Raw genomic sequence first — 72,089 nt, 5'->3', positions numbered from 1 at the left:
TAAGAATAAACTACTTATTTTTTATTATTTCCATTCTAAAAACTGTAGAATTATTATTTTTTGATTACCCTTTGACTCTTGGTTGGAGTGTATCCATTTGGGTAAAATAATGAAGATATTCTAAAAGTGCTTTAATTATAACTACTTAAAATTTTAAATTATGTCGTAATCTTTTAGAAGGAAAAAAATGACTTTAGAATGGGAAAGCAGAAATATCGGACTTACTGAGTTCCAAACAGAATTAAAATGACTTAAAGATAATTCCCTGCACCAACAGAAGAAAATAAAGCTCTTAAAGTTCAAAAATTTGGTTGTTGGAGGAACGCTCACACAGTGATTAGAATTAGGTTGCAGAAGATTTCATTAATTATAGGTGACTGGTTTTCCCTCAGCAGACAGCTCAGGTCTCCCCCCCCACCGCCCCCCCCCCCACCTCATCTCAAACTGTTGTCTAACCTTTCCCTTAATCCATCTCATCTTGAGCTGATGGGAACTGCTTTCATTCCACCTCTTGTGGAGGTAATGAAACAATCTTCTTATTCACTTGGTTCCTCTGAGCCGGTGACATGCAACAACAACAAAAAAAAGCAAGCGCCCTGATTAATGGCTGCTAATTAGCAATGTTAATGACCAGGTGTCCGAGAGCATGGCCAGCTCCTCTCAGCATGGAGTGATCGCTCAATGAGGGCCCTGCAAATCCATTCCCAGTGACCCTTCCCCTCAGCTGCCAGTAATGAAGGCCGCTTGCTCGTTACTCCCGGGAGGGGCGCAGGAGGAGACCCAGGCCTGGGACCCAAACCCTTGGCTGGGGTCTAGTGGATCTTCCATTAATTAAGGTTAGCGTTTCTGGCCCCCAAAAGCTCAAAGGTAAGGAAGTGAGGGGCAGGGAGATGAACTCAACCTCTCTTGTCTCGGGAGGCGATTCTTTTCTAAATGGAACCAGTAGTTAATTTGGGCTATCCACATGTATATCTATAATTTTGACTCTTTGTTAGCTATACATATCATCTTCTCTGGCTCTATTATTATCCCGAGATCATTCACATGGGGGAAGCAAATCTCACACTAAGTCTCAAATACAACTTTCTGTCTGGGAGGTTTACGTTCTCTTTTTACCATTCAGGTTTACAGATGAGTGGCAGCAGAAACTCGGAGCACCTAGATCTGTGCTTAAAAAATTAGTTATCTTTTAAAAAATATTTTCCTGGTTAGGAGATGGGTTGAACATGCCAGTGCTGTTAGCTCTCATGTAGGAGTAAGGGAATTATATTACTTTAAAAGAAAACAACACAAAAGCAAGCTTTTCCAAGAGCTTTCTAGAAAATCAGCTCTATAAAGACCTGAAAAATTATTTTACTAATTAGAGTTGGTTCCTTTTTTTAAATGCTGACCAGAAAATTGAAAAGTGACAAGACTGAAGTCTTTGCAGATAATTAACCATTAACTGTATTTGCCAATTTGTGACAAGCCGATTCTCTGAGTTTACACATTTACTTTCTCTTCACTGGTGAATGGCCTTGTACTTTCTCCAAGGAGGGGGTGGGGGGAATGATTCAGTTTGGAAGAAACAGACTAAAATGGAAAAAGGTATGCCATGTCATTGCTTTTGTTTTATCAGGCCACATATATATATAGCAGGCTTTTTATATCTGTCTGTCTATCTATCTATCTACCTATCTATCTATCTATCTATCTATCATCTATCTATCTGTCTATCTATCTATCTACCTAAAGTGAGGATAGCACCTTGGTTAATTTAGAAATCTCCCCCCCCCCACCTTTAACAAAGTTTTTATTTGTTGAAATGTCTTATGTTTGATACCATTGTGATGAGTTTCTTTTGATGACATTGTGAAGAATGTAAAATTTATTTCAGTAGAATAAGTGCTATTGTGAAAATTACTGACTATTCATAGGTGATAAAATACGTCCCATGTCCTGTACCTAATAGCAGGGTTTAAAAAATCATGGTCACTAGGTTGCTGCTGGCCAGTAGGCCCAAATGAAATTTGACAAGAAAAACTTCAGAGCTTTATTCCAAGTGTGGACAAGGCCAAACAACATTACCTCATAAGCTACGAAAGGAGGCTGCCTAGACAGGAGACTGGCTTCTCTGTCATTAGAGCTCACCTTCTGTTGCAGTAATATCTGATGTAGTTTTTTGGAAGGAGGGGTAAAAATTGTCTCCCTATGTAGAGAATTTAGTAAACTCTTTCACGGTAGAAAATTTAGAAAACATTGAAAATCACCAGCACACATACATTTGCATGCATTCACACATGTACAGTACACACAGTCCTAACCAGAGCTATCAATGGCCAACATGTTGCTATGTATTCTAGCCATCTTTTTCTTGCATAGTTACTCTTTCTCTTTTAACAAAATTATGTTGTACTGCATGTGTTTTATAAACTACTTTTTAAATTAACAATCTAACATAAATCTATTGTGAAATATTCTTCTGCAGTGGTATATTATGACAGCTTCTACTGAGAGCCACAAGTCTCCATTAACCATTCATGGTTAATGCAGATTTCTAGAGTTATTATAGAGCCATATTACTGTGATGATCCCAGTGCTAAAGGGAAGGCCACAGGTACCATCCTGGCCAGTCCCTCCTACATAGAGGACATTGAAGATTTGTTGAGGATTGAGTTATATCCGTCCATTAGCTCAGATTCTCCTTCTGTTTGTTCTCTCCACAGTCCTTAGAACAGAATGAGTGTACCAGTGGTGCACTATATCCAATTAATTAATTATTAGCAAAGAAGGGACAAAACTGTGTGAACATAAGCTTCATGAGAGAAGAGAACTTGTATATCTTCTCACCTATATATCTGCAGTGCCCAGAACCATGCCTGGCATGTAATGGGTACTCAATACATATTTTTGAATGAATGAATGAACAGTTAAAAGGTAATTTGACTATATTCTAGTTTATTCATGTATTAGACTCTGATGTGTTTTCTTTAGTGGCAGAGAGAATGATGGATTTTTAGTTAGTGTCCTGGAAGTAATCACAGGGCATAGCTCTTGAGGGAACTCTTCCCTCTTGCATGTCACCTGTGGTACTGGTAGAAATAAACATAAGCAGAGACACAGCTCTATTCTAGCCAGAATTCATGAAAACCCTGAGATCTATTGCTTGCTTCCATGTGTCTTGTCCTACCTGATCCTCTATCTGGCTAAAACAATCTTGCCCTCCCCCAAAAATTACACTTTTGAGCCCCAAGATCATTAATTTGGACTTGAAATTAACATGCATTCTAAATTAAATCTGGCATTATAAAGATTTAAATATTTTGTGTATCTCTTTTTTCCATTTTTAGGTTTATGAAACAAAGTCCATTTGTAGGCTGAATGTATTCTGGCCTGGAAAACGAATAAATAAGTTATCGATGGCAGGAGAATCAGTTGCATTTAGTGAGACTCAAAGTTAAAAAGTGTAGGGTTAAAAAAAAAAGCATAGTGCTTGTTAGTTGGATTTCTTTCCTTTTATAACTTGAAAAATACAAGTTATCCTAAGAAAATAACCAAGAAATAATAGAAAATAGCCACCTTGCCTCAAAAGATGTTTTGCAGCAATTAGCAGAAGAAGCAGTCCTATCCTCTGTAAGAGGCCCTTGTCTATTGTGTGCAGTAGGGATATCTGTTCCTTGACCCCTCTCACTCACCTACCTCTGGCGCTTTGTTCAGGCAGCAGGGGCAGAGCGGACCCCTTTGGTAAATTTAGCCTGTTGGAATAGCAAATGGAGAATGCTGTAATGCATTCACCCTTTCCTCCATCCATCCATCAATCGTTCTATTAATCAATCAATTGAAAAGCCTGTTCAAGAGTCTCTCTACAACCCATTATCCACAGTGAGTCAAAGAAACGTGGCTCCTACATTTTGCAGCTTGTAGTTTTAGAGAAAACAACAATGGAGGTAGGAACAGAGGATAAATAGACAACAGGTAAAACACTGAGCAAGTATGTGAAATGAAAAGAATGAATAATATTAACATTGTCAATCAATTAACAGGTGTTTATGGTGTGCTAATTACATGTTCGTCACTGGGCTTGGGTGCTCTACAAGTGAAGTGGCTAAGGATCAGGAAGACTTCTTATAAATCACAGTTTTAAGTAATGAGAAACTAAAGAGGTTTACTTTCTATTCTGTTTAAGACTTTGTGCAGGCAAGTGTATGGGGGATGGAGGGTGTGCATTCTCTTTTTGGCACTTGCTGAAAGTAATAGAATGGCTATGATGGGAGGGGGAGGATGTGATGATTTAGAAAGTTGAATTTATTAATTTTAAAATCAAACATTGCAAAGTTGAAATGGGCCTGAAAAATAGTTTTTTCAGTTCTTTGCATTCAATGTTTAATTCTGTCTAAAACGTTGAGGCCTGCTTAGAGGTGCGTTTGTGTAGTAGAGGAATAAGATGATGGTCAAGCTGGCATGAGATGAGCCAGTCAAGGGGTGCAGATGGAAACACGGGAAGTGAGGTCTTCTTGGATGTAATTGTGACCCAGAAGAGGTTTTAGAAGCCATTCACAAGGGTCTTGTTTCTTATTTGCAATAAGTCTTAGAGGAGAAAAGGGTTAATGTAGTCAAAATCCATAGTGGAGAACTCTTTGTGGCAATGATAAAAGGCTGTTCAGTGAGGAAGAAATTGTGGTAAGGCAGGCAAGTGATGCCCAAGGCCTATATTATGGATGTCTTGTTCCTCTAATTCATGCATCAGGGAAAAGTCAAATCCTTATTACATGACCTTTATTTATTTGAGACCTAGGAGTACTAAATCCTAAATCTTCATCAAAGTTTGCTGAAATTGGTATCCTGGCTTAATATATGATTATTTCATATTTGAAATCTGGGTAAAAATTTAAGTAAATACTTTCAGATAGACTGGGCTAACTGCGGATGCTCAATGGAATGAGTATAATAGCATTTTCAAATATCAAAGGAGGGAAGAAGACAAATCCTTTTTGACTGTCCATCCTATGGTAGTTATTGTGCTAAGCCCTCTAAAAATTGTCTAATTAATCTTTATAATCTTCAAAATAAAGTCGTATTATCCCCATGTTACAGATACCAAGGCTTGACAAATCAAGTATCTAGATCCCGGTCCCACAGTCACTGAGTGATGAGGAGTTGGGTCCTTAAGACACCAAGCCATTGCTTTTGCCATAGCACCACACTGTGTCACATAATTTAGACTTTTTGTTTGTTTGCTTGTTTTGGTTCTCTTCCCTTTAGGTATATAGTAGCCCAGAGTTGGATGAAATCAATATTTCTCATCAGTGCATTCCTCCTCGCCACAACTTATCTGGCGTACAAGTTATAATGGTTGAGTAGATATGTAGTCTTTCCTATTTTTGGATTACAATCAGGATACATTAGTCTCATGAAGCAGCGGATGTCTAGAAAGTCTTAATGCTCAGGACCTCGTAAGAAGCCAACTTGGCTAAAATCTTTAAAGCATCAAATAAAAGGTTTGATAGAAAAAGTTTTTCTTACCAGAGAGGACAACCTTAGAAAAGGGCTGAGGCTTCTGACAAAGTATCTTGGACCCCATCCTGTTATTCTGAAGTCACGTCCCAATTTTAGGAATGCTAATACTGCAATCTGGACTTCCAAAATTCTTCATAATAGACCCAGGGTTGCGATTTTCTGCTCATATTTGCCCTGAGGTTGTGTATTCCAGACCCTGACGACCATGTCCTTGAAGGTGCTGAAAGAGACTGTGCTTTTATTTCTGTGGTACATGAAAATATCTTCTACCACCTTATAGAAATGTAATTGTGAGGAGTTTTCAATATAAGGAGGTTCTCCTGGGAGCCCTCAACTATTTGAGATGAGTTGTTATTTTTTCTTCTTTCTGATGATGAAAATATTGATGCCAGATCACAAGATTATTGGCACACTGGCCCACAGTGATTACTTTTGGACAGAGGCAACAAGAGTCAGCCTGGGTTGTGGCCACCACCCAGGGGAATATGTATAAATGGGCTCTCCATGACCACAGCCTGCTGGGATTCTATGAGTGTGAGAGGGTCCTGAGGATTCTTAGTTTCATACCTTTTGAGAGATGCTCAGGCACTTTCAGGGGTCTCTGTCAAAACAGAACATCATATTTTTACTCAAGATTAACAGTTACAATGGAGCAAGTGAGAACATTGAGTGGCTGGTGTTTTTCATTTTGAAGTCTGAAAAGAGCTAAAAGGTTCTCTCTGCTTTGTGCCTGGTCCTGTTAAGAGTTGTTTCAAATCATACCAATCTAAAGGAGGGCACATAATCAGGAAAACTAATATTTATAAACTGTATTACACCAGGCCCTTTACAAATATTATTGCATTTATTTTAGGTGATAGATATTACTCTTCTATTTTATATATTGAGAAACTGAATCTCCAGGAGATTAAATGTCATAGAGGTAGGGAGTGTCAGGACCATGCATTCAAGTCTAGGTGTGATTCCAAAATGGCTCATAATGGTACTGTCCAACATGGTAACCCTATTAGCCATATGGCTCTTTTAACTCAAATTCAAATTAAATATAATTAAATATTCAGTTCCTTAGTCAAACTAGCCAAACTAGCTGTATGGGGCTAGTAACTACTGTATTAGACAGGGCAGGTATACAATGTTTCCATCATCAAAGAAACTTCTATTGGACAGTATCTGTCGATAATTAAGTTGAGAATTTTCCTTGACATAAGTATTCATGGAAAATAACAGTAATAAAACTTCTGCTTTAATGGAGAATGGTGGGGGTAAAGGGGAAGATAGAATATGAGATTTTATATTTTGAAGACCTTATATACTTGGATGATTTTTAATGAGGAGAGTAGTTTAATTGTAGATATGTTTCTGTAGTATAAACTAAACTAATAGTAGTAATAATATCAATTGTCTAATACTTCTTATGTGGTAGGTACTATTCTAAATTTGTTTCATATATAGACTCATTTAATCCTCAAAACAATCCTACAAAGTAGATGCCATTATTATTTCCACTTTACGGATGGTGAAACTGAGGCACAGTGAGGTTAAGCAATTTTCTAAGATTATCGGATAAGGAAAAATAGAACCAAGATTTCAACCATAGCCTGGCTTCAGATAGTGAGTGTCTAATCATTATTCCATACAAGAATATTTTATAGGATTACTTAGGAGAGAGTTGTGAGAGTAAATTGCTAATTAGAAATGAAGGCACAAAAAGCAATACATTGTTCTTTTAAAAAAGACAGCCTGAGTTGGTGGGAATGTAAACTGATACAGCCACTATGGAGAACAGTATGGAGGTTTCTCAAATAACTAAAAATAGAACTACCATATGACCCAGCAATCCCACTTCTGGGCATATACCCAGAGAAAACCATAATTCGAAAAGACACATGCACCCCAATGTTCATTACAGCACTGTTTACAATAGCCAGGTCATGGAAGCAACCGAAATGTCCATCTACAGAGGAATGGATAAAGAAGATGTGGTACATATAGACAATGGAATATTACTCAGCCATAAAAAGGAACAAAATTGTGCCATTTGCAGAGATGTAGATGGACCTAGAGACTATCATATAGAGTGTGAAGTAAGTCAGAAAGAGAAAAACAAATACTGTATAATATTGCTTATATGTGGAATCTAGAGAAATGATACAGATGAATTTATTTGCAAAGCAGAAATAGAGACACAGACGTAGAGAACAAAGGTATGGATACCAAGGGGGAGAGGAGGGGTGGGATGAATTGGGAGATTGGGATTGACATATATACACTACTATGTATAAAATAGATAGCTAATGAGAACCTACTGTATAGCACAGGGAACTCTACTCAGTCCTCTGTGGTGACCTAAGTGGGAAGGAAATCCAAAAAAGAGGGGCTATATGTATACATGTAGCTGATTCACTTCATTGTACAGCAGAAACTCACACAACATTGTAAAGCAACTATACTCCAATAAAAATTAAAAAAAAAAAAAAAAGAACAGCCTGAACCAAGCAATACTTCCTTTTGTGTGCTGTATGTGTGTATGTATGTATGTGAAATAAATATTACATGTGTATAAATATGTATAAATATTACATGTATATATACACACACACACGTAAATTTCTACCTTTGTGAAGCCAACAAGTCATATGTAGTGTTGTTCATGGCAAGTAGATGAGTGAGAAAGGAGAGGCTATTATAATTGGAGAATAGCAAATACTATATAATTAACTCCTGGTAAAATTTATTTTCCTTACCTGCTTCAACAACAAGTAAAAGAGAGAAACAATGATTAAGAGCAAACCCCAAATGGGCTAACCTTAATATTTTTGTAAACTAGGTTTACAAAGTTTGCAAAGTAGGTTTAAAAGTTCTTTACGTGTTTCAGAAAAATTCTGGAATGAGGGCTTCAGCTTTGACTTGGAGTACATAAATCAAATTCCTGTTACCTCGTGTATAATTTGTGCACTTGAAAGCTTTAAATTATTTCATAATCTGTGTATCTAATGCATTCCCAAATGGTGTTCTTTTACCTCCCATCTCAGTTAACCTCACAGAAGACAATAGTGGTCCAGAACAGGACCTTGTCCATATTGGGGCCATTGCCATTTCATGCATTGAGTGGCTCTATTGATATCTTACTGGTTGGGTGTTTCAGTCTTGAACACATTGCTATGATGACCATATCTAAAAATTCCCTTACCTTTGTGGTGGTTATAATCTTACCTGTCTACCCATCAGGATGCCCACTATAAACACATATTTGTAAACCAACTGTAAATTCTTCAATACAGAGTAATATGGAACAGAGAATGTTTCATAATTATTCAGACCAATATCCATTTTCTTCAAGAATATGTAGTAAAATACACTGAATATTACATATAAGAATGTGGCAATTTGATTTTTTTCTGTTTGAGCCATAATTTCAGTGTTGGAAAAGACTTAGAGTTCATCTACCCCACTGCTCTTAGAAGTTTTGGTGGACTGACCCAACACCACATAGAGCCTGGCAGAGCTGAGCCTTGAACCTCAGTTCTCTCTCTCCAGGAGCCATCAACCAGGCAACGCTTACCATGTTTTGTTCACTTTTTGACCTGATCTTGGGTGCACCAAATCTCGATTTAATAAACATTTAAACCATTTGAGAAATAGATTATCTTGCTTTGCTTGGCTACTGTAATCAAATATGTACTAAGTCTCTTGTGTATATCATCCATGTAGTACTATGAATATCTGAAACCACAGAACTAGAAGGAACCTTAGCGATTATCTAGTTCAGTTTCCTTGGGTTTCAGATGGAGAAAATGAGAAGTTCAGAGACTGGTTCAAGGCCCCCCAGCTAGTCAACAGCAGATTTGAGTTCCTATTCTAGATGGCCTAACCTCAAGTCTGGTCCTCTTATTCTATATTATTTCCAGTGCAGTGTACATCTCTGAGGGGATGGTCAGGTGTTCAAACAAGAATCCAAACATTGCCAAGGCCCAGTGACTCTTGTTCTAGTTGCCTTGGGACAGTGACAAAGAACAAATATTTGCCAAAGAATCATGAATAAGCTCAGCTTGGAATAAACTTTGATATGCAAATGACAGGGGTGGTTGTAAACATGAAAAAAGAAATTTCTTTCTTTAAAAAATTTAAAAATCAGTTATAAAACACATGGGGTCAGGCAAACCATTTAAGAAACTGGCATTCTCCACAATGTCTCATTGCTTTTGGAGTATTGCATTGGAATTGGAGCTTTGATAATGTCTATGAAGAATAAAGGCAAGAGGAAAGGGCTGCAGACAAATGAAAACCTTGGCTGTGTCCTGAGAGTTTTAGGTAATCCAGGCTCATAATTTGATTTGAGAAGAGCTACTCCAGGCTACTGTGTAATTATAGAAGCATTCACTTGGCTGGCTCCTGTTGACTTCATCACGTTCTACTTCATTGCCCTTTATGCTAAAGCTCCTGTTGATGAGAGGGCGGAAACAGTAAGTACAAATAAAGCAATTAGCAGGTGGGAATGCTACCACTGTTTAAGGATAACATCCAATCTTTATTGGTACTTATTAAGAGAAGTCTAGAGCTTAGAGATAAAGGGAAATATTGCAAACCACAAAATGAGGAGTGTGGGAACAAAAGGAGAATAAAGGAAAAATTAGACCAATGTATCTATTTTATATTCTACAAATCTAATCACAAAGACTAGTTTTAAAAATAATATCAAACTTTCAATTTATTTATAATATAGTGAGTTACATTCTCATGTAAAGTTCATGCTTCTTCTTTTATTATGTGGATTAACTTGACAAATATTTTTTAACAGTTACTGTGTTCAAATGAGAGGAGGGTTTTGAGTTTGGTTGTAGTTAAACCCTCCAGCAGGGGGAGTTAAGATAATTAGCAAACCTCTTCGACAGGGTCCTGACATCCAGAGCACAGATTCACAGGCACTACTGGCAGAGTTGAAAATGCCCCCTGTAGACAAGGAATATAATGGGCAAAAGGAGGAAAGCAAGAACACTTGAAATCCTAGGACAGGATGTTGAAGGTGGACAAGAAAACTAGGGTACAGGCTTTCTCCCGCCCTCCATTTGCAGAGTAAGCCGTGTACTCTTGTCCTCTGTTTAATTATCTGAAAATAGGGATAATAAATATCTATCCATCCAGAATGCTATAATTCTCATTTCTCAGTGAATAGCATTGCTCTTCTTGCTCCAGCCTTATTTTGAGTGTCTGAGTAGTAAGGTGGAGTATAAATAATTGTTATTCATTGCCATTCATCTCAGAGCAGCACAACAAGATTTGGGACATGGAAAAGATTCATGCATCCTCTCCAGACTAGGAATCGTAATATTTCAGAAATGTGGCAAATGGCAGTGCTTTTGGTCCTTGAATGTCTTATCCATTAAAGCTCTGCTGGCAACTTCAGCTCCTTAAACTGGACATAGCTTCCTATTTAAATAGCAGATTTCCAGCTAGTCAACTTAAAAGTATGGAAGTTTGCAGAAAAATCGATGTCCTTTTCCTTTACCTTAGACAGTGATGGGAGGGTACTGTGGACAGAGATTTGTGCAGATATCCAGAAAGACAAAGTTTTTATAGTGCACTTGCTTGTTTAATAGGTTAACAATTGATATTGCAAGGTTAAATCTTTATCCTCATCCTAGGAAAACTATAGTTTCTGTTAGGGCATATTTTTAGCTTTCACTATTATACAGTCTTCCTCTTTTTCATCCTTCCATCACTTAGTAGCCACCTGAGGCAGAACCAGAGGGTCAAAAGTACAATCTCTTGGGTGATAATACTGAGATGCATGCTTATTTCACCCTCTGATAGAAACCCCAGGACTTGAATAGGACAGGACAGTATTTCAGTCAGACTGTCTAAAAATTATCCTCATCAGGTCTCCCCAAGCATTATTCAAGAGGAGGTGTGATTATGTAGGCAAAGCAAGGAAAGATAACTTCCAGAAGCTGCAAAATGTTGAGCACTTTGCATTAGCATCTTTGTTACCTTTGGTAGTGCTAGTAAATTTAGAAATATGCATATCATGAATTTTCTTTTGACAAGTATACATTGTATATTTAAAATGTTTCATTCAAGTATCACCATTGTGCTTATAAACTTATTGGCATCTGCATCTTGGATGCCCCCAAATATTAAAATACCCACAAGACAAATATTAAGCCATAATTTCATAAATGTACACAATTTCCACCTGCATTCTCTCTTGTCATCATTATCATCTTCACAATTGCCACTGTTCCTTGAATTTGTTGTGGTGCTTCCTATCTTTTTTTAATTAAAAAATTTTTTTCTAATTAATTTTTTGCTTCATATTTTTGAGGGCATTTTCATAGTCATGAAGCCACTTAATTCTTCTGAACAACCTTGTGAATTTGGCAGGTGAGATAATATCATGATTCTACAGATAAGGAAACAGACACAGAGATGTTCTGTGCCACTCAGGGTGGCACAGTTTGGAATAGTATCCAAGTTTCTGGGTCAGTGAACTCCATCTGTTGTTAGTTTAAAGATACAAGTGCAAGAAACTGGAAGTCCTTTTCAGCAGTTATTCAGCCATTGGAAATTATCAGTTTTTTTGTCGAAAGATGAATAGAGCAAAAGATTCATGCATCCTCTCGAGACTGGGAATATTGGTATTTTAGAAATGCGGCAAATGGCAGAACAGAATACAAAGAGTATGATTCATCTTTTCACCCCTCCCCATTCTCACGACCACATTTTTCTTGTTGAGTCAGGTTAAAAAATAAAGTAATGGGCAAATCTGGATGGTTGCAGTTGGGCTGAAAGACTTGTGATCCTCACTGCTTAAACCTATAAGCAGGGCTTCAAAGCAACCACTGGCAATGCTTCTTTTCTCTAAGACCTCATCTTCCTCCAAAAAATAAGAACTCAGTTGTACTTACAGGGCGGCTCTCAGGAATTTTCTGCTTTGGCAAACTATAGGCACACCATTTGTGTTGTCCAGTTCATCTCCTACAGCCCATTCTCCTAATAAATTCCTTTTCCTCTACATAGTGAAATGAACTTCACTGTTGATCAGTTCAATTTATATTTGATGAAAAATTTTCTGAGAACATACCCATCCACAGTTTGAAGGGCTGAACAAAGTGACTGTTTTTAAAACAGTTATTTCAGTCTCTAGTATTCGTAAAGGTACAGGGCAGTTAAAAAGAAGAGTAAAGACTGAAGATTTGTGCTAATGAAGGAAAGTAACCAGGATACCCACAATGTACCTCATACATAGGTTCTCCAGCTCACAGTGACCCACCTGGATGCCTTTTAGGGTTTCTTTCCCTCTTGATGGTAGCCTGAGGCCTCTTTGGGCCTGGCCTGAGGAAGCCTAAATGTATTATCTCCTTAACAGATAATCTGTAGTGGACCACAAATGATGATTGATGCTTCTGTGTTGCCTGGAGCCTCTGCACCTGATGCCATTTGAAACTCCTACAGGAAACACTGGGCATCCTATTCCAGGGTGTCCTTAGAGCCAATGACAGATTCCTCTTGCTCGCTCAAAAGGCACACTTCCTGTTGTTTTGGGTGGTCTGTCCAATGCCCAGATTTGAAAATGTTTAAAGGGAGAATAAAGAACATTTAAAAATTCATAAGTAAAATACTTTAGAGTTGAGAGAACTTGGTGTTGATAGCATAATGTGGAAATAGCATGATTCTCTATTTACCGTGAGTATTTGTTGGCAAGCAGACCTGATGGGGGATAATTTTTTTCTTTTTTAACATCTTTATTGGAGTATAATTGCTTTACCATGATGTTTTAGTTTCTGCTTTATAACAGAGTGAATCGGCTATACATATACATATATCCCCATATCTCCTCCCTCTTGCGTCTCCCTCCCTCCCACCCTCCCTATCCCACCCCTCTAGGTGGTCACAAAGGAGCAAGCTGATCTCCCTGTGCTATGCGGCTGCTTCCCACTAGCTATCTATTTCACATTTGGTAGTATATATAAGTCCATGCAACTCTCTCACTTCATCCCTGTTTACCCTTCCCCCTCCCCATATCCTCAAGTCCATTCTCTACATCTGTGTCTTTATTTCTGTCCAGCCCATAGGTTCTTCAGAACCTTTTCTTTTTTTTTAGATTCCATATATATGTGTTAGCATACGGTATTTGTTTTTCTCTTTCTGACTTACTTCACTCCGTATGACAGACTCTAGGTCCATCCACCTCACTACAAATAACTCAATTATGTTTCTTTTTATGACTGAGTAATATTCCATTGTATATATGTGCCACATCTTCTTTATCCATTTATCTTTATCCATGTCGATGGACACTTAAGTTGCTTCCATGTCCTGGCTGTTGTAAATAGAGCTACAGTGAATATTGTGGTACATGACTCTTTTTGAATTATGGTTTTCTCAGGGTATATGCCCAGTAGTGGGATTGCTGGGTCATATGGTAGTTCTATTTTTAGTTTTTTAAGGAACCTCCATAGTGTTCTCCATAGTGGCTGTATCAATTTACATTCCCACCAACAGTGCAAGAGGGTTCCCTTCTCTCCACACGCTTTCCAGCATTTATTATTTGTAGATTTTTTGATGATGGCCATTCTGACTGGTATGTGGTGATACCTCATTATAGTTTTGATTTGCATTTCTCTAATGATTAGTGATGTTGAGCATTCTTTCGTGTGTTTGTTGGCAATCTGTATATCTTCTTTGGAGAAATGTCTATTTAGGTCTTCTGCCCATTTTTGAATTGGGTTGTTTGTTTTTTTGATATTGAGCCGCATGAGCTGCTTGTAAATTTTGGAGTCTAATCCTTTGTCAGTTGCTTCATTTGCAAATATTTTCTCCCATTCTGAGGATTGTCTTTTCATCTTGTTTATGGTTTCCTTTGCTGTGCAAAAGCTTTTAAGTTTCATTAGGTCCCATTTGTTTATTTTTGTTTTTATTTCCATTTCTCTAGGAGGTGGGTCAGAAAGGATCTTGCTGTGATTTGTGTCATAGAGTGTTCTGCCTATGTTTTCCTCTAAGAATTTGATAGTGTCTGGCCTTACATTTAGGTCTTTAATCGAGTTTGAGTTTAGTTTTGTGTATGGTGTTAGGGAGTGTTCTAATTTCATTCTTTTACATGTAGCTGTACAGTTTTCCCAGCACCACTTATTGAAGAGGTTGTCTTTTCTCCATTGTATATTCTTGCCTCCATTATCAAAAATAAGGTGACCATATGTGTGTGGGTTTATCTCTGGGCTCTCTATCCTGTTCTGTTGATCTATATTTCTGTTTTTGTGCCAGTATCATACTGTCTTGATGACTGTAGCTTTGTAGTATAGTCTGAAGTCTGGGAGCCTCATTCCTCCAGCTCCGTTTTTCTTTCTCAAGATTGCTTTGGCTATTCGGGGTCGTTTGTGTTTCCATACAAACTGTGAATTTTTTGGTTCTAGTTCTGTGAAAGATGCCATTGGTAGTTTGATAGGGATTGCATTGAATCTGTAGATTGCTTTGGGTAGTATAGTCATTTTCACAATGTTGATTCTTCCAATCCATGAACATGGTATATCTCTCCATCTATTTGTATCATCTTTAATTTCTTTCATCAGTGTCTTACAGTTTTCTGCATACCGGTCTTTTGTCTCCTTAGGTAGGTTTATTCCTAGGTATTTTATTCTTTTTGTTGCAGTGGTAAAAGGGAGTGTTTCCTTAATTTCTCTTTCAGATTTTTCATCATTAGTGTATAGGAATGCAAGAGATTTCTGTGCATTAATTTTGTATCCTGCTACTTTACCAAATTCATTGATTAGCTCTAGTAGTTTTCTGGTAGCATCTTTAAGATTCTCTGTGTATAGCATCATATCATCTGCAAACAGTGACAGTTTTACTTATTCTTTTCCGATTTGAATTCCTTTTATTTCTTTTTCTTCTCTGATTGCTGTGGCTAAAACTTCCAAAACTATGTTGAATAATAGCAGTGAGAGTGGGCAACTTTGTCTTGTTCCTGATCTTAGTGGAAGTGGTTTCAATTTTTCACCATTGAAAATGATGTTGGCTGTGGGTTTGTCATATATGGCCTTTATTATGTTGAGGTAAGTTCCTTCTATGCCTACTTTCTGGAGGGTTTTTATCATAAATGGGTGTTGAAATTTGTCAAAAGCTTTTTCTGCATCTATTGAGATGATCATATGGTTTTTCTCCTATGGTGTATCACATTGACTGATTTGCGTATATTGAAGAATCCTTGCATTCCTGGGATAAACCCCACTTGATCATGGCGTATGATCCTTTTAATATGCTGTTGGATTCTGTTTGCTAGTATTTTGCTGAGGATTTTTGCATCTATGTTCATCCATGTTATTGGCCTGTAGTTTTCTTTCTTTGTGACATCTTTGTCTGGTTTTGGTATCAGGGTGATGGTGGCCTCATAGAATGAGTTTGCAAGTGTTTCTCCCTCTGCTATATTTTGGAAGAGTTTGAGAAGGATAGTTATTAGCTCTTCTCTAAATGTTTGATAGAATTCACCTGTGAAGCCATCTGGTCTTGGGCTTTTGTTTGTTGGAAGATTTTTAATCACAGTCTCGATTTCAGTGCTTGTGATTGGTCTGTTTATATTTTCTATTTCTTCCTGGTTCAGTCTCAGAAGGTTGTGCTTTTCTAAGAATTTGTCCATTTCTTCCAGGTTGTCCATTTTATTGGCATATAGTTGCTTGTAGTAATCTCTCATGATCCTTTGTATTTCTGCTGTGTCAGTTCTTACTTTTCCTTTTTCATTTCTAATTCTATTGATTTGAGTCTTCTCCCTTTTTTCTTGATGAGTCTGGCTAGGTTTATCAATTTTGTTTATCTTCTCAAAGAACCAGCTTTTAGTTTTATTGATCTTTGCTATTGTTTCCTTCATTTCTTTTTCATTTATTTTGGTTCTGATCCTTATGATTTCTTTCCTTACGCTAAGTTTGGGGAATTTTTGTTCTTTCTCTAATTACTTTAGGTGTAAGGTTAGCTTGTTTATTGGAGATGTTTCTTGTTTCTTGAGGTAGGGTTGTATTGCTATAAACTTCCCTCTTAGAACTGCTTTTGCTGCATCCCATAGGTTTTGGTTTGTTGTGTTTTCATTGTCATTTGTTTCTAGGTGTTTTTTGACTTCCTCTTTGATTTCTTCAGTGATCTCTTCGTTATTAAGTAGTGTATTGTTTAGCCTCCATGTCTTAGTATTTTTACAGATTTTTCCTGTAATTGGTATTTAGTCTCATAGCGTTGTGGTCAGAAAAGATACTTGATACGATTTCAATTTTCTTAAATTTACCAAGGCTTGATTTGTGACCCAAGATATGATGTATCCTGGAGAATATTCCATGAGCACTTGAGAAGAAAGTGTACTCTGTTGTTTTTGGATGGGATGTCCTATAAATATCAATTAAGTTCATCTTGTTTAATGTATCATTTAAAGCTTGTGTTTCCTTATTTATTTTCACTTTGGATGATCTGTCCATTGGTGAAAGTGGGGTGTTAAAATCCCCTACTATGATTGTGTTACTGTTGATTTCTCCTTTTATGGCTGTTAGCATTTGCCTTATGTACTGAAGTGCTCCTACGTTGGGTGCATAAATATTTACAATTGTTATATCTTCTTCTCGGATTGATCCCTTGATCATTATGTAGTGTCCTTCTTTGTCTCTTGTAATAGTCTTTGTTTTAAAGTGTATTTTGTCTGATATGAGAATTGCTACTCCAGCTTTATTTGATTTCCATTTGCATGGAATATCTTTCTCCATCCTCTCACTTTCAGTCTGTATGTGTCCCTAGGTCTGACGTGGGTCTCTTGTAGACAGCATATATATGGGTCTTGTTTTTGTATCCATTCAGCCAGTCTATGTCTTTTGGTTGGAACATTTGCTCCATTTACATTTAAGGTAATTATCAATATGTATGTTCCTATTGCCATTTTCTTAATTGTTTTGGGTTTGTTATTGTAGGTCTTTTGCTTCTCTTGTGTTTCCTGCCTAGAGAAGTTCCTTTAGCATTTGTTGTAAAGGTGGTTTGGTGATGCTGAATTGTCTTAGCTTTTGCTTGTCTGTAAAGGTTTTAATTTCTCCGTCGGATCTGAATGAGATCCTTGCTGGGTAGAGTAATCTTGGTTGTAGGTTTTTCCCTTTCATCACTTATAATATGTCCTGCCACTCCCTTCTGGCTTGCAGAGTTTCTGCTGAAAGATCAGCTGTTAACCTTATGGGGATTCCCTTGTATGTTATTTGTTGATTTTCTCTTGCTGCTTTTAATATTTTTTCTTTGTATTTAATTTTTGATAGTTTGATTAGTATGTGTCTTGGCGTGTTTCTCCTTGGATTTATCCTGTATGGGACTCTCTCCACTTCCTGGACTTGAGTGACTATTTTCTTTACCATATTAGGGAAGTTTTCAACTATAATCTCTTCAAATATTTTCTCACCCCCTTTCTTTTTCTCCTCTTCTTCTGGGACCCCTATAATTCGAATGTTGGTGCGTTTAATGTTGTCCCAGAGGTCTCTAAGGCTGTCCTGAATTCTTTTCATTCTTTTTTTTTTTAAACATAAATAAAATTTTATTTCCATCCTGCTTAAAAAAAACAAAAAGAACAAAAGATTGTCCCTATTACCTATAGGGTAAAGCACGAATGCTTTTTGTTGTTAGTGTGGGATTTTTTTTTTTTTAAACATCTTTATTGAATTATACTTGCTTTACAATGGTGTGTTAGTTTCTGCTTTATCTTTTCATTCTTTTTCTTTATTCTGCTCTGCGGTAGTTATTTCCACTATTTTATCTTCCAGGTCACTTATCCGTTCTTCTCCCTCAGTTATTCTGCCATTGATTCCTTCTAGAGAATTTTAAATTTCATTTATTGTGCTGTTCATCATTGTTTGTTTGCTCTTTAGTTCTTCTAGGTCCTTGTTAAACATTTCTTGTATTTTCTCCATTCTATTTCCAAGATTTTGGATCACCTTTACTGTCATTACTGTGAATTCTTTTTCAGGTATACTGCCTATTTCCTCTTCATTTGTTTGGTCTGGTGGGTTTTTACCTTGCTCCTTTGTCTGCTGTGTGTTTCTCTGTCTTCTCATTTTACTTAACTTATTGTGTTTGGGGTCTCCTTTTCACAGGCTGCAAGTTCGTAGTTCCCATTGTTTTTGGTGTCTGCCCCCAGTGGGTAAGGTTGGTTCAGTGGGTTGTGTAGGCTTCCTGGTGGAGGGGACTGGTGCCTGTGTTCTGGTGGCTGAGGCTGGATCTTGTCTTTTGGTGGGCAGGACTGTGTGCGGTGGTGTGTTTTGGGGTGTCTGTGACCTTATTATGATTTTAGGCAGCCTCTCTGCTAATGGGTGGGGTTGTGTTCCTGTCTTGCTAGTTGTTTGGCATAGGGTGTCCAGCACTGTAGCTTGCTGGTCATTGAGTGGAGCTGGGTCTTAGCATTGAGATGGAGATCAGGGAGAGCTTTCGCTGTTTGATATTACATGGATCCGGGAGGTCTCTGGTGGACCAATGTCCTGAACTCGGCTCTCCCACCTCAGAGCACAGGCCTGACATCTGGCTTGAGCATCAAGGGCCTGTCAGCCACATGGGTAAGAAGAAAAGGGAGAAAAAAAGAAAGAAAGAAAAATAAAAAATTAAAAAAAATTTTTTTTTAATAAAAAAAAGTAATTAAAAAAAAAGAAAGAAAGAAGAGAGCAACCAAATCAAAGAACAAATCCACCAATGATAACAAGCGCTAAAAACTATACTAAACAAACAAACAAACAAACAAAAAGATGGACAGACAGAACCCTAGGACAAATGCTAAAAGCAAAGCTATACAGACAAAATCACACAAAGAAGCATACACATGCACACTCACAAAAAGAGAAAAAGGAAAAAATGTATATTAAAAAAAAAAGGAAGAGAGCAACCAAATCAATAAACAAATCTACCAGTGATAATAAGCTTTAAATACTAAACTAAGATAAACATAAAACCAGAAACAAATTAGATATAGAAAGCAAACCCTAAGTCTACAGTTGCTCCCAAAGTCCACCGACTCAATTTTGGGATGATTCATTGTCTATTCAGGTATTCCACAGATGCAGGGTACATCAAGTTGATTGTGGAGATTTAATCCGCTGCTCCTGAGGCTGCATGGAGGGATTTCCCTTTCTCTTCTTTGTTCGCACAGCTCCTGGGGTTCGTCTTTGGATTTGGCCCCGCCTCAGTGTGTAGGTCGCCCGAGGGTGTCTGTTCTTTGCTCAGACAGGACGGGGTTAAAGTAGCAGCTGATTAGGGGGCTCTGGGTCACTCAGGCCGGGGGGAGGGAGGGATACGCAATGTGGGACGAGCCTGCGGCGGCAGAGGCCGGTGTGATGTTGCAACAGCCTGAGGCGTGCTGTGTGTTCTCCCGGGAAAGTTGTCCCTGGATCACGGGACCCTGGCAGTGGCGGGCTGCACAGGCTCCCGGGAGGGGAGGTGTGGGTAGTGACCTGTGCTCACACACAGGCTTCTTGGTGGCTGCAGCAGCAGTGTTAGCATTTCATGCCTGTCTCTGGGGTCTGCGCTGATAGCCGCGGCTCGCGCCCATCTCTGGAGCTCGTTTAGGTGGTTCTCTGAATCCCCTCTCCTCATGCACCCCGAAACAATGGTCTCTTGCCTCTTCGGCAGCTCCAGACTTTTTCCTGGACTCCCTCCCGGCTAGCTGTGGCGCACTAGCCCCCTTCAGGCTGTGTTCACGCAGCCAACCCCAGTCCTCTCCCTGGGATCTGACCTCCGAAGCCTGAGCCTCAGCTCCCAACCCCACCCGTCTCGGCAGGTGAGCAGACAAGCCTCTCAGGCTGGTGAGTGCTGGTCGGCACTGATCCTCTGTGCGGGAACCTCTCTGCTTTACCCTCTGCACCCCTGTTGCTGCGCTCTCCTCTGTGGCTCCGATGCTTCCCCCCCACCCACCCAACGTCTCCACCAGTGAAGGGGCTTCCTAATGTGTGGAAACTTTTCCTCCTTCACAGCTCCCTCCCAGAGGTGCAGGTCCTGTCCCTATTCTTTTGTCTCTGTTTTTTCTTTTTTCTTTTGCCCTACCCAGGTACATGGGGAGTTTCTTGCCTTTTGGGAAATCTTAGGTCTCCTGCCAGCATTCGGTAGGTGTTCTGTAGGAGTTGTTCCACATGTAGATGTATTTCTGATGTATTTGTGGGGAGGATGGTGATCTCCACGTCTTACTCCTCCGACATCTTGAAGGTCCTCATGATGGGGGATATTGATAGCACCTTCTTCCCTCTCTGAAGCAGCCAGTTCCGACCAGTGGTTCAGGCCTGTTTCTGACTAAGCAAGTTGTTCCTTTTAGATCCTGTTTTCAAGGCGGTCTCTGATGGTAGATGGAGGACACGTTTTTCTCTGCTGGTCCATGTGTCTGTACAGTCATTGGTCTCTCAGAGACTCCAGGTTGGAGGTCTTCATAAATTAGCCTCACCAGCCTTTTTGAACCAGATGCATTGTGCACACTGCAACTGGCTTGTAAAAGCAGTACATCTAATCACATAATGCCTCTATAATGTGGTTTTTTAAATTAAGTGACCCACAGGATATCAATCTGGTGGTAACAAATCCCAAAGGATGCAGCACTGGCAAACACTTCAAGAGCAGCTAGTACTACTATTAAATGTGATGTTCATTTCATCTGAACATATGGAAATAAAAACAAGTCATGGGAGAACTTCAGTGCTCTGTACATGCTATACTGTTCATAAACCTGTCATAAATAAGTGCCTCTTAAAAAGAAACCAATTAATAAATGTGCATTGAATTACAAAGTTTAAATATTCCATAATATGGGATCTCTCCCCACCCTCTCTACCCACATTCCCACCCCTGCCAGGGCCCCCTTGTTATTCAAGCTGTTATAACATTTTCCACTGTTTGGCACATCTCCGTTTTATTGTTGTCAATTGAGTTATTTGGTTGGTTTTGTTGCTTAAAAAAAAAATGGAGAAAAAATCTGTAAGCTATAAAATGCATCTTCTTTCTTCCTTTGTCTGTGTATTAGAGTCTGGCTTGGCACTAGGGCCCCACCACAAACCTCCCACCAAGAGTATGTCATATTTCTATATGCTCGTGCATGTTCAGTTCTACCTCTTTTGAAATGATGCCCAAAACCAAGCAATGTTTACATAAGTAAAAGGGAGTTTCACTTTTATGCTGTAATTTCTGCATGGAGCAGAGAGTTTTCCTAGCCATACCTTATACTTTGTTCATGGGTGAACTTGTATTTTTCTAATGTGATGGTTTTATCCACCTTTGACAACAGATTTCTTTAGGAGATTACACACCTGGAATTAACTTCTTCTGCCAAGAATTACAGTGCACCTGGAAGTACTAAATCATTTTTATCCATGTTTTAGAAGCTTTTCATAATAAAATTGCATATCTTGAACTTGACCTGTCTCTTGAGGAGAAGCTTAAGGGCCAGAGTTGGGTAGGTATGTATATGCTGGTGTTATGAAGTAAATATATCCAGGATGTGTTTACTTCTCACCAGTCACACACTGGCTACCTGAACACCATCTCCCTGAGTATCTCGCTTCTTAAATGACTCTGCTTACTGCATAACATATGGAAATATGAGTATGTACTTTCAGCAGATTGTTTGCTATGTTTACACTGGTTCTAACACTAATCCCCATTAATGTTTGATATAGTTCTCAACAGGTTTAAGTAGATGTCAGACACCATATCTATTGTGTATGTGTTGGGCATGATATACACAAGGAGAATGATAAAGAAGTGTTTTTAAGGATTTCTTTCCTGAAGACATTTTTGCTAACTAGACTAAGTATTTTGAAAATGTGAAATACTTCCTGTGAGTATAAATGCCACCAAAATACAACATCAATTAATTTATAAAATCATGCAGGGAGTTTATTATACCATCAGTTTTGAGACCTATGATATTTTCTGTCTGTTGTGAAACTGTTGATAAGATCTTGTGAGGTACAACTGCAAGACTGTCCTCAAGAGATTCAGAAATATGAGCTGGAAAACTTTTTACAAATTCATGCAAACACATCAGAAAGATAATATAGTGTGAGTGTTAGAAATTACTTAAATGATTTCTTTGGTGGAGGAGGCATAGGGGGACAGGTATAGGAAACTTAGTGGAAAAAAAATTCCCTTTAAGTTTTGCTATGAGCATCAGATCTCCCATTTTTGCCATGAAACCTGAATATGCTCTAGTTTTTCTTGATGTGAAGTCATATGAGTAGAACAACAAATGCTTTTCATCCTTAGGCATCCTTGCCCTGCTATGTTTGGTTTGCCTTAAGTTTGCCAAACTGGTTCTGCTTATTCTTGTCAAACAGGGATAATTTCTTCTCTTGGTTGTCTCTGATATAGTGACAGCATTTTAAAGGCCAAAAGTTACCATAGTGACAAATTATAGAAGTATAAACATTTATTCTTTTTAGACAAAAACTCTGTAAGATTAAGAAAAGGAATAGAAAAATCATGGATAAACCAACACATTTATTTTGATGGATTTTATTTTTCAGGCAACATAAGAATGATATTGTAAGTGACGTAAACGATGTTTAGATAAAAAAGAAGGAGTACAGGAAAAACAAAATTTAGATACATTAAAATAGACCTGCTACCAAATTCAAACAAAAATAGTTGAATTTCACAAATTACTATTCTCTGTAGTTTTGGTTTAATCTTACATGAATGTGAGTAAATTCTACCCCAGGTATAGATAAACTCATTGTGTCCTTTAAGTAGTTCCAATTTCCTGATAACCAGCAGTCAAATCGAAGAACAAGCAGAATTAGTAGCCAAGTCTAATAAACGACTGGGAAAAATTGTATCTGTCTCATCCTTCTGGTTCCCACACACTCTGGTTACATCATTACTTAGCCTGTAAAGTCAGAGCCCAATTGGGCTCCAGAGTTTGGGTCAGGTGACTAAAACATCAAAATGCATCTGAAACTCTACCCTAAAGATGGGGTTTCAGCAGGGGCCTCTGGGTAGCTGACTCCTCTGCGGCTGCTGTGCAATTTTCGTATTTTATTTCACCTTTGCTTTCAGGCTTAGCTCTTGGTCCCACAGATTGATGGCCGAAGCAAACTTGTTGATGTGGGTTTTTCTGTGCAGGTGTGTGGGCAAAATTATTTCCTGTACAACATACTACACTCGGTTATGTAATAGCTTAAAAGAAAAACAACCATGGACCGTTTCCCTATGAATTGGTTTTCATCAGCAGAGAGAATTCTAATGCGTTCCTTTTCCTTTTATCTTTTTTTGGTTTGTTTTTGAAAAGTGTTTTGGGTTTTATTTTGTCTTTAAAAATAATTTAATGTCTAAATCCACAAAACTCAAAAGCCAAGTTTATCAGGTCCTCTGGATGCAACTCCTGACGATGGAGCTGAAATGCTGTGCTCCTCTTAAAGGAACGGAATGTGTAACTCTATCACCTTGCTAAGGTTTCACAGGGCAAGTATAGTGATGACAACAACTACTTGTTTTCTGCAGATGTAGAAAGGCATTTTTTTACATGTGCAGGAAGCAACAGAAAACCTGGTCTTAGGGGACAGGTGAGTGAGTTGCCTTGCAAGAAATAAACCAAATAATCCTTAAAGTTGTAGTAACACATACAGAGCCAAAAGCTTGACACATCTATACACAAACGTGTTTTTAGGTTCAGGTTTACCTTTCTCTTGATTGCTACAATAGGTGCTTTGATCACTTCTGGCTGAGGATTTGTTCTGAACTTTCTTGAAGTAAAATCAGAAATGGAAAATCCACTGGAAACTGTCTTTGATACATTGTTATCAGGTATTCAGAGATATCTCCAGGAGGCAGGGATGTGCTAAAGAAGGAGGAAACTCAGGTGAAAGTTGGCTTTGTCAAAAACCAAGCCAAACCAAACACATTGCTCTCTCAAGCCATTCTTCTTGGATCAAAGGATTACATATAAAATATATTTAATGATTTATACAACAAACATTAGTATGCACCAACTATTATGCTTGATTGTAGGGATACAAAGAAGGTGATGGGGAAAATAATCATGATAATGATGATAACAGCTAGTATTTATGAAATGCCCACTATATACACATTGTACTAGGTGCTGCACCACATTCATCCTAATCCTTACATTAATCCAGAAAGGTAATTATTATTACCACCCCTCCTACCCCTTTACAGAGGAGAAGCTGAGGATCAGAAAAGTTCAATGATTTGCTCAAGATCGTGCAGCTGTTTTGTGGTGGTACATAGAGATAAGATTCCAGCCTACATCTGATTTAATCTGGGACCTCCGTCCTTCACCACCATCCCACCTTGCTTCCCTGTAAAATTCTTTGTCCTTATGGCACTTTTATTGATAATATTGAGGTGGAATAAACCGGATGAGGAAATAATTGAAATTACTTTTGTTAAAACATTAACAGGACTAAGTGCTTGAAGAAAGTGAAAGTTTCATGGAAGAAATGGTTCAGGTTAGAACAGTGTTGAGGAGCCTTCTATCTACGGCAAGCAAAGCCGGGAAGAGTGTGGGTGGTAGATGAATACTTGGTTATCTTTTCCCCTGTAGGTAATCCCTCAAAAATAACTGATAACTACTTTTATCCTGGAAAACTATCTCTGAAAATACTGTGTAAGACAGAGCAAACTCCCGTCCCCACGGGTGCCTGCCAAATAAAGTAACTAGGTGCTCACATATTTTCCAGTACAAGTGCTTCATTATTAATTCATGGTCCAGGTCCTCGGTACATGCTGTTACTAATATTAGGTTTCAGCAGAGAATAATGAACAGGAGCACTGGACTGGATGTCTTAACACTTTTTAAACAATGTTTGCAGTGCTAAATTCTATTTCTAGCTTAATGGGGGTCTTTACATAAACAAGAGGAGGGCTCTATAGAGGCTGTGGGTATAATTTTCCCACAGCTTAGCAACAGGAAGGGTAAGAGTCAGCATGATTAAGACCTGGTGGAAGGTTATGCAGGTAGGGATTTCCACCCTTAGGTCTCAGCTTATTCTTCTTAAGTCAGACAAGAAAAGGAGAGGCCTCCTGAGTTCGGATTCCAACTAGAAAGTCTGGACCAGCTCCTTGCTTTGAAACTGCATCCCATCAGGAATGAAGGGAGGAGGTCTTGCTCTGGTGGGGTCCCCTACAGGTGGCCCCCAGAGCAGGGCCCGCTTACTCACTAGGCATAGCATGCATAGGTCCATGGTACTTTTAGTGGCTCACATAAATGTGTTCACCTGAATTCCGTTTAAAACAAGATGAAAAACCTGAATATGGTGATGAATATACAATGATGAATCCAGCTTGGTTTATATTCATCTTTACACCAGCACAGTCATACAGTATAACTTGTAATTATTCTCATGGAGCAAGGGAGCCAGGAGGGCAAAATGCTCATGAAAATTTTCATGTGGTCCTGCCCCAAAGAAGCCACATACCAGTGGCACTGGGTGGGGGGATGCTAAACACATTGAATTATTTCATTAGACAACCTGTTCTTCCTTACTGTTGTTTTCTCACTGTAAATCTTACTGAGAGTGAGTCTTTGAGGGCAAAAAATAACTATCTGGGTTAACAACATTAAGATCACCTTTCCTCTGGGTTCCCAACAGTGCCCTGCCTGGTATAGAGTTAGTATTCAATAATTAGTTGCATATAATTGAAATTGATTTAAAGGATAATCACGTTGATGTATTTATTCATTAAGTGCAACAGCTATTTATTTAGTGCCAACTGTGTGTCAGGTACTGACTGCACTCAGTGTTAGAGATACAATGGGAAATAAGCTTCAGAGAAGGGCAATGAGAAGAAACACACAAAAATGACATTTTCAAGGGGTAGGGGCTTAGTAAAAATAAGGTGGAAGAAATCCCTGATTTCCATTTGAAAAATGTGTCAACCTCCTAATTAAAATAGATTTTCTTCTGTGGCACTGAAATACAAGCTGAATCAGTCATAAATACATGAAATGGAGATACAGCATTGTATTTGGTAGTTAAGATTTTTGAGCTATTTAAAAATAAAAGATGTTTAATTAAAATTAAAAGGAGGTTTGATGGGAATGGCTTAGCTCACCTGACTGTGGTGATTGGCTGTCCAAGCACAAAGAATCGATGAGTGTTGTTTCTGTGAAGGGGCTAAAGTCACAGCTGGCTGTTTTCTCCTTGCTGTTGTTGGACCTGCTAGGATTCATGTTCAATTTTGAGATTCAACTGATAGAAGCTAAGTTTCCATGGGGGCTGTCTGAATCACTGGGCTTTAAGTAAGCACCTAGCTCTAGTCACTTAGGTCTCTTAACGAGACTTCAGGCAACGCATGGATCTTGCCTGGCCCATTCATATAACAGACATTTATTGAGCCTCTACTGTGTATCAGGGTCTGTGCCTGTTTGATTTACAGAAAAGAATAAAACAGACTGCTCCCCTCCCTGCGTAGGATTTACATTCTAGTCGGAGAGGGACAGATTAAAAAATTTTAAATAATGAACAAGGTAATTGCAGGTTTCTGTAGTACATTCCAGTGGATATCTTTTATTTTGGCTTTTTGGTAACAGCAACCTGATTTTCCACAACATAGGGTCTTGGCAGACAGTCTGTCAAGGAATCCCACCTTTCCCTAGCCACAAAGTGGGCATGTGACCCAATTTTGACCAGTCAGAATCTCTTTTCTGGAGATTGAGGGGCTGGGTGTTGATACCTTGGGCATGTGGCCAGATTCTGAAAAAAGGCCACCACTGATATCATGGAATAATGAACAGCCATAATGGACTGACTCGTGAGTTAAGGGTAACTCTTGCTTTAGTTTGCCGATGATAGTACCAAGTTATTAAATTATGTTGACCCTAAATTCCCTTCACCTCGTTCCCCCTTTATGGAATTCAGTAGGGATCACCGAGAAGAATTGAAGCATAGACCATGGGATGATTTAATGGAAAGAGCTTGGGAGTTGCACAGATTTGGGTCCCAAATAAAGCTTTGTCGAAGGATAGCTGTGTAACACCGACTCCAGGAGTCACTGTGAGGTTTAAATCTAGAGGGCCTAATGCGTATATGCCCCAAAATGTCAGTTCCTTTCCCTCACCTGCTTCTACTCTACACCTACCCTGCTGTTCCACACTGTCTTCATCATTACTATGTTGCCAGATCGGCGGGAAATTTAAAATAACGTGCACTAGCAACTCTGGGAAAAGAGAGGAAATAGAAAGGATTGGAAGGCTGTCTAGTGAATGAATCCTCAGCCTGCCCCTCCCCTCTTCAGATACTGTAGGCTTGGAGCCGAGCGTGGACCAGAAACTCAAAACCTGGCCCGTTCTGTGGCTCATGAACTCTGCCTGGCACGAACACTTCTGTTTCAGCACATCTGTGATTGCCGTATCACCAGCATTTGCAGAATGGAGGATTAATTTTATTGTGCATTGGATCAGCAGATCTGGTGACATAATATTGCACGACGAAGAAGGATTACTCACCAGTTTCTGGATGCTGCATTTTTAGAAACTAACTCCACTTAACGATAAGTGCTGGATCTAACAACTTCCCCTTTTCCTCACTCCCACTCTCCAATCACCCAACCAACAAATATCACTTAATGCAAAAACCAGCTCTCTTGGAACCAGATGGATACAGTTTTTTTCAGGATAAAGTTCTGGATATTCCCCCAAAGTAAAGGTTTTATTATACTTCTTCGGTTATTAAAAACAGATGTGTCATGTTTATAATGATGGCTCCAAGCACTTTTTTCACCTCTGGGTTTATGGAAAGCAATTTGCATAGGGTAAAATAATATAGTATTTGTGAGTCATTTCTGAGGAAAAAATAGGAAAATTATATAGTCTGCAAGCCAGACAGGGCTCATGGTCATAAGGAAATATGGCTACATCCCAGGGCAAACAAAGAGGAGACCTTGTTTCTTTTCCTGTCAGATACCCACTCAGGGTTTTGACTTATCATTTTTTCACCTGCGACCTCCATCTGCAGGAAGGGGAACTCAGAGATAGCCTCCTATCCAGGTCTAGAGTATAGCAGAGCTCAGTTGCACGCTGCATCCTGTAATTTCCCTACCTGTCGCTGAGCCAGCACTACCACTTCCCTTACCTGGTGTCTTTCTCTATGCGCTTTTTAAAATTCTAAATTTAGGCTATCACAGAGCCTTGTTGTTCCTCCAGTAGCATATCTTAAAAACTATTTCTTCCTTTCTCTGTAGCCTCAGCTTTGTCCACTCTTCTGTCATTTCTACTTTGCAATGGTTAACCAGTTGTTGGGCTCCTGTGTCTCAGCTGGCTGTGGAGTATGGAGTGAGTAGGGCACTGTGGATAAATGTAAAAATGAGTGTGTGTGTGTGTGTGTGTGTGTGTGTGTGTGTGTGTGTGTTGGGGGAGAGTTCTTTATTGAGTGCTTATTACATGCCAGGCATTGCTCTAACTTAGTTTTTAGAGTTTGTTACATTTAATTTTCACAGCAGCTACATGAGGTAGGAGTTTGGACAGGACCTATATTTAAACCCTGCTTTACCATTTACTTGTAGAAATATGTAAGCTTAGAGGTAGGCACTATCCATATTTGTATGGTTCAAAAAACTGCTTTATCTGTTATATAGCCAGGGAAATTAAAAAAAATATTTCAAAAAGTATTCTGTCAATTTTTCTTATATTCGAAGCTCTGATGGCCAAACTAGATATATGCCATATTCATTTTTTAACAGCACAAAGTACAAAGAAAGTGATCAAAAATATACAAACTGCTCTCATTTAGTCTATGCAAGCAGTGGACAGTAAAATATAATGGTCTACTTATTCTGCTGTGATTGACAGCCAAACCTTAGAGCAATTTGTGCTCTGATCAGATAGCAGGGTTTCTCCCATAACCTTGAGGTCCAAATCTCACTGCCCTTTATTGTGAAATTATCTGCCCTTTGACCTTTTGGAGAGCCTGGGACCCACATCTTCTAAAAGTCTTCCCTCAACCCTCCACTGACGTGTACAGTAAATGACTGATTGTCTCTATTCTACGACCATGGCAGACACAGAGAAATACCTAACTCACTTTAGCAAAACTTATCCTAATTGGCACTATAATCAAAGGTTACTGGAATGCTCCAGAAACTTACCTGGAGACCTGAATTTGGTGTCTTTTGAAGTTTTGGTAAAATAAGTGGTACCTTCTTTGTGCTTGTATTTTCTTTCCTTCCAAAGGGGGAATGAGGAAGAAAAAAAAATTGAAAGGAAAGCTAAAGCATCTCTTTTCACACAACCTTCCCTTCTCTCTTTCTCTGTAGCAGAAAGTGACACGGGGCTGCTGGGCTGGTTCAGGGGGTTATGCACATAAAGTCCTTGTCACCTGCGCTATTTAAAGTGGAATGGAAAAGTGCAGTTGAAAACATCCTGGAAGAAATGTGTTCTCCTAGGGCAGCCAGGGTCCTTTTCATCTTCACCTGAAGGCAGCCCTCACCCAATTTAATGCATCATTTAGTTCGACATTAGTGAAAAAAGCCTCCCCAGGCCTGCTCGCAATGACCCCAGGGCTCTGCAAAAAGACTGAGCAAGAGGGTTACTGGTTCTCACTTCCCCATTCAGAACCCTTCGTAAGGGAAACTTCAAAAATGGACATGGAGCCAAATGAGGAGGTTGAAGAGTGCAAGCCTTAAATGACAGACAAATGCTTTCTCTAAAGTTTTCCAGTCCTATCGCCCAGGAGATAGGAGGAGCCCTGGATAAATTTGTAGATATGTAGGAAAGAAGGCAAAAAGGAAGGAAGGAAGGAAGGAAGGAAGGAAGGAAGAGAGAACCCACTTTGTCAAGGCACTGTACCAGGTTTTTGGCATTATATCAACTAATCATCATAATGCTGTTTATATTTTTGTTATTCAATGTCAATTTTGCAGATTAGCAAACAGATACTCCCAGGGGTTGGGTAATTTCTCTAAAGATGCCGAAGTAAAGGGCAGAAATAAGATTTGAACCTAGGTTATCTTTCCCATCCATCTTTCCCCTCATCCTTTTCAGGTGGCCTGGGGTTTGGCATTGACTCCAGGATCTCCAAATAATACCAGTCAAGAGTTCAGTCTGTGGTGGGGCTTCAGTGCCCTCCCAACTGAGGAGAACTCAAGGCAAGGCCAGTTAACAGCTTGCCTTTGGAGCTGGGCAGGAGAGAAGCCACTTGTACCTACCAGGAGGAAAGTGCAGGTGCAATGTGACTGTCTCAGGGTGCAGCTGTTGCACCTACATGTTCCTGTCTTGAGGGCACCTGCCAGCCACAATATGAGGCCCACAATTCACTGCGACTCAAAAGCCCATCAGTAATTTCCTTTTTTCTAAATCCGAAAAAAGAATCTTTGGATGGGAAGACTTCTGGCTGTTCCTTCTGTTAAGCTAAATATTATGTCCATGTCTTCTATAAATGTGTCTGTCCTGAGATTATTTTAATTTCAAAATTTAATGGTTCTGTGTATTAGTCATGTTTTACCTTGCTTAGAGTAAATAGCTACGGAATTTCATGCAGTCATTTGATTGGTCTACCATGATTTGAAAGAAGAGTTGTGTCTCTTTTCAACTGATAATTCCATTTAATATCTATGTGATTCACTACAAGATGCAGTTGAATGTTATCTGCCAATATTGTGTATAATATCTGTATGCCAAAATATTTCTTGCCTCTTGTTCTACAGTTTTGAATACATTGTTTGAAAGTTTATTGTGTGTTGTCATTTAAGAAAATATTGAGAGAACAGGCTATCTTCTAAGAAGAGAGGATAATTTCAATGTGTGTAAGAGAAACTTGCAGAGAAATTCAGTGTGACTGGGTTTCTTGTAATAATGGCATTTTAATATCATGGTAAACAAAGCTCTTCCTTGTTAAAGCTTCTGTGATAATTGTTGAAATGATAATGCCTTGTCATCATTTAAACTAGTAGTCCAAGAATTTTGAGTTACCTGACCCTAGTCAAATGCCAGCTCCGCCATTTATTAGCTGTATATTCTTGGACAAGTTACATGTGCTCTCTAAGTCTCATATTTCTCATCTGTAAAATGGGGTGATGATACCTATTTATTGAGATTTTGGGGGGAGGTAAGGGTTAAATGAAATAAATTGACTAGTGTATGCACCTGGTACATGACAGACACTCATTAGATGGAATTATTAATATTAGTCCCAAAGAGCAGTGCTCGTTTTTTAGTGTTTTGACTAGTTGGGATTTGGTGTTATTAGTCTAAATTGAAAACCCTCAAAACCACAAAAGGGCACCAATCATAATGTACAAATATTTTTAACATGGAAATGTTTGGAAATGGAAATCAGCCAGCCTCCTAATCTGATAATTCTAATAGAAATGGGAATACTTGAAGATGATTATATTAAATCTTTACATACAGACAAACCCCTGTGTACAATACAGATGTTATGATAGGCGTCAGTATTGGTATTAAGATATGCTTCATGTTCGCGTTAGTAATAAGCTATGATTAACTCAAGAAAGTAAAACAAGAATATACAGTAGTATAATGTCCTTATTCATCACCAAAAGAATGTGTGTATGTCACTTATATTTAAAGAACTCTGCTGCTAAAACTTATTCTGGATATAATATGGTGAATACATATGTCTCAGACAAGCCATGCAATATGAAAAGTATTTCATAAAGGAAGTTATTTTTATCTTAAAAAAAGAACTAAATAGTTGCCTGTAAAATAACGCATTATGACCCATTAGAAGTTTGTTATATATCAGTTTTATCTAAGCCTTTTTAAGGTGTATCTATGTTTTCAATTCCTATTATATCTTTAGGTAATGAATTCTCCAAGCAGTTACCTAGTGAGTGGATAAAAGTTTCACACTCAAATGAGCACTTACTTGGTGAGTAACTAAGGCATCTTGAGTTTACTTTCTTTTGCTGTAAATATGGGTGGAAGTGTCTATCCAGCAATACCAAGTTCATAGGGAGTGTGTGAAAGTCAAATGATATTGTGGCTATCGAAGTGTTCTATGGACAGAGCACTATACAGATAGAAGAAATTTACTTAGGTTGTCATCTTCCTGGGTAAAATAAATTTCCTCATTACAGTGTTCTAATTGTTGTGCCCTAGGTATTTTTCCTTCAAGGGTTACTCACTAGAATTTGGTGAACAAATATATGTCAAAGCTTTTATATGCCAGAATTTCATTAATGAATATGATGAAAAATAAAATAGCTAAAGAGACTAATGTCTGCAGATTGACTAGACATTGTCAGTGACTTTTAAAATGTAATTTTTGATTAATTTTTTCATGTGTTCGCTTTCTTTTCTCCAAAACCTTTTAATTACTGCTTACATCAAGGAAACATTAGAAAAAGAACAACTTGTATTATTTTCAACATATTGGAGTACATTTCCTGTTTTACCTTCATTTCTTCTGAGAAAATTAATTGTAATTTAATTACCTTCCATTTTTCAAGAAGTTAACCCTTGAGTAAATAAGAAGTAGATCTACTTGATTTTTAAGTTTACAGTAAGTCCCCTACATACTTGAAGTCCCCTTCAAGTTGTGAACTTTCAAAGATGCAAACGTGCGTTCCATCAACATCAGGCGTGAGTGAACTTGCAGCTTGCCCTCTGTCTCCTATTGCTGATGATCCTTCAGCTCTACCATCTCCCACCTCCTCTCCCTCCTCCAGTCAGTAACTCTTCTTGCCTGTTCACTCGATGCCAGCCCCTGTATGCCAGCTGTTGTACTGTACTAATGTACTTTTCAAGGTACCGTACTGTAAGATTAAAAATGTTTTCTTTATTTTTTGTGTTTGTTTTTTATATATTATTTGTGTGAAAAGTATTATAAACCTATTACAGTACAGTACTATATAGCCAATTATGTTAGTTGGGTACCTAGGCTAACTTTGTTGGACTTATGAACAAGTTGGACTTAACAAATGCTCTCTCAGAATGGAACTCGTTTGTATGTAGGGGACTTACTGTACTTAATAATGTCCTTGAGGATGGAATGTTCTTTAAGAATGGGATAGTAAATATAGGCTCCCAAACCACTAATACAATCCATGCATATAATTCCAATGGTGACCTTCCCCACCCCCAAGTCATAGAAGAACCCAAACTACTCGATTTAAATACTTTTTCTTACAGTAAGTCTCCCTCAATTTCCACTTACAACTATGATTAATTGTGAATCTGGCTCATAACTCTTTCCTTTAATATTGTTTGCACATCAGTAGATATTTTTGCCAGTAGAGACCAGGACAATCAAAAAAGGAAATAATTTGAGAGTCAGGAAGAGGGACTGTTTCTTTAGGAATAGATCCTTTCAGGAGTGGAAATTTAGTCTCTAAAGGGATTCAAAGTATCTTATTAGATGGGGAATGGCATAGTTAAACAGACACAAGCGCTACCTTTTCTTCCTGAAACATTTTTCTGGTTCCGGTTTTCTCTTTAATTCCCTGTACTAAATACATCGTAGTTCATACACTGGCTTCCCAAAGTAAACTGATATTTGGCATTACCAGAAAGACACGATTATCTAAAAGCATTAGGATATTTTAAAGCCAATCTTCTAAAAAAATGATTATGCTTTACAAGAGGAAATATTTCTACCATTAGTCTTATTTCTCTAACAATTTTCTGGCCAAGAAGAAAGCAATAAATACCTACTCATGCTCAACTAATCTCAAATAACTTTTTAACAATCCATTTGTTTTGAAGTGCCAAATGCACGTTCAGGATATTGCCTCCTTGCCATTTCTTTATCACTTTTGTTGGATTTACTGGTTCAAAAGAAATATGTCTTGCAGAATTAACCTTAATCACATGGATTGAGATCAATAGTAAAATAAAATATAACATGTTGTCAATTGAAACATTTCATCTCACTTAATCTTACAGATCAGATTTGGAGGTTGTAAAATATGAGCAATTCACATGAGAGCAATGAATGGTAATTAGTGAAGATGGCTGTATGATAAATTTCATCAGTTAATGCCCATTTGTTTTTCCAAAACAAGTCTGGTCTGCCACTGACTCTTCTGTATTGTCCATATTATCAGAATCAAGAAGAATATGATTTGTTTCAAGAAAATTTTAGCTAGAAAAACTTACAATATGCAAATAATTTAAATTAAAATTTTTAACAAATAATGCTAGTGAAAATTTGTACTTGACTAGATTTTTTTAGTAGCTGTGATGACCAGAATCTTTCCTCAGAACTCTGAGTTTGAATAAGATTATCAACTTCCAGCAGATGGATGCTTCCTGCTCAGACAAGCTTCTCCAACGATATTAGTCAGGTTTCTTCAGAGAAACAGAATCATTAGGGTATATAGAGATGTATTTAAGATGAGATTTCTTATAAGAATTCACTTATACTATTATGGAGGCCAAGAAGTCCCACAATCTGCCATCTGCGAATTGGAGACTCAGGAAAGCTGAGAGTGTAGTTCCAGTTGGAGTCCAAAGGCCTGAGAACCAGGGGCTCCTGTGTCCCAGCTCAGGAAGAAGGAGAGAATTTGCCTGTCCTTGGTCTTTTTTTTTTGTTCCATCTGGGTCCCCAACTGATTGGATGATATCTGCCACATTTAGTCAGTCTACTGAATCGAATGCTAATCTCTTCCAGAAACACACAGACACACCCAGAAATAATGTTTTACCAGCTATCTAACCATCTCTTAGCCCAGTCAAGTTGACACATAAAATTAACCATCGTACTAACCCAATAACCTCAGGGTCCATTAGCTAAGAATGTTTTCCATATGTGAAAAGAAAATTGAAGTTGTCTCCCTCTTCCTCCCTTCCTTCCTTCCTCCCTCTCTCCCTTCCTTCCTTCCCCCTCTCCCTCTTACTTTTTTTTAGTCTTTTTTTACTTTTCATATCTCATTCTGTTCACCTATAAAATAAAAATGGACTCACCAGCCTGGTATAAATCAATATAATTACAACCAAGAAATTGGCATTGAATTAAATTGAATGAGAATTTGGGTCTAAAGTAAATATGAGGGTAGACATTAAAGAAAATTTATAAACTCTCTCCTTTACTCTAATATTTTTTTAAATAAATAAATAAATAAATTTATTTATTTATTTATTTATTTATTTATTTATTGTCTGCGTTGGGTCTTCATGTCGTGCACGGGCTTTCTCTAGTTGCGGCGAGCGGGGGCTACTCTTCGTTGTGGAGCTCAGGCTTCTCACTGCAGTGGCTTCTCTTTGTTGCAGAGCACAGGCTCTAGGCACATGGGCTTCAGTAGTTGTGGCACGTGGGCTTCAGTAGTTGTGGCATGCAGGCTCAATAGTTGTGGCTCATGGGCTCTAGGTCGCAGGCTCAGTAGTTGTGGCACACAGGCTTTGTTGCTCCATGGCATGTGGGATCTTCCCGGACCAGGGCTCAAACCCTTGTTCCCTGTTTTGGCAGGTGGATTCTTAAACACTGCGCCACAAGGCAAGTCCCTACTCTAATATTGTGGTAGGTAGAATACTGCTCTCCACGCAAGCCCCAATGATATCTAAATCCTAATCCCTGGAACCTATGAGTATGTTACGTTATACAGAAAAGGGGAATTAAGGTTGTAGGTAGAATTAAGTTTGTTAATCTTATGATTCTATGTTAAGGAGATTATCCTGCATTATCCGGGTGGACCCAGTATAATCACAAGGGTCTTTAAAAGTAGAAAAGGGAGACTGAAGAGGAGGTCAGAGTAAAGTGATGTAGAAAAGACTCAACATGCCATTGCTGGCTTTGAAGATGGAGGGAGAGGACTATGAGTCACAGAATGTTGGAAGTCTTTAGAAGCTGGAAAAGGAAAGGAAACTGATTCTTCCCTAGAGCCTACAGAGGGGAATTTAGCCCAGCTCACACCTTGATTTTAGCCCATTGAGACCTGCATTGAACTTTTAACCTACAGAACTGTACGATACTACATTTTTATTGTTTTAAGCCACTAAGTTTATGGTAATTTTCAGGAGCAATAGAAAACAAATATACTTTCTTTTCTATAATAATTTCTCTTTGTTATTAAGTTCTGCTGAGGAAGAATTTGTAAAGGAGTACATTTGCCCTAATGTTTGACTTCATAAAAGGAAGGATTGGCTGGAATGAGTCAAAACTGATGTTTTCTGTTGTTCTTAAAGCTGATGTGTTTGCAGAATGAAAGCTTTTATTGTTGTTCTGCAGCATTTTACATCGTATTTGCAAGAGCTACTGTTGACGCTCATTGGTTTCTTTCTTAGCCTGGGTGACCCTGGAGAGCAGAACTTGAGAAAAGAACTTGCATTCAGGTAGTTTATTTGGGAAGTGATGCCAGGATTAGCAAGTGGAAGCACTTGTCCCTTGGCTCCTGTCTCCTATCAGTTGAGGGTTGCCTTGTTAACTCCTCTGTATTAGGCCTGTGCAAGCATCCACGTCCAGTAAATGCCTGTGGGTATCCCACTCCTTTAGAATCAGACAAACACCATAGCAAGCCAAAGACATGCCTGAGGCAAGATGTGGTCAGTATTGGAACTCTTCACCCTTTTGCTACAGTTGCAAATGGAATCAGAAGTAAGACCAAGAGAAAGTGAGGCAGGGCACAAGAATACAGTCCACCCCTTGCTTACACCACATATTAAGACCAATTTGTCACTGAATCTTCAAACTGCTGGCAGCTGCAATCACTCCCCCAAAGGAGCTTAATACATTGGGTTAGTGTAACAAGTTACAATCCCTTCTGCTGCAACTGGGCCTGAGGTCATAATTGGTATTCATCATCTAACTACTTCAATGCCGATTCTGGATTTCCCTCACCATTGCCCAGCACTTCAGTTCCTCCAGATTGCTTTCTGGGTGGTGTGCCAGTATCTCCATTCTTGAGGGATCTGAGCCCTTTATTTCCTTGTCCTCGTTGGGCTGTGATTGCTACAACTGGCTGTTTACCAATATCACCTTGCATGGAAGTACCCACAGACACCCAGTGACTCCCCTGTATTCCAGACATATTCTCTTTGCCCCCATTGTGTAGCAAGAAACCCTACTGCTAAAGATAATCATATTCAATTACCCTCCTCCCCCTACCAGTACAGTAACTCCTTTCTTTGTCTGCTGGGTCACTGGCATGAGGAACCCAAAGTTTCATAGCTTCCAGTTTAATGGGACTCTTACTGTTTCCCTTAGTGGAAGCAGTACTCCCCTAGGTACCAGGGCCTCTAATCCTGTAAAGCCTAAAGACATGGGGACAGGAAACACACATCGTATAAGTAAACAACTGTTAATGATGGTGAGAGGGACACATCCTACTTTTACCCCTTGGTGTCTAGACCTGTTTATTCTAGTTATTGGGGGGCACGTCACAGCTGTTTGTCCGCTTTGTTTTGTTGGGCAATGTCCCAAATCCACTGAGGTCTTTGTCTTGAGTTAGCACCTTAGTTGAGCCTTTAGTAAATAATTCCATTGTCCTAGTAGGCTGGCTGCTTCCAGGTGATGGACTATGTGGTAGAAGTAATAGATCCCTTGGTCATGCGTTGATTTTTGCATACCCTTTCCTGTAAAATAGGTCCCTTGGTTTTAAGTGATATGCGGGAATCCCATGACAGTACATTGAGCCTTCTATATGCCCATGAATGGTGATGCTGGCAGAGACATGGCGGATAGGGAAATCAAAGCCATTTGTGAGTAAGTATCAACTACAGTGATGTTGAATCACTGCCTGCTCCAGGGTGGAAGGGGTCTGATGTAATCATTCTGCCACCAAATGTCTGGCTGATCTCAAGCTTTTCTTATTTATCATGGACTTTGTATCAGGTTGTTAACACTTTGGCAGGTTGGGTGTTCAGTAGCAGCGGCTAGATCTGCCTTGGTGAGTGGGAGTCCATACCATTGAGCTGATGCATAGCCTCTAGTCCTGCCACCATGGTGACTCCATTCTTGGCCCCATTGTGCAGGCATAGGGGTGGTAGAGGAGCGAAGCTGGCTGACATCCACAGGATGAATCATCCTTGTTGTTGAGTGTCTCCCCTGACTTGGATGCTCTCTGGTGGGCAGTAGAATATCTGTGCCTACTTTGTACCTGCTCCAGTGGGTCCATTATATTCTTCTTCCAACTCTTGTTTTCTCTTTGATCTTTCAAACTTGTTCCTTCCAGGCCCTGACCAACCAGCCAGGCTAGTTGCCAATAATCAGGAGTCCATGCATGTTCTTCTCAAGCTACTTCTTCCTTCATATAAGGTAAAAAAAAAATCAAATGTACTGCTCCCAGCTCTGTCCATTGGAAGGACTGTCCCTCACAACTGACATTTAGAGCCATCCCCCAAGTAGGACTACAGTGCAGCAACAGCCCATTTTAAGTTTGTACTAATGTATTGTGATGACCCAGCTGTGAACTAGGCCCAAGATTTTTCCTCCTGCGTCAGCTGGCTTTAGGAATACTTCCCATCCCTTCAGCAAGATGTTAGGCGTGAATTGAGGGTTAGGCATTGGTACACCAGAAGTAAGTGGTGTAAGAGTCAGAAGTCCTGTTCGTGTAGCTTTTTGTATCCTCTGACTTTGCTTGGTCCTGATTTTGTACCATTTCTATAGTACGATGGATGGCTGCTGCACATGTCTGACCTTATACTTTGGTAGATCTGAAAATACCAATTCAAGATGGGTTGCAACATTCACACAGCCATTTGGTCAGGCATTTAGTTTCTACTAGGGCTTAGTAGCAGCCAAGGATTGCCTTGCAAAAAGCATGTAGTTTTTGCCATAGAAGACAGGAGTCTTGCTCCAAAATCTGAAGTCTCTCTACTGTAGCTTTTGAATTGTCATTTTCCAGGGATCCCACACCTGTATTCACTGTGGATCCATGTATTCATCATGGATACCCCATGTGCCATTGAATCTGTTGGGCTGTATAGTCTGGAGGGTAGAGCAGCTTGCAGCACAGACTGGATCTGCTGCTGAGCCTTCTTTCTACTTTGGGCTCCATCAGAAATGTCAGCCTTTCAAATTGTCCAACAACTAAATCAGAGTGGTAGTCCTACGAGCAGTATATGCTGCCACCAAAATTCAAAATGGGTCACTAAACACTGTTTTTTCTTTCGTGGTAGGGGATGCAAGATGCAACAGTTGTCCTTTTTTTTTTGAAATGGGATATCCTGACATGCCCCGGATTATTGAACTCCTAAATACTTTATTAAATATGATAAAGCAAGTATAGTAGGATGTTAATTTTATAATAGAATCTAGATGTTGGATAGTCAGAGGTTTGCTGTAAAATTATTTCAGGTTTTCTATATGTTTGAAAATTTTCATAATGAAACTTTGGAAAAACATTTTTTATTTATCCTAAAAAATTTATTGATGTGTCAGTCCCCTGAATCTTTATAAAAGGGTTTATCTCCTACCCTGTGGTATGCATGTTTCTAATTAGGACATCCAGAGTACTTGCCACTACCAGCTCACCAGTCCAATTAATATCACCTCATTAAGAAAGTGAACTAGTGTGTTGTATGGAATATCAAGATGATCAAAGTTATTCTGGACTATATTGTAACAGAGAAGAGGAAGATTAACATGTAGCCCTATGACAAGACTGTAAATGTGGACTGCTGTTCTTTCCATATGAGTGTGAGCTGCTTGTGATCAAACTTTTGCATGTTTGGTATTTTAAGCATTTGTAATTTGTTTAAGAGAATTTGGCTTATTAGAATAAATACCAGGCTTATGATTCAAATTTTAAATATAGAATTGAATAATTGGTTTAGATAAGATTTTTAAGTTAAAAATTTAATTTATGACATTTACGTGACTTAAGTACTTGGGAAGGGTTATTGAGTCAAAAATTATACTGAAAAGTGAAATTTAATATATCAAATTTACAGTTAATAATATTATAAGGTATTTAATTAAGTCTGTAAATGGGACCAAATACTAATCTAAGGATTTTTTCAATGTTTGCTGAAATGTGTTAGGCTTATACGTTTTGTGCAGTAAACGTAAAAGCTTAAGGAAGTTTTGTTTTTGTAGCCATAGTGAATTGAATATTAATTTTTAAACCAAAGTAAACTACAAAATAGTATTATCTGTCCACAAAAGTTAAACCCTCAAGTGCATAAAAAAGCTCATATTTAGCAATGTTCATCCTTTGGGTAGAAAATTCTAGTATATGAGATACCCACCTATTAATAGGCTGTTTTTCAGACATATTGAAATTGTGAAGATATCTGCATATGTTCAATTAAAAGAGCCAAATTGGATTTTAGACATCACCTGATTATTCTCTCCTGGTCTTTTGATGTCTTGACAATTTCCTGGGTGATGATGTCTTTCCCAAGTAACAAGTAGCCATGATGAATATGTCAACTTTTGTAAGTTAGCCTTTATAACGCTCATGGGCAAGACATTACACCTCTTGTTTTCTCTCTCCTCAGAAGCAGCTGAACAGACTGAGTTTAAAGTTTATCTGAATAAGGAACAAAGCCTGGAGAGCTTTAGGCTGAAGGGATGTGTTCAAAACCTTGGGAACTAGTGAAGATGAGGGATTACAATAAAAGTCTGTATGTAACCTTAACTACAGTGTTAACTAAGAAAATCATTATAGCAGCATAGGTTGGTGTGTTTATAGCTACTTTTCTTTAACAAAAGATTAGAAAAGAAAGGAGAAAGGGAAGTGGATGAGACATTCCTGTGATCATGCAGCCTAAAACAGTAGACTTCAAAGCTTCCGAAGTAACCATTCTTTTAATCCACTGCTTAATTCCCCCTAAGTACCAACTGGCAAGGTAGATCAGAACAGCTTAAATATTTGTTAGGATTCCTGGTAGGAAACTTTAAATAGATGCAATGACCATTGACGTAAATGGAGGTAAAGATTTTATTTTTCCTATTATTTTTAGTGAAAAAAATCTTTATTTTGAAGAGTTAACAAAAATTCTTAAGAATCCTGATCATTTGTTACTTGGTTTCGTGGGGTTTGCAAATTTCATCTATTTATTTATTTACTCGTTTTTTTCGTTCAGCTAATATTTGCAGGCCCCATTGTGTGCAGGATTCTGCCTGGAGTTTCAGGGGCAGAATGAGGTTAGTGGCCCTAAAAGCCATTAGAAGCAGCTGGTATTCAGTTGGCCTATCCCTTCTTCAGCTCCTCTCAGCTACAGCCTTGGTCTAACTTGCTTCCTTAGCCCTTCTTATAGAGGACAGGGAGGATTTAGGAGCTTAGTCTTGCTGACTTGGTATGAGACGTGAGGCTGGCCCCACAGGATTCTTTTGCCCCCATTACATGGACTGAGCTATGCAATAAGCATGGGTTTCTCTTCCTGTTGGAGTCCTTCACTGGCCTGAGCCCCTAGCTGGGGACTGTTGCTCTGCTCAGTGCTTTCCAGCATCTTCCCCAAGGGTCTCATCTCACTTACTTTAGCCCCAGATAGTGGATGGAAGGGGTCTAGGAGAGAGGGAAGAAGAGGGCATGCGTCCTGGAATTATGATGCATCCCAGCCCGACTTTAGACAAGCCCACTGCCTGATGGGTCTGTTGCTTCAGCCCACATTCATCGAGCACTCTGTGGATACTATTTTTTGTGAGGGTCTCAGATGGCTCTATCCTATTCTATCCTATCCTACCCTACTCTTCCTATTCTACTCTACCCCACCTATCCTATGCTATCTTACCTTATCTTGTGGAACTGAATATATAAGCCAATATAAAAAGCCAAAATACATATGAGAAAATTGTCAAACATACTAGTAATCAAGTAAATGTAAATTATAACAATAAAATACTGCTTTCAAGCTATCAGATTAGCAAAGATATGAAATAATGCCTAATAACAAGAGAGTCAAATGTAAGCTGCTAACATGTGCTGGCATGATATTTCTGAAGAGCAATTTGGCAGTACATTGCCTTAAAATATGCATACCCTTGACACAACAATGTCCTTCCAGGACTTTATTCTAAGAAGTAATCAAGTATTATATAAAGGGCGTTCACTATAATCGTGTTTATAACATGAAGAAATGTAAGCAACATAAATGTCTAAAAATAAGAGCTTAATGAAATAAATGATAATGTAGTCCTTATAAAGGCTACTGTAGAGTAGTTAATGATATGTATAGGTGTTATGATATATTTTAATTAAAAAAATTTCAAAACATTATGTATCATATCATACCAGTTTAATTCTACATGCATGATATATGAATGGACTAAACACCAGAGAGATATATGCCAAAACATTAATAATGGCTACATAGTACATTTAATCCTTCTCTTTAGTTATTTTTTTAAATTAATTAATTAATTAATTAATTAATTAATTTGGCTGCGCTGGGTCATAGTTGCGACACACAGGATTTTTTTAGTTGTGTCATGTGGGCTCTTAGTTGCGGCATGTGGGCTCTTGGTTGTGGCATGCGGGCTCTTGGTTGTGGCATGCGGGATCTAGTTCCCTGATCAGGGATCAAACCCAGGCCCCCTGCATTGGGAACATGGAGTCTTAACCACTGGACCACCAGGGAAGCCCCTCTTTAGTTATTTTTAAACTCTAAATTTTCCCTACCCCTTTGTAAATAAAAATATCTATATTAAAAATCATTATAAATAGATAAAAAAGAAATTATCCTAGTGATTACCCATGTGATTTAAGACAGAAATTTTGAAATGTTTTGGTCTTAGGACCCCTTTATACACTCTTAAAAATTATTGAGACATCGAAAGAACTTTTATTTATGTGGATTTTATATATCTATATTTACTAAATTAGAAATTTAAACTAAGAAATTTATAAAAGATCTATGTATTAATTTATTTAAAATAACAATAATAAACTCATTGAATGCTAACATATTTTTATGAAAAATTAGTATATTTTTTCCAAAACAAAAACATATAGTGAGAAGAGCTGCATTGTTCTACATTTTTGCAAAAATCTTTAATGTCTGGTCTCACAGAAGATAGCTGGATTTTCACATCTACTTTTGCATTTAATCTATCGTGGTATTACATGCCGCATAACCTCTGGAAAACTCCACTGTACACTCATGAAAGAATGAGAGTAAAAAGGCAAATCATGTATTTATTACCATTATGAAAATAATATTTGTGTAATAATCATTTTCACCTTGTGAACCATCTAAGAGTGTTTCAGAACCTTCTGGTATCCCCCAGACCATACTTTAAGAATGGCTGATTTAACTTATTGCAACTAGGTGGTATGAAGAGATTAATCATAACAAAAAGGTAATAATTTTGAGTACATGTTGTATGTCAAGAACTATGCTGAGAGTTTTAGTATATGATTTTGTTTAATCCTTACTACAACTAAATATAAGAGCTAAGTTGCCATCGATACTTCCATGTCGTAGGCTAAGAAGCTGAGGCAAAAAGAGGTCAAGCAACTTGATTATACTCTCCAAGGCATTTGTCTCTAGGGCTGGCCCTCTTGACCACTACCTACAGATGGTGCCTCTATGTTCTCATCTCATACCATCCTACAAAAAGATGGCCACATGCTGGATAACTGTAATGTTACCTCACCACTGGGCTCTACCATATCTGTATGGGCATGTAGGTGTGCTTATTTATCTAAAGAACCCAATCTTACATGCCATGGAATATGAAAAGGCAAAATTCAGAGGATGTTGGAAAACATTCTTTTAGGATTTAGTGTATTATGTCATGTTTCAGATCGTAGGGTCAACCTCAGATGCAAGCACAGCAGTCTCTCTCCCCTTGGCCTCTCTGCTTTCTCCCTAGGATCCTGGTTGTGGGGATCCTGGCCCTGCTCTTTGTATCAGGCTAAGCCAAGAGAGCTGTTTGCCCTGGAGTATTCATGCTGGAGGGCAGAAGTGAGCTATTGAGATTATCAGAGTTGAGCACTCCTGAGAGACGCAAATCTCTCTCCTGCTAATATTGAGCCACTTTCCTAGCAACTGCAATGCATCAAGCCTAATGTATTCTGGAAGCAAAATTTACTCTTAAGTTAACAAAGTTCAAAAGATAATTTATTTTAATGTTTGAAATGAGTTTTGCAAGCAATAATTTTATCTGTCATTTGTATTTCCAAGAAACTTACTTTTAGACCATCTTTTAAAAATATGCAGTGATTGCTTGCTTTTATGACCATGAGTATATGGAAGGGTGGAGACACATCTGCCAAAACTTTTCTGTGTGGATAGTAAAACACTGGTTTAGACCTCTCTCTTCTCCTCCTCCACCTCTAGCTTTTGTCACCTTGAAATAGCTTCTAGTTTTAGTCTAGTTTTAGTCACCTTGAAATATTCCGTTAACAAGTAATTCTCTGTTCCCCTCTAAAGCCGGTATTAGGCTACAATGTATTAGGTTTTCTGTTAGGATATTAACTTTTGAACTTTAGGAAGCATACTTCTATCCTTTTCTCTCTCTCTTGCCCACACATACGCACTTTAGGGGGGCAAGGAGAATGTTTTATTCATTTCTGTAATGCTCACGCCTAGCAGTGCCTGGCACGTAGTACTATATTCAATAAAAACATGTTGAATTGGCCTTAATAGAGATAATTCTTAAAATTACTTTTTTCCCCTTCTTTTCTTCTTTCCTTCTTTCCTTCCTTTCCTCATACAATGAACACTTATTGAATTGTCTTATGAGCCAGACACCATGCTAGAGAAGTACCAAGTTACATATTTTTTCATGCCTGACTTCAAGAGGCCCACAGTGAGCAAAGCTGTGCAATTGAAAAGGTAGGTACTGTTCCTACCTTTTGGGTTTTCAAAGTAATTTGGGAAGATTAAATCAAGATAGTATCCTAAGCGTACACCTTTCTTGCGGCCAAAAATGCAGAAAAATGACAGAAACAGTATTTGAGAGTGAAAAATCAGTAACTGCGCTGTAAAAAGAGTGCTAATAGCAAACCAGAAATCTTGAGGAAATCCTAACTATTAAAACAAATAAACCCACAAACAAAAAACCAAACCAATTACATAAGATCAGATCATAGGAGATATTTGGCAGAAAATATGGCCCAAAACTTGCACAAAAGAGTACTTATCCCAGGTAGGAACAATGCTGGGGAAAGCCAAGCTCAGAGTCAGTTGTTAAGGAGAAGGGAAGGTCCCCAGGCACACCTCAGGGTGTGTAATTGGCAGCCCCTGCTGCTGCTGCACAGCAGTCCCTCCCCCTCCTCTCTCCCACCTGTGCAGATTGTGGGCAGGAGCTGAGCCTGGCCACAGGCTAAAGTGAGAGGGCTCTGGAGCCAGAAGGGGCAGGGTATTGCCCCAAGCAGTTATTCCTCTTTCCCCAGGAAGGCTAGGGAGTCTCCACACCCAGAAAACAGAATACCAGTAGGCCCTATCTTTCCCCCATAATCACTGAGGCTGGGTTAGAGTAAACACAGCAAGCAGGTGTACAGGGATTTTCAAAAAGATCAGCCCCCATTCTTGGAGTAATAGAACGAACAGAAGAAGAATTTAAAATAAGTAAAATTAATATCAGAGAATTCCAAGAGATTATTGCATCCATAAAAAATAAACAGCTAGAGATTTTGGAGATTAAATATTTGTCACAAAAGACTAAAATCCTCAATATATGGAGAGTTAATATAAATCAATAAAAACCCAACAATACAATAGGAAAATGGGCAAGAATAAGAGGATATAAATGGTTCTTAAATATTTGACAATATACTCCACCCCACTCATGGTAAGAAAAATGGAAACTAAAAATACAATTAGATAACATTTTTGCCTGTAAATTAGTAAAGTTTGAATGCTTTGCTAACACATTGATTTGGTGAAAGTGTGAGAAGATAACTCCCCCTACATTGCTGGTGAAAGTAATATCAGTCCAGTCTGTATGAAGAGCAGTTAAGACAGTTAGGCAACACATGTCAAGTTATAAAATGCCCTTGACTCCAGGAAGTTGGCTTACAGATATGCATGTACACAAATGAAATTCTACTTGTGTGTATGTAAAGATATCAATTGCAGATTTTTTTTGATTAGCACAATATTGGAAACAATCAAAATATCTACCAGTAGGAAACTGGTTAAATGAATTATAGCAATCCATACAAGGAAGAACCATGTATTTAAAAGAGAGTATGATTCTACATTTGGGAATTTATCCTACAAATATTCTTGCATATAAGTGATGTACTTGCACAGATAGACTTGCAAAGTGAATGAAATAATATATGAAAGAGGCTATTTATTGAAGCATTTCTTGTGATTGCCAAGAGTTAGAATTAAACCAAATGTCCATTAATAGACTGATTAAGTAAAGTATGGTACATGCAAATGATGAAGTACCATTCCATTGTAAAAATTAATGTAGAAACTCTATGGGTAAGATCCTGAAAGTTCTCTTCAGATAAATTGTTAAGTGAAAAGGCAAGTATATGTTATGCTATCTTTTGTGAATAAGGAGGAGGAAAATACATGCATTTGTATTGTACTTATACAGAAAAACTCTGGAACTTTGCAAGAAAATAGAAATAGGGGTTCCTGGTTTGGTGCTGGAAACTGGGCAAAAGGGGAATAAGAGCTAGAGAGTTTACACTGTATATCTTAGTTTTAAAAAATGAGTGATTAATATATCGCTTCTTCAATGAATATATTATCTCTTTAATTTTTTTAAAAAGAAAATCTAGAAAAATTGGTGGAAAAATGAAATGGCTCCATATGTATTTATATTAAAAGATATAAAAAATATATTTCTAAGTAAAACAAAGGCAAACTAAATAAACATAACACAAAAGCAGAATAACATATGGAGTATGATACTACTGTGTTTTAATAAAAAGCCTGACTCCAAGGCTGCATACACACAAACTGTCTCTGGGAGGATACACAAGAAATTAGGACCAGCTGTTGTCTCTGGGGAACTGAACTGGAAGGCTAGCGGACAGGGATGTAAGAGAGATTTATATTTGATGGTAACCCTTTTTGTACTTTCTGATTTTTTTTTCCTATGTGTGTGTATCACCAATTAAAAAAATAAAATACTTTTAAAAAATTGATATTACAATCAAAAACTCAATAGATGAGATGAATAGCATCAGGAAAGTATGTTAAGGGATCTCATTTCTAATTAAATCTTCTCACTGGTAGAAAATATACCTTCAATATATGTGTTGGAAATCTAAGGGTAACAACTGGAAAAATTGAAATGGAATGCATAACCTTCAAGCCATATAGGAAAATCAATAGAATGATTCTTTCTATTCCCAATTTAGTACAATAATTCTATTCTATCCTTAATCAACAGAACAAAAGGAGAATATGATGAAAAATACAATCAATGACAAAGTAAACAGAAAATTTAAGTTATGATGGCAAGAAGAAATTCTAGTATATAAGTAATCACAATAAATGTATTTCTACTGCTAAAAGACTGTCAGCTTGGGTTAAAAAAAACCCCAACTATATTTGATTTATAAGAGATATCCAAAACAAATTACTTAGGTAAATTTAAAATCAAGGGCAAGAAATACATACCAGGTTAATGCTAACTAAAATAAAGTTTAAGTATTATTAAATTAACATAAGACAAAATAGAGTCCAAGAAAAAAGCATCAAAAGGGATAAAGAAGGGTATTTCACATTGAGGAAAGGAAAAATCAACAATAATATACAACAGTCATGAACATTATGTATCTAACAACATAGCTTTGAAGTATATAAATCAAAAACAGTTAAAAGTACAAAGGAAAATGATCAAGCTGCAATCACAGTGGGAGAGACAACTCCCTGGAAAATAACAGAACAATTCGACAAAAACAAGAAAGGAGCTAGAGTTGTAAATAACATTATTAATATGTTTAATATTTAACCTTACATCCAAAAAACAGTGAATATACTGTCTTGTCAAACACATATAGCACAGAAAATTAACCATGTATTATTAGTCTGTAAAGAAGATCTCAGCTAATTGCAGAAAGCTGAAATCAGACAGACCGTATTCCCTGAGCACAAAGCAATAAAGTGAGAAACTATTAAGAATAGGAAAAAAAAAAAAAAAAGAAGCACAACTATCCACTTAGAACATACAAACTATTCTTCAAAGTCAATTTAAAAAATAGCAAAAAAATCTGACATTTCACTGGGATTGCAGGGTCGACTTCACTGGACTGGTACACTGTGAAGCCAAGGCGGTGGAAGCTTGTTGGAGACAGCTGTGGTTTCAGGGAGTATTAGCAAACTTAAACCTTCCTGTGGCCGTACACATTTACTCCAGTAAGGCTAAGTTGTGGGTAATGTCAGAGAGTAGGGCACTGAGAACTTGGAGCAGTTGCAGCCAAACACATATTGAAATTAAATTGTCGAAATAATGAAAATGGTTTAGAGAATGATTACAGAGATACAAATATGTCTCTATTTACATTTGGAGGAATAAAAAATTAAAATCTTAGCCTTATTCTTATATGTCCCCCTCCCCAAAGATAGGGAGAAGCACACACCCATTTTAGGAAATAATTTGAATGAAAGAAAAGTCTCTAGGTAGATAATGGCAACTTAACTATGATATCTTTTCCCTGATAAATGGCACTACCACATAACTGGAATATTCTTCAGAAATGCTAGAACAGGGACTCAGCAAAACAGTTCAACATTGCTTAATGAGAAAGCTGTAGATGAGTGGCAGACCTGGACATGTGAGCAAAAAGTTCACCAGTGGCTAGCACATCTTTTGGAATCTTGGATCTGGAGGAATCCTTGTAAATAATTGTCCAGCATCATCACCATCATGCCCAGTTTTGCAGTGAGATAACCAGAATTTGGGTTTTCTCTTTCCCAGACAGTAACAGTATTTCTTCTACATTTCCCATTCCTGCTTAATGTGTCCTTCAATTTTTTTTTTATTCTGAACCATAACAGCCTAATGAGTCAATGATCTGTTAATTAAAATACTCTTGAGAAGTTTTACTGCTTAGTGGTATAAACCTTTAAAGTAAATCAGAAAATAATGTCACTATCTCTCAGAAAATGTGTACTCTATAAACCCTGGAAATCAGGAAGACTGTATAATTGGCACCTTTCCCGAGTTCAGCCAGTCAGAGCCAATTAAGGGGATTCACCAACGTTAATTTTTCAAGCAGTAAAGAACCTCATGATGTGAAAATGCATATGGCAAGCTACAGCAAAGAAAGCAGCTTTTTACTCAGTCTGATACTGCCCCAGGGTTGGGACGTGACACTTGTAATCTTCCTTACTTATCTGATTACAAAGATTGATAAAGAAGACAGGAACATCTTTTAACTGCAGGGAAAATTTCAGCTCTTCAAGGAGGGAGCTAGTAACGTAATAGTTGTGAATGGACGACATATACAAGGTTTGTTGTTTTTGTTGTTATTTAGTGTTTTCTGTCATTCCCTTCTCCCCAGGGCAACCCTGCTGCATCAGAGTGAATGGAGATGCATATAGAAGAAGGTGTTTTTCAACCTTCCATATATTTTAGTCTTGCAATGATATTAATTATAAGAAATTATCCTCTGTGATTTTATCACCTGCTGTTTTCCTATTAGACATACTGGAGGTACATATAAATATATATGGCTTAATATTAGTTAGTGACTCTTGCTGGAGATGATATCCAAAACCTGCATCTGTTTTTTTCAGTTACTTCTTTGACCTCATCCTCTACCGCTCTGCTCTCTGCTCAGTCTGCTGCAGCCGCATAGGCCTCCCTGGTGTGTCTCTGGGCCTTTGTGCTTGTGGTGTTGAACACGCGTTCCCTAGATACCCACATGGCTCGCTCCCTCAATACTTTCTCCTTTCAGCTCAGATCTCATCAGCAAGGTCTGCTCTTACACCCTTTATGTAGTAGCATCCTTAATTCTTCTTATAACCTCTGCCCCCTTGCAAACTCTGTTCTATATAACCTATTAACTTTTTTCATAGTACTGTTACCAAAACATATATTTATTTGTTTTTGCTTATTGTCTGTCTTCTTTCCCTAGAATGAAGCTTCGTGGGGCCATGGATTTTGCTTTGTTCTTGCAGTGGATCCTCAGTAAACATTTGCTGAATGAATGATAAAATGATTGAACAGATGAGTTATTGCACATAAAGAGGATTTCAAAATTACTTCCTTCTTTACTTCAGACTGAGACAGGACTCACTAACACATTTCCAGAACAGAATGCAAATACTTTCACGTTCAGCATCTCTTTCTATTATTTGCTTTTACATCTTTTCTATTACATTTTAGAGTCTTTGGGAGTTGGTGACCCTGTTGTATTTATTTCTATATCATTTCCTTCCATCCTCCACTCATTCTCTCAGCACTGGGTAGCACACAGTGGGCTCTCATACTTCCATTAAGCAGAACAAACGGACACAACCAGCATAGCTTTTGTTGTTGTCTGATCTAGTCAGGGAGTGTCACAGGACTGTGATATTAAATTTGAGATGGTAATGCTATATATACCATACATATTTTCAAGTATTAAAAAAATCTGTTGAGTAGTTCGGGGTGTTTCTCTTCTTGCTCATAGAAATATCTAAATACATTTCATTTCCCAACTCCTGCTCCTCAGCCTCAGGCACTGTAAAGCTAGAGCTTCTGAGTCTTCTGCAAAAGAAAAGTTTCTGAATTATGTCAGCATTGAAAAGTTGGTGGGATCTGTGTTTAGCTTTCTTTAAAAAGCAATTCTGAGAGGCAACATTTCTTTGATGAGCCATTATGAGCCACCCTTTCTCAAGTGAGATTCTCTGAAGAAGTGTTTAAATGTTAGCCTCATTTTTGTAAACGTATGCACAGTAGCTCTTTCATAGAACGAGAAGCATTTTCCTGGATCAAAGATTTGCTTGAAAATCATTCTTTTATTAATGGTGAAGTGTCTATTTTGTTACAGTGAAATTCTAAGAACTCACTATAGAAATTAATAGATACATTTAAAAAAACCCAAATGCATTGTGCTTCCTATGTAAAAATGATGCTTTGGACCTTGCATCAATGTCTTTGGCACTTTGAGCTGTTTTCTCAACAATGCTGTTGAAGCCACCTGTGAAAGATGGCTGCCTGGGGCTGGGATATAGGTGCTGGTCTTCCTAAAGAGTAGATGTATGTTTGAATTTAATTGCTAAAAGCTGGATGCATGCCTGGGAGACATTCAGGAAAACTGCTTCTTGTTAGTATGGAATGGATTAGAAATCAGCACGTCTGGGTTTTCCATCCAACTCTTGCCACTTTCTAGTTATGCCTGTCATTTATTCTTTCTGGATTTCATCTCTACAGAAGAAGTGTTTAAAAAATTCCAAGATCCTAAATAGTTAGACATCTAAGTGTTTTTGGGTTTCAGACTCCCCAAAGCAACTTTATCAATCATATCCATAAATTTCCAACTTTCAATATGCCCTAACCAGAAGATTAAATGATAGTTTTGTAAGGATGAAAGTAATTACCTTAAGAGTATGCATAGGGTGTCCCATAATATATGTCAGTTTACTGAAAGCGACTATGTGTTTGACTTGTTTGCTTTTACTCTAAAGAATGGCTGTAATAACCTGTTGGATCATGCAGCAAAGAGCAGCTGTAACAGGAGCCTCTTCCTGTTGACAGAAGGTCAGTGTGGCTGTTCTTGCTGTGCTGACTGACATCTCTGTTCTGAGTAATAATTAGGTATCTTTATACCTTTGCTTGCTTCATCAGAAGCATTCATTATTGACTGAGGCAGAAGTGGAGGCCACACCTGAAGGATGGGGACATGCTTCCAGGGACATTATCGGACTATCAACAATTTTGCCATCTGTTCCTCATCATTTACAACAGTTCTCATCTGTTTGTTTGTTTGTTTTTAAAGGGGAATGAGCAACTCAAGGACCACATTATTTTTTCAGAGCCTTGGATTTTTATTTTCTGAGGCCGTCTTAGACTGCCCTTGTACAAAGTCTGTGAGTGAATTCAACTTTTCAGAAAGGCAAAATGCAGTTTGGGGTCTATTTCATGTCTTAAATCACTTGGCTCAATTTATCTCCCTGCCCCAACATGTCAACATCTATACAGTTATTTTTGTAAACTTACCCTTATAAAAGTACATAATGAAACTGATACCATAATGTCTCATCAGTAAATCTCTAAGGTGGCGATAAGGACCTTTAATGATCCACTAAACATGCCAGGTACCAGATGAATCCAGGAACGTGATACCTAACTGTACTCAGTTACCCAGGACAGAAACCTGGCTATCATCCTTGACACATTCCTCTCCTGTACTCCCCACAACCCAATAATCCGCAAGTCCTGTTGGCGTGTCCTCCTGCACATGCATTGAAGTGACTCTTATCATCTCTATGTCAATTATTATAGTCATCATTTGGGTCTTAACCCCTACTCTCATAGTCTCAGTGCCCTTTCAGTTAATCTTCCAAATTAAATTAAAAACTAAACTTTCTAGAGTGCAAAACAGTTTCTGTCATTGCACTATTTAAAGTCTCTACGTAGATTGTGATCGCCATCAGAGAATAGTTCCTGGCACATAATAGGTGCTCAGTACACACCTGTTAAATGAAAAAAAGAATCCTTTAAGAGAAAGCCCAGGATTCTTAGCATGACCAATAAAACTACCACTTCTGTACTATGTATTCCACCTATGGTATACAAGGGGGTTTTTAGGTCGTTCACTAACAAATATATTTACTTTAGTGGTTATGTATTTTTTATGAGTTGCTATCTGTTATTGACAAAGGTTGCTGATTTTCCATTTATAGAGATATTATAAAATGTACTTTTTACATAACATCTTAGGTTATGATAGCAACGTCTCTTAAAGAAAGAATATTAAATAAAGGGCAAAATAGGTGAAATGGGGCCAAGGCCAATACTGAGAAGCCAGCACAGTAATCATAGCCCCTTCCACTGAGTTGTAATTATTTGCTCACATATTTGTCTTCCCTACTAGACCATGAGTTCCCTTTCACAATGTGGCCATGTGGGAAAAGTAAACTATTCTTTGAGTGAATGAAATCAAGAAATTCAATTTGGATAATGCCAGGACAAGAGCCTGGGTTAATGGTAATATTTAGACAAAATGGCAATGTCAATAAAGACAGCGTCTTCAATATCCAACCTTTGAAGTATTTCAGTGGACTATTTAGACATGCTTTTTCGAAACTGGTTCAAAACAAGTTTTTTAGGCAGTATATACACACTACCAAATGGTTTCAGTGGAAAGTGAACAATTCAAATATTTGAATGGTTAGCTTTCACACTATATACCAAACACCCAAATCATAGAAACCATTTAGAAGATTGAATCTTTAGCTTATACCATAGTTTTCCTCTTTTAATCTCTATTTGTGATAAGCATATATGGTTGGTTCTTTTTAACTAAAAATTGTTCTATGAAATAGTAGTTCTAAATTCTACAAAGTAGATTAAAAGTGAAAGCACAAGATGCAGACAAGATGTTTTTCAAAGTGCTTTTGCGTATGGATTTCATTTGCTTTCACTGCTGTTTTTCTCCCTTCTCCAAATTTATATAGACTTGCAGGGTACAAGAGCTCAAGGGATCTTGCTGATAGTCTGACGTTCTCATTTGGTCAGTAAAAACACTGGTGGGAGAGAAGTTAACATGCCTATGCTTGAACTGACCTCCTCCCTTAAGTGGGTAGTCTCTGTTTGCCTTATTAAATGAGCTGAATGAAGACAGGTATATGTAGAGCTCTGAACATTTTTTCCCTTAATGGTCCATTTCTGTAAACAGGTTACTTTCCAGAATTTCTTCAGCATATCACCATGCTATGATGATGGTATGCCACTATAAAACTCTTCTAGTTGCAGAATTTACCAAAAATTAGGTCTTTCTGGCAACTTTACCATAGGCATTGAATCAGTGAATCAGTGAAATAAGAGGCAGAAATTTGCTGTCAAAAGGGGGTCTTACCTACTAGAGAATGGACTTGAGGATACGGGGAGGGGGAAGGGTAAGCTGGGACAGTGAGAGAGTGGCATGGACATATATACACTACCAAATATAAAATAGCTAGTGGGAAGCAGCCTCATAGCACAGGGAGATCAGCTCGGTGCTTTGTGACCACCTAGAGGGGTTGGATAGGGAGGGTGGGAGGGAGGGAGATGCAAGAGGGAAGAGATATGGGGATATATGTATATGTATAGCTGATTCACTTTGCTATAAAGCAGAAACTAACACACCATTGTAAAGCAATTATACTCCAATAAAGATGTTAAAAAAATAAAGGGGAGGGGTCTTAATGGACAACTCCATCAATTTCTGTAAGGTGCTAGGAGGAAACCTAATACAGTTCTTGTTGCATAAATATAAGAATTATTACTTTCTTAAAAGAGTCAAGTGATTTGGAAATACAATTCACTCTCCCATCTGGTAGGAAAACTGTTCTCAGGAATATTTCATGGTTTAGGTTAAGACACTTGTTTCCATAAAGAATTTCAGTTGACATATTTTAAATACAGTATCACTGAAGTGAGTTCAAGGTCCCAGAAGTGTTTTTGAGAAGTGGACAACAGTGTATTTATCTAGAACTCTTCCTAACTGGGTAACTTGGACCATGATGTAGAACTGGGTGTTTTACTGGGGGCCTGTTAAGCAGCTGCTCACGGCTTTCTTGGTTTACTCTGCTTTTCCATCTGTTTTACCTGTTTCTATTTCTGAATAATTTATTTTGCCATCTGCATAAACAGAACACCTGGCTGAAGGCTAACTCTTACACCTAAATAATTTAGAGAATATAACCTCTTTAGTCTTTATTGGATAATGTAATGACTTTCAAGAACAAAGCCCTTAAATAAATAACTCTTAGGTACATTCCTAGTGTTTTAATGATTACACTAACAGTTTAAAAGGTTCATATTAATCTATTTTTTAGATTAAAAATTGCCTCAAATTTTTGTTTTTATTGTTTTCGTTAAGATATCAATGCTAGCAGTTGTTTTGGCTTTTATGTTTCTTGCTGGTGTGTTTTGTATGTCTTCATTTACAAGAATCTTTGTTGTTTGTAGATGATTATGACTTTATTATATCCTAACTAAAAAGCTGCTCAACTTTTGACTGCCTGTGAGAAATAGCAATAAATTCATGTGCTTTTTACAGCTTACTTCAGTAAATGCTTAGTTCTCTATTAGCAGATACGCATGGCATTACATAAGAAACATTTCATCCTGGATGATTTCTGCTTTTGCTGAGGTTATCTTGGTGAAGCAATTATTTTAAGTGTTTTTTCACTGTGAAAGGAAACTCAATTGTGGCACAAATTTATGAACTGAAGGCAGGAGCTCAAGTTGAACTTCTACAGATCAATTTATTAATAAATAATCTTATGAACTCTCAGTCATTCAAATTTCAGTTGACAACAAGAATGAAAGTATTTATATCAAATCTCTACTTAGCTGCTTGCTAGCTGAGTGACCTTAGGTGATCTACCCAACCTTTCTGGGCCTTGGTTTCTTCATCTGTAAAGCAGGGATAATAATACTTATCCTATAGGCTTTTGTTAAAGTGCAGCACGTATAGCATTTAGGTATTCAATAAATGATACCTCTATTTATTATTCAAATTGAATAAATATTTAAGAATGGGTTATTCTGAATATCTTAGGTAAAGAAGATTTAAATAGTTTTTAAAAATTAATAATTTTGACAAAATTCTAAAGTGTTTTACACCATTCCTTTAATTTTTATTCAGAATATACTGAACGTAAGTTTGATTGAAAAAGTATGGTTATCAATGTAAACAATAACTGTACACTATATGCTATTTACTACCTGTATAGAGTAATTCAGCAATATTCACAGGCTAGTTAAGATACAGATTACTGTTTTTTCTACTGTTACTGGCCCTGGATAATTTTCCCTTTTGAGGTTTTAGGTTTACTTTTTTAAATTTTATGTCTTCTCCCTGGCTAACAGCTGTCTTTTCTTGCTGTATCTTATAGGTTTGCCTGTAGCAGTTCCTCTCTCTCATTTTAATTTTCTGCTTATAATCTGTTACAGGTTTGGAACACAAAGTTCTAAGAGATGTGTTTTCTTATGTATATGTTTTAGAAGAATTTTGAGACATTTTGTTATTCATTGCGCAGTGGTTGTCAATTTGTACTAGATAGTTTATTTCTGAATACTCAGAATGTATTGGCTTGCAAATTTACTATTCCACAGAGGCACTAAATTGTTTATTATATAAGGATATGGTTATTATATCAACTAGGAAAGAGACATAGCAAATTCTCATTTAACCAAATTTTAAACACTTTTAATTCAGATAACTAGAATAAGGCTAACAAAATCACAAGTCAAGAAGAAAGTTTAAGTTATGCTTGATACAGTTTTTTTTATTGTATCTGAATTTATAGTATTCATGTTTTTTGAAAAATGTTCATATTCATTGTGGAATTCCTACTATGAGGCAGGCAATGTGTGATGTGATGAAAATACCAAAGGAATAAAAGATGTTTCGTATCTTTAAAAAGGTCAGCCTGGTGATGGCAGGATTGGGAGGAGGGAGGGAGGGCAGAGAGATAAACAAATAAAGTGGAGTATGAACTAGATACAAGTATGTGCATAATATAATTGAGGCCACAAAGGCAAGAATGGTTCATTCTCCATTGTGGGGCCCGAAGAAGGAGGAGCACAGATGTAGAAATAGGCTTCCAGAGGATGTGAGATGTGCCTTAAATAATAATTTACTGTTCTTAAGTCCATCAGCCTGTAAATTGTATGTACAGACTGATGTGGTAAATTTAGAGGTTGAAGTGGTAGCTTAAACCATAGTTCATATAGCAAAAGTAAAAACAAATAATTGCTATGGCTGGAAGGTAGGGTGTGTGTGTTGGGAATGGAGTAGTAGACAGATGAGACCATAAAGGTGGATCTATCATGAAGGACCAATGCTGTGCCTAGAAGTTTTCATTTTATTCTGAAGCAGTGGGAGTCATGAAAGGCTTTAATCAGGCAACTAATATGATCAGATTTTCACTTTCCAAAGATGCTTCTGATGTAGTGTGTGAATGGAATGAAGCAAAAATAGAAGCAGAATGACAGATAATGGAGCTACGGCAATAGTCCAAGAAGGGAATCATGCATCTTGAACTCAGGAAGTGAGAATAGAAGGATGGGTGGATTTGAGAGGTATTTAGGAGGTAGGAATCAACAGGACTTAAGGACTGATTAGATTTAGGAGGGTAAATGGGGATGGAACTTGTGAGGGAACCTCAGAGATGTAAAGAGTTAAGGACAACTCCCAGGTTCATGGCTGGAGTGACTGGGGGGCTGTGATACCTTTGACTGTGATGGAAAATAGAGGAGAACAAACTTTTTTTTTTTTAACATCTTTATTGGAGTGTACTTGCTTTACAATGTTGTGTTAGTTTCTGCTGTATAACAAAGTGAATCAGCTATATGTATACATATATCCCCATATCCCCTCCCTCTTGCGTCTCCCTCCCACCCTCCCTATCCCACCCCTCTAGGCGGTCAAAAAGCACCAAGGTGATCTCCCCATGCAATACAGCTGCTTCCCACTAGCTATCTATTTTATATTTGGTAGTGTATATATGTCAGTGTTACTCTGTCACTTCGTCCCAGCTTACCCTTCCCCCTCCCTGTGTCCTCAAGTCCATTCTCTACATCTACATCTTTATTCCTGTCCTGCCCCTAGGTTCATCAGAACCTTTTTTTTTTTTTTTTTAGATTCCATATATATGTGTTAGCATACGGTATTTATTTTTCTCTTTCTGACTTACTTCACTCTGTATAACAGACTCTATGTCCATCCACTAGAGGAGAACGAACTTTACAATACATTCAGTTTGGGAGATACAGAATTTGAGACACTTGTGGTCTAATTGGTGCCTAATGCAGTATGCAGCTAGTATACCAGTTGGATAAACAGATGTGTATTACATTATGAAAGATCAGTGTTAAAACATATAGCTAACCAATAGCAAGATTCATCTAGTCAGTATTAGAAGCTAATCATACAGTGAAATAGGCAAGGGAAGAATGAGTGGAGATATCATACAGAAGAATTCCAGAGGATTTCTTGTTCAAATAGTTCAACTCCCAAGCCTTTATGGCAGAAGATGGCACTTGAGGTATTTTTTGCTACCCAGATGTGGTTCTGAACTTCTTGAGGCTGCCACAGGAAAAGAATGAAAAGACAAGCGTATATCTTGAAAACAATCAAAGATGTTCTTGTTGGCTCTTTAAAAGAAGAGTCCATGCAGAATATGCGGTAATGCTGATACTGCAGCCCCAGCATGATAGATGTATATCTATATGTATATCCATATCCATATTTATATAGGTATGCATGCATATATAGATATACAGAAATGGGTAGGTGGACATATGTCAAAAAAGCACTATGATGTAGGGATAATTTTCAAAGATATTCACAGTGAAAGTCTCCAGCAGGGTAATATCAGAAAGGGAATAAAAAGTAAAATCCTCATAAAAGGATAAAAATAAAAAAGATTAAGAGTCCAAGTGAAGTCACAGGGATGAACAAGTCAAGGCAGAAAGCAGATTTCCTAATTGAATCTTTCCATGGGCAATCTGAAGTGTTAAAAAGAGTAAGGAAAAAGGAGAAGGAATGGACACATCTGGGTATAATTGATACATAATGCTAGGGTGAAAACTTGGGTTTCTTCCACTTGGAAAGTCTTGTTATTTTAAGAATTAAAAATCTCCTCTAAAGAAAAACAGAATCATTGAGCAGGTGTCCAGCACACATGGCAGCACGTTTCACTGGCTTATTGATCTATGACACAAAACTGTCATGTGGAATTTGTGCCTTTGACACATGTGTGTGTTTTACACACACTGCTCCTGAATGCTTGTCTATAGTTCTTATTAATAACCTTTTTAGCTTTGGAGGACTCAAAGGAAGGTGGCTTCCTTGTGGGGAAAGACAAATATCTCCACCCTTCCCCTCATCAATCCTCTGGCTCTTGCTGTCACTGAGGAGCGTCAGCTCAAGATGTAACAACAGACTTCCCTTTAGGTGATGGGTCTTTGAACATATATTTCCAGATGAGCCAGGGAGGTCTACCCAAGAACGCAAGGTGGCTGAAAGAAAACTGGAGAAACAATTTTCTTTCTCTTCTTGTCTGAGCTGTCTTACTGCAGCCAGTGTCATGCTTCACACCAGAGGATAAGGATTGGAAGAAGAGAGGAGACAGAGATGCAGGCAAATTGCCTTCACTCACCTTCATGGATCTATGGAGAGGTGCTATCATCTCTCTGTGGGTCGATAACAGCCCATTTTCCTCTTTGTGACAGAGGAGGAGATTGGCTAGATATCCTACCATCATGAAATTAGCTTCTTTTTTTAAATTTAATTTTTATTTTATATTAGAATATAGTTGATTTTCAATGCTGTGTTAGTTTCAGGTGTACAGCAAAGTGATTCAGTTATACATACACATATATCCATTCTTTTTCAGATTCTTTTCCCATATAGGTTATTACAGAATATTGAGTGGAGTTCCCTGTGCTGTACAGTAGGTCCTTGTTGATTATCTATTTTATATATAGCAATGTGTATATGTTAATCCCAAACTCCTAATTTATCCCTCCCCCACCTTTGGTAACCATAAGTTTGTTTTCAAAGTCTGTGAGTCTGTTTCTGTTTTATAAATAAGTTCATTTGTACCATTTTTTTTTAGATTCCACATATAAGTGATATCATATGATATTTGTCTTTCTGCGTCTGACTTACTTAACTTAGTATGATAATCTCTAGGTCCACCCAAGTTGCTACAAATGACATTATTTCATTATTTTTTATGGCTGAGTAATATCCATCGCATATATGTACCACATCTTCTTTATCTATTCCTCTGTTGATGGACATTCAGGTTGCTTCCATGTCTTGGCTATTGTAAATAGTGCTACAATGAACATTGGGGTGCGAATTATGGTTTTCTCCAGATATATGCCCAAGAGTGGGATTGCTGGGTCATATGGTAGCTTTATTTTTAGTTTTTTAAGGAACCTCCATACTGTTCTCCATCTTGGCTATACCAATTTACATTCTCATCAACAGTATAGGAGGGTTCCCTTTTCTCCACACCCTCTCCAGCATTTATTGTTTGTAGACTTTTTGATGATGACCATTCTTACTGGTGTGAGGGGTGCTGTTGTCTCTCTGTGGGCCAATAGCAGCCCATTTCCCCCTTTGTGACAGAGGAGGAGAGTGGCTAAGTATCCTACCAACCTGAAATTTGCTTTTAATTGAATTAGTAGTTGGAACCAAAACTGCTCATGGGTCTTGTGGTCATTGAGAGGTCTGTTAAGTCCTCTAGTTTATGTCATCTCTTTGGCATTTATCATTTCCTACCATGTACAGTTTTAATCCATTCTGTTATGTATAGGAACTGTCATTGAGATCTTTAGGCCCTAAAGTGTCTAAAACAATGCCTTGCACATAATAAAAGCTCAATAAATATTTATTAAATGAGTACATGAATGAAGGATAAAGGCATATCTAATTATGAATGGCAGGATAATTTTGTGATGGCTGGAGGTCTATTTGGTATTTATCTTTTCAATCAGATTTTTATCATTAAAATGATTTTTTATGTCTTTGTTAACTTCAGTGATTCCCTTGATGTTCCATATTAGAAATACAACAAATAATGACAAAGACATAATTTTACCTCACAGTGTCAATATTTAGGTTAGTCTCTTACATTTTAAAGGGGATGCTCCAAGTCTTTTGCAAATTCCCCTCATTCTAAAGGAAAAATGGCTTCTACAAAGTGATGTAGTCTTGTATTCTTCCACGCCTACTTTATTAACTATATGACACATTTTATTTTCTTCTAAGATATTAATCATACATATTCACCTTTCTTTTTGTATTTAAAAGCCAAGGGTCAGGAACTTGAAAGGAAACACTTTATTACAATTCCAGAATAGTGAGAAAATGCAATGGTAGAGACTAAAATCTATCATGGTATTTTGGCTTCCTGCCTTCCTTTAATTTTACAATGGGGGGAAAATCAAGGTGAGACTTGATTCCCTTTAGGAGTCCCTTTCCTGTGTGCTCTGTGTCTAGCCAAGAGAGAGACTGACAGAATGATAACACTCGATGCCAGGCTCCCTTGCCCACTCAAAGACCCTCCCTCAGGTATCAGTTGCTTGGCTGAGCTTTGAGGTCAACTAGACACCTCCCGTGAGACTCACCTGGCCTGAGGGATAGAGCAACCAGAAAACCCTCTCATGGAGGGCAGCTGTTATCTGAGCTAGGATCAAAGTCCCCCTCTGTACTCCAGAAAAACATCTTCCAAACTGGGTCTCTTTTTCCACTATTCGAATGAATGTTGAATGAGTCCCCAGGGACAACAGTTGCTTTGCTTAGGAACAAGCTATCAGAAATACTGTGCAGTAAAAGTTCACCTCCTTTGAAAATCCTTTATGTTTGAGCATTTTTATTCATTGCCTCAAGGCCCATCAGAAGTTAATCGAGAAATTAGGCAACAGGGAAATGTAGTGATTAATTTTTTGACACTTTTCATTTGTGCTTCGAGTTTTGTTTTTCCTGAAGTATGACATTGCTTCACGCTGGAGTATTCACAGTACCCATGAAAGGCACTATGAGTATAAAAAGCCATTGCTCAAACATTCAGTTATATACATGGAAGCCTTAAAGATAAGAAGTAACGTTCTTTTTTTTTTTTTTTTTAAAGTTTTTTTTTTTTTTTTAAACAAATGGCTAAGGGTTCCAAGCGGGGAGAGACCACATCAGGTTGAGTGAGGGAGTATTTATTATTATTATTATTATTTTTAAATTAATTAATTAATTTATTTATGGCTGTGTTGGGTCTTCGTTTCTGTGTGAGGGCTTTCCCTAGTTGCGGCAAGTGGGGGCCACTCTTCATCGCGGTGCGCGGGACTCTCACTATCGTGGCCTCTCTTGTTGCGGAGCACAGGCTCCAGACGCGCAGGCTCAGTAGTTGTGGCTCACGGGCCCAGTTGCTCCGCGGCATGTGGGATCTTCCCAGACCAGGGCTCGAACCCGTGTTCCCTGCATTGGCAGGCAGATTCTCAACCACTGCGCCACCAGGGAAGCCCAGAAGTAACTTTCTTATTGATCAGATTTGGGTTGCAAAGTGATAAAGTTTCTTTTGCCTTATAACAAATCTTTTAGACCAGTCAATAATGGCGACCTTAAACTAGGTGACGTGCACGTTCTTAATGGAAATATGGTAGTCCAGAAAGTGCTGACCAGCGGGTCAACATGAGTTATTCATTTAGCGATTCCAGATTTACAGAAACTCAAATATATCCAAAGTGTTGCTTCGGTTTATTGCTAAACAAATAAACAGCCCTGGAGTGTAAACATCAAGATCTGGGATAATGTGTCATTTACTGTATATTTCTAGCAACTACCACAGGCTTGGAACACAGTAGAGGTAACATGAAGATCTCTTGAGATGAACTAGATTGAGCATAGCTTTGATTACGTTGTTGGAATTAGAGAACCAGTGAACTGAACTAGGGGTAAAAATGTTGTAAGGACAAAATATATACCTGGGCCAAGCAGAGAGAAAGAGCATTTGGAAGTACACTTTTTAGATGATGCACTTGGAATATGTCCAGTCTTTTCAGCATGAATGTAATTTTGCTGACGTTGTAGTTATAGCCAGTTTTATTTGGTACATTTCAGGTTGCCAGTTTAAATTGATGTTTTTGGTAGCACTACCAGCGGGTAGGTGGGTGGGTCAGATATTTTAGTCATGGCACACACTATTGTACAGCCATCTGTTAAATTGAATGGATTATTTTGTTTATCAAGTTTCTTTGAATAGCAATTTCAGTTTTGTATCTTATTTCCTTCTTTGATGAGGGTATTGCCAGCAGATGCAAGCTACATATTGGCTTGAGTTTCTTGCAGTTCCCTGGCTAGCTTTTTTTTTTTTTTTTTTTTTTTTGCTGAGTTTTTTTCTTTTTCTTAGTACTTTTCTTCTCAACAAATGTGTCATTCTAAAGAAATTCAGCATTTTGAACATAATCTCCTAAAATTAACAGCCTCACAAATTCTTTTAAGAAATATTTCTTATGTTTCAAGGTCATTACCAATAATACCACAATTTTCTTTTTTTTTTTCCTTTTTTTGTCTTTATTTCTTGGTGGTTCCCCTCCCCCAACCCCTTATAAATAGCTAGTTCTTTTTAAATAACAAATGCTTTGAGACAACCCACTCTGGACTAGAGTTTGTGTCAGTAGACCAGAACACAAAGCATCAGTATTAACCATTGAATCTGAATAACCTGGAAGTCAGATAAATCCAAACAAGTATTATGGTAATCCTTGGCATTATAGGGAACCAGGCACCTCTTGTCAAGACTACAAATCTGATGATGATGATAGTTAACACTTAACCAGCACTTGCTATGTGTCAAGTGTCATTCAAAATATCCATCTATCTATCTAGCATCTATCTAGTCACTTAAATCTCTCAACAAAACTGTAAGGTAAGTATTATTCCCATTTCACATCTGAGAAAAGTGAGGTTACAGTTACTTTAAGTATAGCCCCCAAATTCAGAGTAAATGGCTAGTAAATGGCAGTCAGGTTTCAAACCTAGGCAGGGTAGCTCAAAATGTTTCACTTTTGACTGTATGCTATACCGCATGTATTTACACAATAAAGGAGGGAGACAGTAGTACAGACATACTGTTGCTATAGTCCCGGACTTTAAGTTGCTCGGACTAGTGGAAGATCAGAATTGGAAACAGGTTAATTTAATACAAAGAGAATATAGAGGAAGGCTATGTGGGGATGGAGACTGCTTGAGGAAAGCTCTCCGGAGATAGAAACCTGGCGAGCTGAGGGCTGAGTAGAAGCCCAGCAGGTGATTTCCAGGAGGGAGGAAGAACACGATTGGAGGCAGAAAGTCAGGACACCATAGTGTGGATGTGATGAGAGTAGTCACCACACGTGGTATCACTGGAATATAAAGTGGGGATCTGGATGATGGCAGAAGATGAACGTAGAGAGGTAGGCAGGAGTTTAGCGGGAGGTACTTGATGATAGGCTGTCTCCAAGGTCAAGACAAGAGTGTTTAGTATGGCCTGCCCTTGGCAAAATGGAAAACATGAAGCTGTCAGCACCTGCTTCTCCCTCTTGTCTGCTGCCAGAGGGAAGACACAGCATGTGGAACTTGTGACCAGATGCTCACTGTTCAAAGCTGTCCTCCCCATCCTCGTTCCACCTCGGAGCTTGGTCCCTGATGCAGGGCTGTGCAGTGGGAGGGGAATGGCTGGCTCCTTTGTCTACACTCCACATCAACATTTCACTTCTGACCGCACCACCCTCCTTTTGGAATACAGTCTTGAGATTGCATGTTGGTACTCCCCCTGCTTAATGACACTGAACCTGGAGTAAAGTTCATTTCTCCTTTTTTTTGCTGGTGAAAAATCACTGTGATTATGTTGGATGAACATACATTCACTGGCCTGGTAGTTTGACTGAACTGGAAAATGAGGAAGAAGCAAAAGGCTGAAGAATAAGAACAGGAGGGAGAGGTTTAAAAGACATTTTAAATGTGAGACACTGGCAAAAGCAAGATAGGGCAGTGCTAAAAACAGACGATGGGACTTTAATATAGTTTAATAATGCCTTGTAGAGTTCCAAGTACTGAGTTATTGTTCCAAGAGATTTTTCTTACCTTTATTTATGGCACTTAATATCCCGTTCCACTGTAATTAACACGTCTCTGTCACTAGACTGTGAGATCCTCAAGTCTGATCTTATTCCTCTTTCCATATCGCCAACAATTATCATAGTGCTTGGCACAAAGTTATTACTCAATAAATGAGTGTTAAACAAAAAAAACCAATGGAGAGGTGCAGAGAGATGTGGGCCTCATTTGTATAGGTTGGGGGTTGTGTAGAGAGAAACATAGAGGGTTTAGGACAGAGGAAATATATAAAACAATCAAAATGATGCAAAAACAGATAAAGAATTAGACTTTATAGCTTCTAGTTGGTTTATCTTTATCTCTCTCTTTAAAATAAACATTGTTAGACTTTATTTTGGGGGGCAGTTTTAAGTTTACAGAAAAATTAAGCAGAAAGTACTGAGAGTTCCCATATACTCCCTCTCTGCCTCCCTCAGTTTCCCCTGTTAGTAATGTGTTGCTGTGGTACATTTGTTATAACTTATGAACCAATATTGATACATTATTATTAACTAAAGTCCATAGTTTACATTGGGATGCACTCTTTGTGTTGTGCAGTTTTATGGGTTTTGTCAGAAACATAATGTCACGTATCCACCAGTACAGTATCATACAGAATAGTTTCACTGTCCTAAAAATCCCCTGTGTTCCACCTATTCATCCCTTCCCCTTTCCCCTAAACCCTGGAAACCACTGATTTTTTTAAACTGTTCCTATAGTTTTGCTTTTTCCAGAAGGTCATATGGTTGGAATCATACAGTGTGTAGCCTTCTCACACTGGCTTCCTGTACTTAGCAATGCGCATTTAAGATTCCCCCACGTCTTTTCATTGCTTGACAGTTCATTTCTTTACATTGCTGAATAATATTCTAATATATGGAAATACCATGGGTTGTTTATTCAGTCACCTATTAAAGGACGTGTATGTTGCTTCCAGGTTTTGGCAATTATGAATAAAACTGCTATAAACATCCATGTGCAGGTTTTGGTGTGAATGTAAGTTTTCTACTCATTTGGGTGAATATCTAGGCATGTGATTGCTGGATCATATGTTAAGACTAGGTTTAGCTTTGTGAGAAACTGCCAAACTGTCTTCCTAAGTGGCTGTACCTGTTGCTCCACCTCCTCGCCAGTATTCAATGATGTCACTGTTTTGGATTTTCTCCATTCTGATAGATATGTGGTAGTATCTTGTTGTGTTTTAATTTGCAATTCCCTAATGGCGTATGATGTGGGGAATCTTTTCCCATGCTTACTTGCCTTCTGTGTATCATCGTTGGTAAGGTGTTTGTTCAGATCTTTTGCCCATGTTTTACTGGATTGTTTGTTTTCTTATTGATGAGTTTTAAGAGTTCTTTGTATATTTTGGACACAAGTCCTTTATCAGCTATGTGTTTTGTAAATATTTTCTCCCAGCCTGTGCCTTGTCTTTTCATTCTTTTAACAGTGTCTTTTGCAGAGTAGAAGTTTTTAATTTTAATGAAGTCCAACTTACCAATTTTTTTCTTTCATCAATTGTACTTTTTATATTGTACCAGAAAATTCATTGCCATACCCAAAGTCACCTAGATTTTCTCTTATGTTGTCTTCTAGAAATTTTATACTTTTGTATTTTATATTTAGGTCTATGATTCATTTTGAGTTAATTTTTGTGAAAGGTGTGAGGTCAGTGTCTAGATTCATTTTAAACTAACCTATTTGGTTGTTCTTTTGTTTGTTTTACTGTCCTTGTAATATTGGTTCTGTTTTTTGGTGCAAGCCTATTCCTCCCTGATTGAGTAAGTCTGTTTGTTTCTAAAATATGATATGGTCTTCAACAGGCTAATATATTTTATTAGCCTCATCATTTTACTTCCCAAAGGCTCTATCATGAAATGTGTCTGAGTAGTACACTTAATCTCTTTTTTTCTTGCATTTTCTAAGATGTAAAAATGGGGGCAATCCTAAATATTAGACAGGTAGTGAAAGGATTAAATACCAGAGCTTAAGGGATGAGAATTATATTTACTGAGCACTTACTACATTTCGGGCACAGTTCTAAGAATTTAAACATATCTCATCTAGTTCTTAAAGTTGTCTCTTGGAAGTGTTTATTCCCATTTTGTCAGTGAGGAAGCACAAAGCTCAGAGAAATTCCAAAAAGAGGAACTAGAATTTGAAACCAGATTTGACCAACATCAAAGTGTCTGCTCACTTTTTATTTGCCCGTACCATTTTCCTCTCAGGGACTCAGAACGAGAGCTTGGAAAGAACTCATCTTTCCTTGAGCTGAAACTTTTGGAGGTTGTGTTAGATTTTTGTCAAAAGAAGGGAGAGGAATAAGACAGAGAAGGAATTATTGTAATGGACCTCACAAATATTCATTCATTCACGCATTCAAACAGCATTTATTGAGCGGCCACTATGAGTTAGGCATGAGCAGCCACTGTGAGCATTTGGTGAGGAGAAAGTGACTGTGGTCTAGGGCTTGGGGCGGGGGGCGCTGGACTCGGGACACTGTCCTCATCTACCTCCAGCAGAGGCTCTGCTTCATCCTGTGGAAGTAGTGTCAATCCTTAGTGCAGAGCTGAAGAACCCCAGACTGGAAAATGCCTGAACCTTTGCCACCATAGAAGCAGATTTCCAATAGGTAGTGAAGATGAGCACAGACCCCTATGCCTAGAGCAGGTGATCGCAAGAAGCCTGGGTTCCCCGCTTCCCCCACTTTTTTTTTTTTTTTTTTTGGTTTATTTTTGGCTCTGTTAGTCTGTTTCACATCAGCATTTTTCTCTTTCCTTTCTTCTGGGCACCACACGGAGGACTGCTTATTTGTCAAATGGATACAGGTCTGTGTTGGTTAATTTTATGGGTCAATTTGGCTGGACTAAGGGATGCCCAGATAGCTGACCAAACATTATATCTGGGTGTGTCTGGGAGGATGTTTACCAAAGAGATTAGCATTTGAATTGGGAGACTGAGTAAAGAAGATCGTCCCCACCAATGCAGGTGGGCATCTTACAATCCATTGAGTGCCTGAATAGAACAAAAAGGCAGAGAGTGGGAGAATTTCCTCTCTGCTTGAGCTGGAGCATCTATCCTCTCTCTGGCCCTTGATCTTTGATGCTCCTGGTGCTCAGGCCTTTGTACTCAGACTGAATTATGCCACTGGCTTTTCTGGTTCTCCAGCTTGCAAATGGCAGATCATGGAACTTCTCAGCCTCTATAATTGCATGAGCCAATTCCTATAATAATTTATATGCGTGTGTGTGTGTATGTGTGTATCATCAATTTCAGGAAATGCCCTAACGCCAGATAGATAGATAGATATTTTTGTAGGGTTTCCTCCTGCTCTCTCAAGTCCTTACCTTTGCTGGCTCCGTGTTATTGAGGTACATCCTCTGGAGCTTATGAGGCTGAGATTCCCATCATTTTTTTGTTCTAAGGAACATAGACTATATACAAAAAATTCTTTTCATTCCTTATAACTTTTTTATTATTCATATATATTATAGAATCTTAGAAAAATGTAAGAAATTTTAAAAGAACATAAAAATGTCTATATTCCAGCCCAGAGAATACTATTTGTTGATATGTACTTACTTCAGACTTTAGACAAACTCTCATACATATATGCCATACACATAATTTCTATTTTCATATTTTAAATTAATTAGGATAATTAAGTAGATATACTGTTTTTGCACTGTTCTTTTTTGGAAGAAGATTATTTCCATTTACACGGACAATCCAACCTAAGCACACAGTTGAATTGGCCCTGACTGGCTGTTTCTTTCTACATATTTGAGATTTCTGATTACTCAACCCAGTCCTCCCTGGGCATGTGAGTAACTCGAAACCCTCTCCTTCTAGACTAGCTTTAGGTAGTCATAATAAAACATGGATCTGAAGAAATAAAACTCGAGAACTGGAGGAAAGAAATTGGAGGAGCAGAACTTGAAAAAATAATGATAATTCTTGAGAGCTGACTACTGTCGAGCATTGTGCTGCAGGCTTTACCTGGTTGTTTTGAATGATGCTGCTGTGAATATTCTTATACAAGTGATTTGTGGGCATATGTTTTAGTTTCTTTTGAGTAAATACCTAAAAGTGGAATTGCTGGGTTCTTTTTCCAAAGAAGTTGTACCATTTTACACTTTGACCAAGAATGTGTAAGAAACACCGCTGCTCCACAACTTCACTAACATTTATTGTTGTTGGTCTTTTATCATCCTGGTGGGTATGTAATGGTAGCTCATTTTGATTTGAATTTGCATTTCCCTCATGACTAATGATGATGAACACCTTTTTGTGTGCTTATTGGCCTTTCGTATATCCCTCTTTTGAAATGTCTGTTCAAGTCTTTTGTCTATTTTTTAAAATGGGGTTGGCTTTTTATTATTGAATTGTAGGACTTCTTTATATATCCTCTGCCAGATATATGTTCTGTGACTATTTTCTTCCAGTTTGTAGCTTGTCTTTTCATTTTCTTAATAGTATCTTTTGATGAGAAGTTTTAAATTTTGATGAAGCTTAACTTACCTTTTTTTTCCTTTTATGATTATTGATTTCTTTTACCCGACTGAGAAGCCTTTGCTAATCCCATCATGAAGATATTCTGCTATATTTTCTTCTAAAAGCTTTGTGATTTTAACTTCTACATTTTGACTTATGATCTGTCATGAATTAATTTTTGTTATGGTATGAGGTAGTGGTTTAAGTTAATTTTTTTATGTGAATATCCAGTTTTTCCAGCACCATTTATGAAAAGAATCTCCTTTCCCTATTGGGTTGCTTTGGTGCCTTTGTCAAAAATCAAATGACAGTTGTGGGGGTCTATTTCTGGGTGATTTACTTGGTTATCTGTTTTAATCCTACATTGTACTGTCTAGAGATTGAATAAAATGTCCTTCATGATGCTGGGAACTTTGGTAAATGTAAAATGTGAAAGTGAATTGGGGGAACAGGTAAGAGAGAGGGAGAGTGAAGAGAGAGTGAGATTGACAGGTAGAGAAAGGGAATAAAGTCAAAAAATTGGAAAAACAGAGCTGGCTTCTTGTTTCAACAAAAAGTAATTTATATTTTGTTCTACAATAAGCTGTAATGAGCAACAAAATCAAATTGATCGTATCAGGAAGAGTCTCCAGGTGTTCTTTTGTTTTTGTTTTAATGTAATTGCTAAAAGGCGGGAAAAGACTTCTATTCAGTTGATTAGGATTAATTCTATAGTGGGAAAGGGTTAGGCGAATTCTTCTTACTTGTTTGCATTTCAGTGGTAGTGGACATAAAAACTAAATACTGGGTTTCATCCTCTCCTGCTGAAATGGACTCTATGGCCTGTGGAGTCGATGGTATAAATATATTGAACATTGAGACTAACTTGCTTTCCTGAACCCCAAACACCAAATTACATCTGGAGGTATAATAAAAAGGCTGCAAACTGCTTTAAGGTTATGAAATTAGGCAGATGTTTTGGTGTATTTCTCACCTCTCATCACTTCCTTCTTTTTATAAGACTTAAATTCTCTCTTCCTTCCAAGTTTGCCATTTATTTTAGCCACTCTATTGAATATATAACTGGTCCTCCATTCCACTCAGCTCTTCACATTATAAACAAAGAACATGGTGTTATTACATTTTAATTGTTGCTCTTTGCATGTTGATCTGATTATATTGTTTTCTTCTTTTTACTAAATTGCTTAAAGTCTACCACAGTAGTTCTTTTGCCTGGTTTTATCGTAGATAAAGAGCTTTCCCTCTGGCTTTTCACACTGATTATTTTACTGGTGAAATTTGTGATAGCATACCTTACACCTTCTTTTGTTTTTAAGTCTACAACTCAATCCCTTGCTTTCTTGTTTTTTGGTGTTTTTTTTTTCTTCCCTCCTAGTAAACTTTTCCTGAAACTCTCTGTCTACAGGTTTATGCAGATAGATTGCAGTCTGAGCTTGGTGATTGAGATCATATCACTCTTGGCCGAGTGTTGTACCATAACAGACATCTTTGGGTAGAAAGTAGAAGCAGTGGTGAGACAACATTAAAGACAGACTTGGCAACGCGAACAACAATTTCAGAGAAATTTGATTCCTGTGGAGCTACCCTGGAAAGCTAGTTCCAAATGATTTCTTTCACTGCTTGCCGAAATGAAATGTTTGCCATGAGAAGCTGGTTCCCACAGCTAGTGTATGCAGTCGTTTCTCTTTTGCAAAGTATATCCCTTCGCCAAATTTTAAACAACTTATTTTATTTTGTCTTTTATATGAAACTCTGGCTACCAGTATCTCAAATCGCTGCTTTGGGTGGTATTGCTGGACAGCTATCAGCTTCTAGAATGTGTATAACTTATAAAAATTATGATTTTTGAATTGCATCTAGATAATAAGGCCCCTCCTCATTTCTATGATTATAAGATCATATTTAACTAGGACTATTGGTTTTGTTTTACTCTATTAAGCAAGACAGCTACAAACAGCGGCAAAAGCATAAATAGGAAGAGTTTGCTTTGGAGACACTAATCTTTGGCCATATTCTTCCTCTGTTGACTCTTTATCTCAAGTACATTAGTTTCCTAGGGCTGCTGTAACAACATGCCACAAACTTAAAGCCACAAACTTCTGTGGCTTAAACAACAGAAATTTATCGTGTCACAATTCTGGAGGCTAGAAGTCCAAAATCAAGGCGTTGGAAGGGTTGTTTCCTTCTGCGGGCCATGAGGGAGCGACCTGTTCCAAGCCTCTCTCCTTGGCTTGTAGATGGGGTTCTCCCTGTGTCTTCACTTTGTCCTCACTCTGTATGTGTCTGTCTCTGTCCAAATTTCTCCTTTTTATAAGAACACCGGTTAGATTAGATTAGGGTCCACCCTAATGACACCACCTTAACTAATTACATCTGCAATGACCCTATTTCCAACTAGGGTGACATTCTGAGGTACTGGGATCAGGACTTCACCATATGAATTTGGGAGGTGGAGGGTACACAATTCATTCCAGAACATCAGATATCCAGTTTTCTTACTTTTTCTTTCTCTTCCTTCCTTATCACACGAAAACCTCCAATACATTCAGGAGGTGATAAATCATAGCTTGAGG

General features: G+C 37.9%; 1 long non-coding RNA gene across 1 annotated transcript; it reads right to left on the bottom strand.

Annotated features, from left to right (window-relative positions):
• Positions 1 to 36,795: 36,795 nt before the first annotated feature.
• Positions 36,796 to 57,777, bottom strand: LOC309660596. The gene is made up of 2 exons (XR_014263494.1): positions 44,657 to 57,777; positions 36,796 to 44,618 (listed from the first exon to the last, which is right to left on the bottom strand). It is a non-coding gene; the product is annotated as an uncharacterized lncRNA (long non-coding RNA).
• Positions 57,778 to 72,089: the final 14,312 nt, after the last annotated feature.

Source organism: Balaenoptera physalus (genome assembly GCF_965194825.1).
Source record: "Balaenoptera physalus genome assembly, chromosome: 4".
Lineage (NCBI taxonomy): Eukaryota > Metazoa > Chordata > Mammalia > Artiodactyla > Balaenopteridae > Balaenoptera > Balaenoptera physalus.
The sequence above is the reverse complement of the archived record's forward strand: the minus strand, read 5'-3'. Positions and strand labels throughout refer to the sequence as shown.